The sequence below is a fragment of the Molossus molossus genome, unplaced genomic scaffold (genome assembly GCF_014108415.1).
Source record: "Molossus molossus isolate mMolMol1 unplaced genomic scaffold, mMolMol1.p scaffold_m16_p_4, whole genome shotgun sequence".
In the NCBI taxonomy this organism is placed as follows: domain Eukaryota; kingdom Metazoa; phylum Chordata; class Mammalia; order Chiroptera; family Molossidae; genus Molossus; species Molossus molossus.
Window position 1 is genome coordinate 80,173,480 of NW_023425377.1, and position 51,955 is coordinate 80,225,434.

A 51,955-nucleotide genomic window follows, 5' to 3' on the forward strand; every position below is an offset into this window, starting at 1 on the left:
AGGAGGTGCTGATCTAAAAGACATGTATTTCATTGAACCTCCTCAACAATCTTTGAATAGGTAGCATCCTTATCCCTGTTTTGCAGAGGGAAAACAGGCACAGAGAGGTTAAGGAACTGGCTGTGGGTCATCAGCTGGAGTCCACCCATGCCCTGATATCTCCTTGGGACCCAGAACCCTGTGGTCTTACCCCTACTGCACAGGGGACCTAGAGATGAGAGGGTCAGAGGTCACTTGGCCCTTGTGGATGGCCAGGGTCACAATGGGGACAGAGTGGTCCACTCCTATGGGTGGAACCTGGCAGGGATGTGCCTCCCTGGAAGGAGTTGACCTGATTCCAGAGCCTGAGCTCCAGGCCCCGGCTAAGCTGACCCTTGTCCCTGCCAGTCCTTTCCTCCTGGGCCTTCCACCTCAGGGGGAATCCCTCAAACTCTGCTCCCCCCTCCCCTGGTCCCTACCCTCTCCCAGCTCCATCTCAGGGATCTCCTCCCATCTACTACACACACCCTTGGTGTACCCCTTTCTTCCCCTGGGGGCTTCAGTCCCCCACGCCCTACAGGGATTTATTTCAGCCCCCTTTTAGCCCCTCTGGGTTCCCTCCACCTGGTCCCCATATCCCCTGTGCTCCCCACTCCACCCCTTCAGGGCTTGGGTCCCACCTCTTAGTATCTCCCCTCCCCCAACCCCTACAGGTGTTCCTCTGCCCCCCTACCCCAGGTTCCCTACTTACTCAGGGCTCCCTCCCCATTTGTGCTCTCCCCTCCCCCTCCCTTGGGATTTCCCCTTTCTTTCACTCCCTCTCATCCTCCTCTGTGGGGCTCCCCTAGTCCCATGACTCCTGGGGGGGCCACCGGGGTTTTCCTCACTCGCCCACATTGTGCTGTGATAAAGGTCAGGCCTGCTGTTGGACGGCCCCTGCTCCACACCTAGTTCCTAGGCCCGGCGGCCTGGGCGAGGGGAGGGGAGGCTGCCCAGCCTTGAGCCCACCCCTCAGACTGAGGCCACTCCCAGCTCGAAGCCCAGGGCATGGGGAGTCACCGTAGTTAACGTAGGGAGAACAAAGAGGTGGCCGCCCCTACAGTTTCGGTTTAGAAGCAAAATGCAGCAACATGCCAAGCCCAGCTGGGCCAGGAACAAGACTTCCTGGAGTATTTTTCTGCTTGTTGATTTTAGTTTGGGGGGAAAGTTTTTTTTTGTTTTCCTTTAGTGCAGTGAAAAGGCCCATCTGGGTAGAGAGAAGGCCCAGGTAGGGGGCACACCCTGGGAGATCACCAGAGGAACTCTTCCTGCAAGGCCCAAGCCCACCCATTGTCATCTCTGAGCCAGCCTTGCTGAGTGGTGCAGGTGCCCCCTTGACCTCTCTGGACCTTGGGCTTCGGTGGTGGCTGGGCAGGCGGGGGCTACAGCCCCTCCCCATTGAGCTTGAATGTGCCCAGAGCTTGGGGTTGGCTCCAGCACAGCCTGTAACAGCAGTGGCACGGCGGCCAGGTTTCGTAATAAACCGGTCTTTTAATTGCTACAGGGCAGGAGGAGGGAGAATAAAAAAAAAAAAAGAGGCAAAGATTTGTTGGACTTGGGTGGCGCCGGCTGCAGAGAGAAGAGGCACTGTTTTTGCGAAGGAGCCTGGAGCTGCTAACAGGGACTTAAGTAACATTTCCTGGTGAGCCTGCAGGAGGGGTTTGGGGGCAGGGCTGCTGCAGTGTGAGGGGGCAGGCGTCCTGGTCCCTCTTAGAGGCAGCACATACACAAGAACCCAGAAGCTTTAAAATTTTATTACAAGGCCATCATCGTAGAAGTAAAATAGATGTATGTATCTGTAAGCTTCCGGTTTCTCTCAGTGGTTCAAGTCACAGTGCAAGTAACAAAATAGATTGTCTATTTAGTTTGCAAACTGGGAGTTCATGGGTACAGAGCAACATCAGCCCCAGTTCCCAAGTCCCAAAGTTTAGTCCTGGCGAGGGTTGCAGACCCTCGTCATCCAAGGCCCATTTGCAGATGTCACCTCCAGCCTTTACAAGGGTAGGGGATGCCATCAGTGTCATCCCACCCTTCAAGTGTGGAGTCCATGCCCTCCCCCACTGCAGCTTCTGCTCTGTCAGAAGGCCTGAGCTCCAGGGTCCTCTCTTCTGCTGGCCTGAGTTCACCTCTTCTCCTCTTGCGGTGGCCGCCACTGGCGCTGTTCCAGGCTCACGGCCCTGGGGGTGGCCGAGCACTCCCCTCTCCTTGTCTCCAGTCTCCAATGATTCTGCCCCCGGTGGTCTCACAGGTTAGTTTGTTTTGGGGGGTTGTTCTGGGGGGAGGGGGGTCAAATATTTATTTTATTTTTTTTGGCAGCAACTCGACAGGTTCTGATGCTGGGAGTGGTCTCAGCGCTCCTGGAGGGAAATGTAGGGGACCCACTGGTTGTTCCCCCTGCTCTCTTCACAGTAACTGGCTACCTCCACCAGGCCGTGGCTCTTCCAGGCATCTGTATGAGGGTTCTGTGGGAGGGGAAAAAGATGGGGTTCAGTGGGAGCCCCAGGAGTATGTAGGGAGCCTCCCTCTCCCAGGGCCCCAATGGGGAAAACAGGCGGACTCAAAATAGCTTGCTGGGTGACGAGGCCCCACGGGGCTGCCCACAGGACATGCCGAGCATGGCTGAGCACTGAGCTGGTGCAAGACCATCCAACACAACTTTGTTGACAAACATGGGCCCAGGCACTGGGGTGGGGCAGACCCAGGATGCCCAGCTCACCGTGACGAGGAGGCAGTGCAGGTCTCGGGCCTCCGTGGTGCCCTGGGTCTCTGCTGGCTCTCCCAGCAGCTGTGCCAGACGTTGCATGCCAGACACTCGGACAATGTTGATGTCGTTGTCACAGCAAAAGGACTGAATGAGTGTGAAGTGGATCTGCAAGGCAATGTCATCCTCCTCCTCCTCGTCAATGGCCAACAGGCACAGGACCACGCTGTCAGGGTCCCTGAGGGGGCCAGAGGAAAAGGACGGGTCAGCTGGGGAGTGCCACCGTGCACGGGGGAGTTTGCATAAACAAAAAGAAACTGCAGGTCTGCAGGGGACAGCGTGTGCATGCAGCTGGAAGGGTTGGGGAAGAAGTACAGTTCAAAGTATTGGGAAAGGCAAGGTAGAAATATAATGGGAAATGCTTGCAAACGATGCAGTGTCAGGATACTGCAGCTACACCCCCGCCCCCGAAAAACCAGAGATTCTCCATCCACAGTGGGGACACTTGGGGAAGTCCCAACCCTGTGCAAGAGAGGTGTAGCAGAGAAAGTGCAGAGTGGAGGGGGTGCTCCCCACCCGCACCCAGCCCGGGAATGGGGTCTGACTCACACATTCATCAGCTTGGCCGACTCGTACACCCCCACGGTGAGGCGGTCCTGGCGCTGCGCGGCCACCAGCAGCTCCTCCACCGCGGCGCTCACCGTCTGCATCCTGGGGCAGAGAAGAGGAGGGTCAGTGCCCAGCTGGTCACCGAGCTCTCGGGTCCCCGCCCGGCCGGGCCAACTTCAAGCTACTTACTTCTGCGCCGCGTTGTCGCACGCCACCAGCTCTTCCAGAGTCATGTTGCAGTTATAATCCACAGTGGAAAACAGCCCACGACAGTCCCAAGGGAGAAAATGCAAACTCCGAGGCCAGATAGCCCAAAACCTTCCTAGGAGCCCGAACGTTCGGAAGGCACCGAAATCCTCCCCACAAAAGGCGAAAAAAACTGCGAAGTCCTCAGCAGGAATAATCCAGGCTTCCGCAGACGAAGTGCTCGGGTTCTCCGCGTCAGCGATCTGATCGCGCCGCTGGCTGCAGCGCCTTTTAGAGACTCGAGCAAACAGGGGCGTGGCCTCAGATGCTATCGGCCCCACCCACTGGCGATCTCACAAAGGCGATTGGTTGGCGGCTAAAAAGGGGCAGGGCGCTGCGCGGGGGCGTCCCACGTGGGGGCGAGAGCCAGAAGAAAGGCGGGGGGGCGGGGGGTGAGTGCCAGAAAAGGAAAAAAAAAAGCAGAAGTTTTTCTCCTGATTTCCCGGCAGCGGCGCCGCGTTTCGGGGCGCGCGCGGGATTTCCAGCGCGCGAGGCGGCCCGGACTTTCGGGGGGGGGGGCCTGGAATCCCCTCCCATTCCCCGGAGAGTCCCGCGCCTTTCCCAGGTTGTGCTGGGGGCTTTGAAGGGGAGGGGACCCGGCTTGCGGCCCAATCTCTCCTAGGTGGTGGTGGTGGGTTTCCGCAGTCTGTGAGACCCTTAGATACTGAATTGACTTAACCTCTGGGCCTCTGTGTCCCTTCCTGTCTAATGGGCAGGCAACGCCGGCCTTCTTGGGTTGGAAGGAACGTTAAAAAAAGAGGCAGGGTGGGGGCTACACAATAGGCGCTTAATAAACTGCGGTGGTCGCGGGAGGTCGCCTCCAAGTCCCCAATGTTGGGGGCTGCGAAGATCGGCCTGTTTCCCCACCTGTCTTATGAGAATGTACACCGGCCTCATTCGGTTGCAGGAAGCATTGCAAAAAATAAAGCGTGCACAATAAATCCTGAATAAATGTCACTTGGTGGTCGCAGGAGACCGCCTCGAGGTCCCCAGCACCAGGGCTGCAAAGTCCGAGGCACCCGAGGGACGAGCTCCGGCGCCCCCTCCCCACCCGCTGATATTTTCAGGGTGCGGCGCACGTGGGAGGTGCAGGTGGCTGGGCCTCAGTGCGCTGCGCGCCCCCTGCCGGCGTCTCGCGTTCCATCATTTGACAGCACCTGGACTCCTGGCCTGGGGAGAAATCATGGTAGGAGAGAAACTTGGGGAAAATGTTTCGGGCTTGCGCCGCACACTGTCACCGAGGGTCCCCTTGCAATGATGGTCGCCACTTTTATTTCCTCCGTCCGGGGTGGGCGTTGATATGTATTTAGCGCCTGGTGTACCAGGCTCCCTGTATCATGGTTCATTTAATTCTCAAGGACCTGGGAAGCAGGGGCCGCACTTATCTGCACAATGCAAAAGGGGAAACTGAGGCTTGGTGAGGCTGCCACTCCCTCAAGTCACCGGCTACTTGTTCTGGGATCCACACGTGTGTGCCAGGAACGGCCGCACGCAAGGGCTACCCCCAGTCTCACAGTCTCACTGTCTCACTGAGAAGGCAGTTCACGAGCCAAGCGGGCAGGTCTGCGGGGGACTGTCTCCCACGGCCGATCGGGAGCTCCCGGGTGACTCACAGCTGTGTCCCGTCCCTGCCAGCCTAGGGTCTGGCCTCGGCCCCAACGCTTGGTTCCCCAGGTTCCCCCGCCTGAAACCCGGCTGACGCATCGAGCCTCCTCCGCGCCGCCCACCTTGGAGGCGCGAAAGGTCCCGGGCGCTGAGAGGCGTGGTGGCGCCACCTGGTGGTCGACTTGTATCTCTGTACCCTCAGCAACAGAAGGGACTGACCGGCGGGAGCAAGGGCGGAGTGAAGAGGGCTGGGACTTGGGTGACAGTTGCAATCTTTTATATACACAATATTTTACATATGCAACATGTATTTAATAATTTCCTAACGGAATATACTTTAAAAATCAACATTTATGCAATAAAAACTATCCATGATGAACAAAATATCAAGATTTTTAAATGTAGACAGGACTAGGGCCAGGACTTAGGGAAGGCCAGAGAGGTGAGCTGGACCAGTGCAGGGTCAGATCCTGTTTATTTACAATTTTTATTTTTCTGTTTATCACTGATTTTTTTTGGGTTGATTTTCTTTTTCTTTTTTTTTTAACTCTTGCATGAAAATACTTACCTTGATGACTATTTGGTACCACCTTAAATTTTGCTCCTGAGGTCAGCACCTCACTCACCTTTCCCTAGGCTCAGCCTAAGAATGTCCCTGTCTGCCCCAAGGAGAGGTGACCATCTAGAGAGGGTGGAGGTGACCCGCAACCTGGAGAATGTGTGAGACAGGTATTTCCCCAGCCAGAAAAAACAGGCATATCCATACCCACCTTGCAAATGAGAATCTGTAAATGTAATTACTCTTTTTATTAATGTTACATTGTATTGACGATTCTAATGAGAACAAACATTTGAGTGCTTACTACATGTTAAGCATTTTGTAAACAGTTTCTACTTCAGTGCTCATAGTAGCACTGGTGTGATTGTTTCAGGTTTGTCAAGAAAGAAACAGAGCCCTTGGTTCAAGGGCTCAGAGCTGGAAGACATTCCCAGAAACATTCCAAGATGGGAAGGGGTTTGAAGGGGATGTTTGGAGTCTAGAGGGAGAGGGCTGGGGTTGGGGGAATGTGGGTCAGGGAGGTCAGACTCAGGGGAGATAAAGCAAAGTAAGCCCTAAAGGATGAGTATTTGTTTTCCTGGCAGAGGGCACAGCCCAGACAGGTGTAGCCTCTGGAGGAAATACTGTTATGGCTGAAGCAAAGGGTGGACCTGGACATATTCTTTGAAGCCCTGCTTTACCCTCCTTAGCTGAGGAGAGTATTCAGATTTTAGGTACAAATTTTAAGGGGGACCAAAAAAACTCAGTATCAAGATAAATAATCTTGTTTCTCTCTGTTTAAAATTAAGATTTATCCTGGCCGGTTTGACTCAGCGGTTAGAGCATCAACCTGAGAATCAAAGAGTCACGGGTTCGATTCTAGTCAAGGGCACGTACTTCGGTGGTGGTTCAGTTCCTGGCCCTAGTCAGGGTCATGCAGGAGGCAGCCAATCGATGTGTCTCTCTCACGTTGATGTTTCTCTCTCTCCCTGCCCCTTCTACTCTATCTGAAGATAAAATGAAAAAATATCCTCCGGTGAGGATTAAAAAATAGCTAAAAATAAAAATAGTCCAGCCAGTGTGGCTCAGTAGTTGAGCGTAACCGTGTCCCAAGAGGTCACCAGTTCGATGCCCGGGGCCAGTCCCCAGTGGGGGACATACAGGAGGTGGCCAGTCGATGTTTCTGTCTCTCCCTCTCCCTTCCTCTCTCTCTAATATTAACAAAGAAAATGTATTTAAATAAATAAATAAAAATAAAATAAAATTAAGATTTAATTCACATACCATAGAATTCACCCTTTTACAGCATCCAGTTCACTGGGTGTTTTTTTTTGTTTTGTTTTTTGTTTTTTATCCTCACCCGAGGACATTTTTCCATTTTTTGTTTAGGTAGAGTGGGAGGGAGAGAGAGGAACAGAGAGAGAGAGAGAAACATCGATGTGAAAGGAACACATCGAGTGGCTGCCACCCGCACAACCGACCAGGGCCGGGGACAAACTGCAACCGAGGTACGCGCCCTTAGCGGGAACCGAACCCGGGTCTCTCAGGACCGCAGGCCGACGCTCTAACCGCTGAGCCAAACCGGCCAGGGCTCACTGGGGTTTTTGTATAGTCACAGTTTATGCAACTGTCACCACTACTCCAGAATGAGATATTTTCAATGTGATAGTTTAAATCAAAATGCATGTCACAACATCCATGATGAACATAATATTAAATTTTTTTCTTTTATTGATTTGAGAGAGAGAGAAAGGAAAAGGGAGAGAGAGAGAGAGAAACATCGTTGAGAGAGAACATTGATTGGCTGCCTCCTGCACGCCTGACACTGAGGATTAGGCCCACAACCTGGTCATGTGCCCTGACCACAAATCAAACCAACGACCTCTTGGTGCATGGGTCAACACTCAACCACTGACCCACACCGGCTGGGCATAATATTAAAATTAAAAAATAGTAAGCCCTGGCCAGTGTGGCTCAAATTGGTTGAGTATCATCCCATGCATCAAGAGGTTGCTGGTTTGATCTTGGTGGAGGGCATGCAGGAAGCAGCTGACCATTGATTTTTCCCCTCCCCCTCTCGCTTCCTCTCTCTCTCAAAATCAATTAAAAATATTTTTAAAAAATTAAGCCCTGGCCAGTTTGGCTCAGCGGTTAGAGCGTCGGCCTGCGGTCCGGAGAGACCCGGGTTCGGTTCCCGCTAAGGGCACGTACTTCGGTTGCAGTTTGTCCCCGACCCGGTTGGTCGTGCGGGTGGCAGCCACTCGATGTGTCCCTTCACGTCGATGTTTCTCTCTCTCTATCCCTTCCTCTCTCTCCCTCCCACTCTATCTGTACAAAAAATGGAAAAATATCCTCGGGTGAGGATATAAAGAAAGGAAAAAAAAAAAAATTAAAATTTGCCCAGCCAGTGCGGCTCAGTGGATTGAGTGTCATCCCATGAACTGAGAGGTCCCAGTTTGATTCCAGGTCAGTTCACATGCCTAGGTTTTGGGTTTGATCCCCGGTAGGGAGCGTGCAGGAGGCAGCTGATTGATGTTTTGCTCTCACATTATTGTTTCTCTCTCTCTCTCTAAAAAATCAATTAAAGCATATTTAAAAAAATTAAAATCCACCCTGGCTGGTTTAGCTCAGCTTCGGCCCGCAGTCCAGAGAGACCCGGGTTCGGTTCCTGCTAGGGGCATGTATCTCAGTTGCAGTTTGTCCCCGACCCTGGTTGGGTCGTGTGGGTGGCAGCCACTCGGTGTACCTTTCACATCAATGTTTCTCTCTCTCTCTCTCTCCCACTCTACCTGAACAAAAAAATGGAAGAATGTCTTCGGGTGAGGATAAAAAATAAATAAATAAATATAAAAGTAAAAATTAAATAAAAAATTAAAATCCACCCTGGCCAGTTTGGCTCAGCGGTTAGATCATCAGCCCACAGACTGGAGAGACCCAGGTTTGGTTCCCGCTAAGGGCATGTACCTTGGTTGCAGTTTGTCCCCGGGCCCGGTTGGGGTCGTGTGCATGGTAACCACTCGATGTGTCTCTCTCACTTCGATGTTTCTCCCTCTCTCTTCCTCCCTCTCTCCCTCCTGCTCTATCTCAAGTTAAATGCAAAAATGTCCTTGGGTGAGGAAATAAATAAATAAATAAATAAATAAATAAATAAATAAAATCCAAGATGAATCAGTAACAGTGCCACACCAAGCCATACTGTAGCCCAGGCCAAAGGAAAAATCGGTATGATTGTTCCTGTCTCAATTAAAATTTTTGAGAATGTCTCCAGCATGAATATGTTGTTTTGCGTGTATTTTTTTTAGTTGCACTAAAATATGATTTTTAAACAATTATGACTGAGTTTTTGCCTCACATTAGTACCAGCCCTGCTTTGTGGGACCCTCTTTCTTTTTTAAAAATGTATTTATTGATTTTAGAGAGAGAGGAAGGAAGAGAGAGAAAGAAAAACAAAACTTCAGTTTGTTGTTCCACTTATTTATTAATTCATTGGTTGATTCTTGTACGTGTCCTGACTGGGGACGGAACCCACAACGTTGGCATATGGGGATGACACTCTAACCACCTGAGCTACCCAGCTAGGGCAGGACCCTGTTTTGTTTTTTTGTTTTTTTTATCCTCACCCGAGAATATTTTTCCATTTTTTGTACAGATAGAGCGGGAGGGAGAGAGAGGAAGGGAGAGAGAGAGAGAGAAACATCGACGTGAAGGGACACATCGAGTGGCTGCCACCCGCACGACCAACCGGGTCGGGGACAAACTGCAACCGAAGTACGTGCCCTTAGCGGGAACCGAACCCGGGTCTCTCCGGACCGCAGGCCGATGCTCCAACCGCTGAGCCAAACTGGCCAGGGCCAGGACCCTGTTTTTAAACCCCAGCCCCAAAAAAGCAAACTTGGGGGTATTCCCAATGGACAGAGGGGAAACCAAGTCTCCAGGAGGTTAGGGAGTTGTTCTGCTCAAGAAGGGTGGATCCTGGATTCCCTCCCAGCATGGCAGCTGGAATGTGGGAAGATTGTGGGTCAGGGCTGGGGAGGGACATTTGAAAGAGGTGAGTGCAGAGCCAAGGCCCCTTTCATGATAGGAGGCGTCATGGACCTAATGTTTGTGTCTCCTCTAAATTCATATACTGAAGCCCTAACCCTCAGTGGGATATTAGGAGGCGGGGCATCTGGGAAGTGATTAGAGTTAGATGAGGTCATGAGGGTGGGTACCTGTGATGGGATTGGTGTCCTTATAAGGAGAAGAAAAGAGATCAGAGTCTCTCTCCACCATGTAAGGACACAGTGAGAAGGTGGCCATCTACAAATCTGGAAGTAACCCTCACCAGGAGTGACCCTGCCAGCACCTTGACTGTAGACTTCCAGCCTCCAGAACTTTGAGAAATAAATCTCTATTGTTTAAGCTTCCTAATCTATGCCATTTTGTTATGGCAGCCTAGGCAGACTAAGATAGGAAGTGTATGTGGGGCTGGGGTAAGGAGAACAGAGAGCAGACAGAGCCCCCCAAACAGCACATGGGAAGGATGGGGTGACCAAAGATGTCTCGGACTGCCTTGGTTTGCATTCCAACTTCTCTCCCGACCAGAAGTGTGAGCTTGGGTATGTCATTCCCCCACCCGCACCCCCATGCCTCAGTTTCCCCCCTCTGCAAATGGAAATAGCATTATCTAGGCTTTTTCTGAGCACCAAATAAGTCCACTGAGTGACATGAAGGACAGTGCCCCAGGCACCGCACTTGCAAAGACTCTGAGATGTGACCGTACATTTGAGGAGCCCCCAGAAGGCCCAGGTGGCTGGAGCAGAGTTAGTGAGGGGACAGTGGGAACATGAGACCAGGAAGGGGGGCCTGGGCAGCTGTGAGGAGGGGTCTGGACTTCACTTTGAATGTGCCAGGAAGGCATTGGCATGTCTGAAGCAAGGACAGGACTAGCCTCTGACATCGTGGGTTGTTTTTGTTTGTGTGTGTGTTTTTTTCCCAGATGAACAAGACGTGATTCCTGTCCCCAGGGAGAGGCATCCTGATGGAGGTGAGTCATCATCTGAATTTTGAGATGTTGGTAAGACAGGGTGGGCTGGCAGGAGTTGGAGCCTCCTCGCCAGGTGTGGGAGACGGCAGGAGCACAGGTGAGGAGTCTGGAAAGCCAGGTATGCTGGGGGCAGGGGGCCTCCACTGTGAGGTCAAACTCACCTAGTTCAAATCCCACCTCCACCACTCACAAGCTATGTGTCCTTGAATTGGTTGGTGACTTAACCTCTCTCAAACTCCATTTAATGGGAAAACCACGTTTTGAAATGATAAAAAAAACAAAAAAACATGACCTGCCCCTAGCCAGTTTGGCTCAGCGGTTAGAGCATCAGCCCGATGACCAAATAGTCAAGAGTTCAATTCTGGTCAAGGCCACGTGCCTTGGTTTCAATTCGATCCCAGGCCCTGGTTGGGGTCATGAGAAAGGCAACCAATCGATGTGTCTCTCTCACATCGATGTTTTTTTTCTCTCTCTCTCTCTCCCCTTCCCTCCCACTCTATCTGAAAATCAATGGAAAAATATCCTCAGGTGAGGATTAAAAAAACAAAACAAAAAAACTCGACCTAGACTGAGCTTGGCACAGAGAAAGTGCTCTGTACACCTTCCCTATTGTGGTTACCTTGAAAGCCACTTGAAGCCACGCCCCTTCCTCCCTGGACACCTTTGTCCCCTTTGCTGGCCCTCCATGCAGCCCCAGAAGGCCCCTTCCAGAACCTGTCTCACAACGTCCTTCCTTTGCTCACCCTCCAAAGACAAACACCACCGGCAACCCTTTCCTGTTGCTCTTCGAATGTGCCAGGCACATGCTAGCTCTAGGCCTTTCCTTTGCTGGCTCTCTTCCCTCCACATCCTTCCCCAACCCAAGTCATCTGGCCTCTGTCCCCCATCTTGGTGGACGTTCCCTGGGTCACCTGCCATATATTTCCCTCACCTTGACCCGATATTTTATACTCCCTTTTTTCTTCTTAGCACTGAATATTCTTTTTTTTTTTATCCTCACCCCAGGACATTTTTCCGTTTTTGTTCAGATAGAGTGGGAGGGAGAGAGAGAAATATCGACGTGAAAGGGACACACTGAGTGGCTGCTTCCTGAACGACCCCCACCAGGGCCGGGGACGAATTGCAACCGAGGTTTGTGTCCTTGGCCGGAATCGAACCTGCGACTCATCGGTCTGCGTGCCAATGCTCTAACCGCTGAGCCAAACCAGCCAGGGCAGCACTGAATATCATTAACATACTATATATTTTACTAATTCGTCATAACTATTATCTGTGCCCTCATGGAATGTCAGCTCCACCAGAGCAAGAGTTTTGGTCTGTTTTGCTCCGCATGGTATTCCTGGTATATAGCAGGTACTCAGTAAGTGTGTGCTGGTTGAATGACTGAATGAGTTCCCAACATCACTCGGAGGGGCGTCACATTATGTTAAAAGGATACATTTTAAAGATATATAGTTTTTATAAATTTTAGAGAGAGAGGAAGAGAGGAGAGAGAAACATTGATGGGAGGGAGAAACGTCAACCCTGCACGCCCCCCACTGGGGATCAAACCCAAAATCTGGGCATGTGTCCTGACCAGGACCTCTCAGTGTATGGGACGATGCTCAACCAACTGAACCACACTGGCTAGGGCTAAAATGATACATTAAAAAAAGAAGAAGGCCTTGGCCAGTTTGGCTCAGCGGTTAGAGCGTCGGCCTGTGGTCCAGAGAGACCCGGGTTCAGTTCCTGCTAAAGGCGCGTACCTCGGTTGCGGTTTGTCCCCGGCCCTGGTTGAGTCCTGCTGGAGGCAGCCACTCGATGTGTCCCTTTCACGTCGATGTTTTTTTCTCTCTCTCTCCTCCCCACTCTATCTGAACAAAAAATGGAAAAATGTCCTTGGGTGAGGATAAAAAAGAAAAAGAAGAAGCATGATACAATGTACGTGCGCCAAAGATTGTATTTGACTAGTGAGGGAATCAGAAAGAAGTCACCACCGGTTCAAAGAACTCAAGGAACCACACATTTCTAGGCAATCAGGATATGAAAATGAATTTGCTTAGTAGGTGTAAATTGACATAGGACAGTCCTCACTTTTATTGATTGATTGATTTAAGAGAGAGAGAGAGTGCGGCTGGTATGGCTCAGTGGTTGAGCATTGACCCATGCACCAAGAGGTCACAGGTTCGATTCCCAGTCAGGGCACATGCCCAGGTTGTGGGCCTCATCCCTACTGGGGGACATGCAGGAGGCAGTCAGTCGAAGTTCTCTCTCATTGATGTTTCTATCTCTCCCTCTCTCTGAAATCAACAAAGGAAAAAAAAATTTTTTTAATAAATTAAAGAGAGAGAGAGAGAGATTTGTTGTTCCACATATTGATGCATTCATTGGTTGATTCTTGTATGTGTCCTGACTGGGGATCAAACCCGCAACCTGGGCGTATCAGGACAACCATTCTAACCAACTGAGCTACCTGGCCAGGGCCTGATCCTCAATTTTCCATCAGATAATTTCTGTGTGTTCAGAAGCACAGACTTTGGCCAATTACATGGTTTGAGGGCACAGTTCAGTAAGAGCGCCTTTGCTGCAGCCACCAGTTGCAAGCTCTGGAGTCCCCCAGGGCCACTCTCCCTTCAGACCGGCTGGCTGAAAATTCAGGGGGTCCCCAGGACCACCCTCAGGCTCAATGAGTCACTAGAACAACTCGAAACTCAGCAAAGTGCTCAGTTTATGATTATAGTGTATGATTCTCCCAGGAGGGGCAACAAAGTCCCACATGCTGTGGGGGGTGTTGCTTAAAACAACAGGAATTGACTCTCTACCTATTCTGAAAGGTGGTCTGAGATCAACATGTCAGCAAGGCTGGTTCCCTCTGGAGGCTGAGGGAGAATCTGTTCCAGGGCCCTCCGGTGGCTGCCAGCATCCTTGGTGCCCTTGGCCTGAAGACCCATGGCTACAATTTCTGCCTCTGTCTCCAGGAGCCATCTCCCTGTGTCTCTGTGTCTTCACATAATGTTCTCCCCTTGATGTCCAAATCTCCCTCTTCTAATAAGGACACTAATCACTGGGCCCACCTTAATCCAGACGACCTCATCTTTTTTTCTTTTTTTAAAAAATCCTCACCTGAGGATATTTTCTCCATTTATTTTCTTTTTTGGTACGTGTCCGGGACTCTCTGGTCCGCAGGCCAACGCTACAACCGCTGAGCCAAACCTCTCTCTGTCTGCCTGTCTCCCTCCCTCCCATTTATTTTCAAATAGAATGGGAGGGAGGGAGACAGGCAGACAGAGAGAGAAACAGCGATGTGAGAGAGACACATTGATTGGTTGTCCCCCGCACAATCGTGACCAGGGCTGGGGACCAAACTGCAACCAAAGTAAGTGCCCTTGACCAGAATTGAACCCATGACTCTGGTCCGTGGGCCAACATTCTAACTACTGAGCCAAACCAGCCAGGCCAGATGACCTCATCTTAACCAATTACATCTGCAAAGACCCTGTTTCCAAACAAGGTCCCATTCACAGGTTCCCAGGTAGATTTCCATTTGCAGGGGACACCATTCACTTCAACACAGACAGTAAAGATTTGGGGCTTCCAGGATGGAGGGAAGCCAGATATACAGGTGGGTCAGCCAGCAAGAGCCAAGGCGGGGTGGGGGTCAGGAGGGGTTGGGTGGGTCTAACATTTACACCTACCTCCTCCCCAATCTCAAATCCATTGGCTTTGACCCCCAAACAGGTCTCAAATCTATCCCTATTTCCATCCTTTGGCCAACCATGAGCAAGCCTGCCTCTAACATTTGTGGGACCCAGAGCAAGACTTCAAGAGGGCCACAAACCCATGGCTAAGTATTCAAAAAATAATATATCAAATAAACCGTTGAACAGGGACAAATGCTCCAGTAGATGAACAGTGACCACAGCAGGGCCACTAGGGCAGTTACACAGAAAGACAGATAATAATAAATGTTGGAAGGATATGGAGACACTGGACCTCTCACTGCTGGTGGGAATGTAAAATGGTTCAGCCGCTGTGGAAGAAAGTCTGACGGATCCTCCAGAGGGTGAGCATAAAATTACCATCTGACCTGGCAATTCCTCTCCTATCTACCCAAGAGAACTGCAAACCTATGTCCTTGCAAAAACTTATTTTTGAATGTTAATAGCAGCAATAGTTATAATTTCCAAAAAGTGGAGACAACCTAAATGTCCATCAGCTAGTGATGGAGTGAGGCACTGATGTTCACTGCAACATGGATGGGCCTTGAAAACATGATGCTCAGCCCTGGCTCGTGTGGCTAGAGTGTTGTCCCATGAACCGAAGGGTCACAGGTTTGATTCCGCATCCTAGCACATGCCCGGGTTTCGGGATCCATCCCCAATCTGGGTGCATGAGGGAGGCAGCCTGCTGATCGATGTTTCTCTCTCATATTGATGTTTCCCTCTCTCTTTCTCTCTCTCTCTCCCTTCTTCCCTCTCCCTTCCTCTCTCTCTAAAATCAATTAAAAACAAACAAAAACCATCCTCGGGTGAGGGTTGAGAAAAAAAAAAAGTAAACAAAACATGATGCTCAGTGAGAGAAGCCAGTGTGATTCCATTTATGTGAAATGTCCAGAACAGGCAAATCCTCAGAGACAAGAAGTGGTCTCTGGTTGCCAGGGGCTGGGGGAGGGGGGAGGGAGGGACTGCAGATGATGACAGGGTCTCCTTTAAGAGGGACGAAAATGTCCTAAAGTTTGTTGTGGTAATGATTGCACAACTTTATGAATAAGCTAGAAACCACTGAATTATACTTAAAAAAAAAGAATATGTTTTTATTGATTTTAGAGAAAGGAAAGGAGAGGGAGAGAAACACCAATTGGCTGCCTCCTGCACGCTCCCTACTGGGGATCAAGCCTGAAACTCAGGCATGTGCCCTGACCTGGAATGGAACCAGCAACCTTCTTCTGGTGTATGGGATAATGCTCAACCAACTGAGCCACATCAGCCAGGCTCCGTTTACTCTTTTTTTTTTTTAATTAAAAAATATATTTTTTTCTTTATTGATTTTTAGAGAGAGAGAAAGAAACATCTCTCAGCATGCTCAGCGGTTGGAGCATCGCCTGTGGACCAGAGAGTTTTGGGTTCGGTTCCGCTAGGGGCACATACCAAAAAAAAAAAAGAAACATCGATGAGAGAGAACATCAATTGGCCATATCCTGCATGCCCCCCACTGGGGTTTGGGCCCACAACCTGGGCATGTGCCCTGACTGGGAATCGAATCAGTGACCTCCTGGTGCCACACCGGCCGAGCCTCTTGGTGCATGTGTTGACCCTTAACTGGCCAGGTTGTTTTTAGTTTTTGTTTGCTTGTTTTTTCCTATTACAACAAACAATGAGGGTTTCAAAACCCAAGTCAGATCATCCTCTCTTACGTGATGAGACAGCCCGTGGACAGCAGCCAGCAGGGCCCTGAGACTCTTGGCCCAATGGCCTGCAAGAACCTGAACCCTTCCAATAACCGTGCCCTAGCTGATGCCTTGGTTGTAGTCTTATGAAGCCTACAGCCCAACAGCTTGGCTAAATAGCTCCCAAATTCCTGACCCACAAAAACTGAGATAAATTGCTTTAAGCCACTATATTTTGGAGCTATTTGTCACAGAGCAATAGATAACTGATGCACTAATGTTATATTACATGTTTGTTTGTTTTTTTCCCTTCTTTAATACCTGTTTCTTTAATATCACGGGAAGTTCTCATTCATTGCCATGCCCACCATGCCTAGAACCTAACTTTGCACTGGCTGGTGTCCCCTCTCCCCTGAAGGCTTTCTCCTCACATATCCATCTGGTTCTTCCCTGCCTTCTAAGTCCTTGCTCAAATGTCACCTTCTCCAAGAGGCCCACCCTATTTAAAAACACAGGCTCAATGGTTGGAGAGTCCGCCTGCAGTCCAGAAAGTCCTGGGTTCGGTTTCACTAGGGGTATGTACCAAAAATAAATAAATAAATAAAAACACAGCCCCCTACCCCACAGGCACCCAAGCCCCATTACCCTGCTTTCTTTCTCCACACGTACTGTCTTCTAACATACCATGTAATTTGCTTATTTGATACATGGACTTGTTTCCTCTCTGTCTCCCTACTCTGCCCATGTCAGCGTCCCAAGAGCAGGGTTCTTTGCTTTGGATTCTGATGCAGTCCCAGTGCCAGGATACAAGAGATGATCAATCAATATTTATTGATTTCATTATTCTGTTCACCCATTTAACAAAAAAGCTGTTCCCGTAAATTCCAGCACTACCCACCTCCAAAATTTCAGATTTGGGGATTACAAGGTTCCAGCCCCAGATTCCCAAATTCTGGTCCTGGATTTCAGGTTTAGCCTCCTGGCTCTGGAACCTGAGTTCCAGAATCCTCCTACATCAGTTTCTGGGATGGGGGAGGACCCGGATCCAGACTATAGAATCCAGGCCCCGCCCCCAGGCCCAGGGTCCCGAATTTAGGATGCCCAGACTCAGGCTTCGCAAGCAGTGCCCCCGCCGCCCTGCCCTCCAGTCTAGGCTCCGGAATCCGAGATCCCCAGATCCAGGGTCCTCTGTAATTCAGGATTTAGGCTCGAAATCCGGGCCGGGAGCCAGCGGCAGCGGTTGCACAAGATTTTTAAAATCTGGCGCCTTATTCCTGGTGGAGCGGGGTGGGGTAGGGCTGGGAAGGCTGGGAAGGAAGGGGACCGGGCTGGTGGGGCTGGATCGTCCCGGGCTCGCGGACTTCTCGCCCGCCGCCCGCACCCTACCCTACAGCAGACAGCCGTAGGCCATTAACTTTCTAGCGCCCTGGGGCCAGAGTCCCGGGTACAAATCCCGACCCTGCTACGTCCCTGCTGGGGCCCCGGGACAAGTTCCCTAAAAAAAAAAAAAAAAATCCTTGTGTGCCTCAGTTTTCCGTCCTGGAAATGGGCCGGAAGACCCCGCCGTGTGTCGTGCCTGGGGAGCCCGCGGAGTGAACGTGCCAACTAGGCCGGGGCCCCAGACCTCGGGTCTTCGGGGAAGGGGTGGGGGGTCACGGCCGCAGCTGTCGCCGCCCTGCCTGCTTAGCGCCAGAATTTGAAAATTGCCAACGCCTCCCAAACTGCGCAGGGGGAGGGGGAGTCTGGGCCCCACCCACGGGACGCGCGGGGCTTTCTGGGACTTGGAGTCCAGCTCCCGGGGGGTGGGTCTCGCGGGGTCCAGCGCTGAGAGATCAGACCCAGGAGTAGGGGGCCAGACTCTATTTAATAGAGGAGCAGACAGGCCCAGGCCTGCCCACGCAGCCAGCATGGGTACAGCAAGTGCCAAGAGGGGCCAGCGCGGTGGGTGACGGTGGGACCCTGCAGAGCCTTGAATGGCAGGCCAGTGGGCATCAGGTGGGCGTTGGTCAGCTGGAGCTTTGATGGGGAGGGGTTTGCAGCTAAGGCTGGGGGGGAGGGCCGGTGGAGGGTAGGAAAGGTGACCCCATGCCACCCCAAACCTCAGTCATATTCTCCTCTTGGCCCTGTCTCCTGTAGTATCACTTATTCATATTTTGATTTAAATCCCGTCATAAATATTTTCTATTTCTACCAGTCGAAGAAAAAACAGTGGGCCCACAGACACAAGGTAATTTTTCAGAAGACAGCATAGTCACAGTGTAGCCATGGACTCACTCGTGCCTGGCTGGGTTCTAAGGCTGGGCCCTGTGCTTCAGGTGTGCAGGACAGGTAAGGACTCTTCCCTGGTGGATTGGCTGGGGTTCCTGAGAAAGGCTGAACCAAGTGCCCAGGTGCATGTGTGGGGAGGAGGGATTCTGGCAGAAGGAACACCTGGCAGGTTCCAGAACAACATAAAGGAAGTAGTTCTCAACTGGGGGTGATTTGCCCCTCAGGTGACATGGGGCAATGTTTGGAGACACTTTTGGTTGTCCCGACTGGAGGTGGTGGTGGTACTAGTGGCATCAAGTAGTGGTGGGGGAAGAGCAGAGATGCTCCACATCCTAAAAGGAACAGGGTGGCCCTCCACCACAGCGAGGGATGAGGCCCAAATGTCTACAGTACCTAGACCCTACTTTATAAGTTTGCTTCTCTAGACATTTTATATAAATGTAATCATACAGTATGTGGCCTTTTTGTCTGGTTTCTTTCACTGAGCATGTTTTTTTCTTAATTGACTATAATAACATTATTTCAGGTGTACAACCTAATGATTCAATATATGTATATATTGGAAAATGATCACCACCATAAGTCTAGTTAACATCCATACATAATTGGAGTTTTGTTTTGTTTTTTTCTTGTGATGAGAACTTTAAAGATCTTCTCTCTTAGCAACTTTCAGATACAGAGTACTGTTAATTATAGCCCCTATGCTGCACATCACATCCCCATACTTATCTTATAACTAGAAGTTTGTACCTTTTGACCTCCTTCATCCATTTCATGCCCACCCCCATCTGTTTTCTGGATCTATGAGCTCTTTTTTTGTTTGTTTAAGATTCCAGGAATGAATGAGATCACTGACCATGTTTTTAAGGGTTCTTCACCACCTTTTTTTTTTTTCTTTATTGATTTTTAGGGAGAGGGAGAGAGAGAGAGAAACATAGATGAGAGCCCGCTGGTGTGGCTCAGTGGACTGAGCATCATACCATGGACTGAGAGGTCCTGGTTCGATTCCGGGTCAGGACACATGCCCAGGTTGCTGGCTCGATCCCCAGTGGGGGGCGTTCAGGAGACAGTCCATCGATGTTTCTCTCTGACATGGATGTTTCTCTCTCTCTCCCTTACTCCCTCTCCAAAAAAAATCAATTAAAAAAGGGGGGGGGAAACACGATGAGAGAGAACATCGATTGGCTGCCTTTTGCACGCCCCCCACAGGGGATTGGGCCCACAACCTGGGCATGTGCCCTGGTCAGGAATCCGACCCGAGACCTCCTGGTGCATGGGTCAATGCTCATCCACTGAGCCACACCGGCTGAGCGGGTTCGCCACTTTTAATAAGACTCCAAAGAGATAGGTAGGTAATACGAGTAAGGAAACTGAGGCACTGTAAAGAAATCCGGTGTCACACAGTGGGCGGAGCTGGGATTTTGAAGCCCAATAGTTTGGCTTTGGACCGGGCGCCTTCCGCTAGCTGTCTAATGAACAGCTAAACACGCAGCGGGAGGCCGAGCGGGAGCTCCTCGCCGGAACTTCAGCTCCCGGCATACCCCACACGGCGCTCAGCCGGACTACAAATTCCAGGCTGCCCGGCGCCGGCGGCCGCGGGCGGCGGGCGCCATCTTGGTCGGCGGCGCGGATTGAATGAGCCCGCCGAGCCGCCGCCGTCGGGAACCGCGCGGGCCCGGAGCCGCCGCCGCCGCCACCAGCACCATGGCCACGCCGATGTCCGGCCGCACGGGCGGGCCTGCCACGCCGCTGTCGCCCACGCGCCTGTCGAGGCTGCAGGAGAAGGAGGAGCTGCGCGAGCTCAATGACCGTCTGGCGCACTATATCGACCGAGTCCGCGCGCTGGAGCTGGAGAATGACCGGCTCCTGCTCAAGATCTCCGAACGGGAGGAGGTGACCACGCGCGAGGTGGGCAAGAGCCCGGGGCCCGGGGGGGGTCCACGGACGGGTCCCCAGGGGGGCTTGGGAGGCCCTGAGCGAGATGTGCATGCCGGGGCGGGCTCTCTGCCCTGGGGCGGGCCCCGCCCACCGAGGGGGATCCCCACGGGGTTTGGGGTATACCCTAGGGGTGCAGTCTTGGGCAGACCCACTCACTGAGGGCTCCCCAGGGAATCTGGGCCTCCCCCTTGAGCGACAGGTGGAGATGGGCAGGCCCCGCCCACCAAGGGATTCGAGGAAATCGGGGTTCCCTTGAGTGACGGGGTGTGAGCCCGGCGAGGCCCTGCACCTAAAGGTGTTACGGGGACTTTCCCTCGGTGCGTTTGGGTGTTCGGGCATGCTGGGAGAAAATTTGGGAGCTATTTTCTGGTCTCTGAAGAGACTGCGAAGCTCAGACTCATTGAGAGGCCCTGAGGAGGGGCAGAGGCTTTCAAAAGTGGGGGTCCCTGGGCCACTCATGTGGTCAGTTCTCTGTGGTAATCCTCATGGGTCCCATGATGAGTCCTGGGGAGGTTGGGGACTGGGTGGGGGTTGGGCAATAGGGGCCATCTCCTATCCGAGCCTGGGGTGGGGTCCGAAGGGGAGGGTCTGATGCCTCCAGGGGTCAGGTGGGAAATTTGGGAGACCCTCAGTTGGCCCTGATCCCTCTTGGGCAGGAACCCGGTAGGCCCGAGGGGATGGACTGTGGCTGCCTACCCAAACCCACCCCTTCTTTTCTCCCTCTCGCTGGCCCTGCCCAACCCAAGCTCGGGTCTTCTCAGTAGGGGGGAGTGCCCACCACGTGCTTTCCCTGTGGGTCTGGTGGAAGAGCCAGGTCCTCTGAGCCTCACCTTCCCATCGGGAGAATGGGCCAAAGGAGGGACTGATGGCAGGAGAACAGCTGGGGGTCATTTCTGGGAGTTGCTTGCCCTCTGTGTGACCTTGGGTCTCACTGCTTCTTCTGTAAAGTGGAAATAATAATACTCACCTTTTAGGCTTGTTTGTGGAACTATGATGAGTTAATGTTTGTTTTGTAAAGTAAAGACAATGGAATACAGGATAGCTGCCCAGTGCAAGCACTGGTTTGGGTTCTGTTGTCCCTGTTTAATAGTCACTAGTACAGAGACCTGCTCAGAAAGTGGAGCTTGGGTGTTGGGCTGGGAGAGACCATCTCATCTGGTGGTTGGTGGTGCTATTCTAAGTTGCTTGAGCTTGAATTCATTCTCCGGGTCCAAACTCTGCTTTTAACCTGTGTGACCTTGGGCAGGTCACTCAGCCTGTTGGAGCCTCAGTTTTGTTATCTGTTCAGTGGGGCTAGAATGATCCCACCTAAATAGTGACCACCTGCCTTAGCAGTGGAGGGTCCTCAGTTTGCCAGCCCAGTTTCTCCCTGCTGAGCTGGTCAGCGCCCCATGTTTGAGCTGGTTTCTTTTTTTTTTTTTTTATCCTCACCTGAGGACATTTTTCGATATTTTGTTCAGACAGAGTGGGAGGGAGAGAGAGGAAGAGAGAGAGAGAGAGAGAAACATCGACGTGAAAGGGACACATCGAGTGGCCGCCACCCGCACAACCTGACCAGGGCCGGGGACAAACTGCAGCCAAAGTACATGCCCTTAGCAGGAACCGAACCCGGGTCTCTGTAGACCGCAGGCCGACGCTCTAACCGCTGAGCCAAACCGGCCAGGGCTGAGCTGGTTTCTCGTCTTCCCTATCCCCTCCAAGTTGTCCCATCTGCAAATGGGATGAGACTGCACTGACTTTCGGGAGTGCCGAACTTAGTCGGGTCTCATGGAGGGTATGTCCCTGATCCCTGGGTATGGCTTATTTGTCAGCTGCTAGGGGTTGCTGGAATCTAAGCTAACATCTGGGAGTAAGGGATGGCTGTAGGGGCTAAACCTGCCCCATATAGGCAGGGGGACTTTAGGTGATGACAGGTGTGTTCACAGCTGGAGCTAGGGAGTTTCAACTAGTCTGTTCACTTGGAGCTCCCTGCTGCTTACGGGGTGAGGTGATAAATGCTGGTCAGTGGAGGGAGCTGATTGATAACATACTGGAGAGGGGACTTGAAGCAGTGAGTGTGGGGTGGTCAGTGGGCTGTAAGGAGGGAGTGACCTGCAAATGGCCTTGGGCTACTGTGGGGCCCAGGCTTTAGGCTCTTGAGGGGACAGAGTGAGGCCCTTGATGGTGAGCAGCTTCTGCTCAGGCTGGTGGGAAGTGGGTGGCGAGTGGGGGCTTGGAAGGTGGCTGTTCTAGAAGAGATGTGGATATGTCATGCTGAGGAGTGTGCAGGTTACCTTTACAGGGTCATCTCACTGGAGTGATCCTGCCCTCCAGGGGACACTGGGCAATATCTGGAGACTTTTTTTTTTTTTGATTCCTCACCCAAAGACTTTTTCCATTATCATCAGATAGAGTGGAAGGGAGGGAGGGAGGGAGAGAGAGACAGACAGAAACATCGATGTGATAGAGCCACATCGACAGGTTGCCTCCCGCATGACCCGACCAGGGCACTGGGGACGAACAGAAACCCAGATACATGCCCTTGACTGGGATCGAAACCACGACTCATTGGTCCGTGGGCTGATGCTCTAACTGCTGAGCCAAACCAGCCAGGGCTGGGGGACATTTTTTATTGTTATGACTGGGAGTGCTTCTGGCATTGAGTGGGTGGGGGCAGGGATGCTGCTCAGCACTCCACGGTGCCCAGGATGGCCCCAAATGCCAGTAGGGTTAGGGCTGAGAAGCCGCGTAATAAACCCTTTGAAGAAGCCATTTGAAATGTTAGGAGTGTACCACACACTTGTAATAAAACTCAAGTAATTCAGGTACCTGAGATAAAACTGTAGCTCTGCTCTCCCCCTTGGCTGGTGCCCATCTTGCCCCTTTGTCTGGTCCACATATACTCTTCTTCACACTTGCTGATACATAAACTGGCCATGTGTGCATTCCAGGCCTTTCCTATTGGACGTCAGTTGACACCTCTTGGCCCAGTGGGCAGTACTGGGTGAATAGCCACTGCAGATGTCATTGGAGGGGTTCTGGAAGGTGGGGGCTGGGGCTGGCCAGATTTCTGTTTGAAAAAGTTCATGGGTGCTTGGAGAGGGGTATTGTGGGCCAGGGAGGGGTGGTTTTTCAGGGAGTCTCCACAGTCTGGTGTTAAGTTCCTCTTGGCTTCCATTTCCTTTCCCTTACCTGCCCAGGTGTCCTGTTGCTTCAGGGTGGGGGGTGGGGCTCCCCAAGTGGTAGGAGTTGGGGTCCTGGAGCTTGTGGGGAGGAGCTACCACTTGGGGTAGGGCCTGTGTCTATCCACGAGAGCCCATGTTTGGGTTTTATCTCCAGAGCTGTGATTTTTGTCCCCCCAGGGACATAGGCAAGAGGAAAAGGCCACCTTAGGTATCTGTACACACACACACACACACGCCCGGCTAACATGTGCTCACACATTTGTTGGGATTCCTCATGTTTGGCACTTGTGCGAGCCATAAAAGAAAAAAGACCCAAGCTGTTCCTCTCCTGTTGCGGTGCCCCAGGCTTCTGCAGTGCCCACAGTGATGATCACAGGTGCAGGAAAGCAAGGGCCTGTTGGGAGAGCACCTGTTTGTGGTCTGAAAGAATCTTTGGGAAGTTGGCTGTCTGTTTGTCTTTCTCTAGACAAGAATTTTCTCATTGTTCCAGCGCCATAGATCAGGGTCAGCACATGTTTTCTGAAAAGGGCCAGAGTCGTTTTCAGCTCTGGGCCGGATGATCTCAGTCACACCATTGAACTGGGCCGTTATAGTGGGAAAGCTGCCACAGCAACACAGGCTGGGCCAGGCTGGTGCCAGTAAGCTTTATGCACACTGTAATATATTAATTGTCTGTATCACAAAGTATCTTTTTCTTTTTTTCCCTCAGCAATTTAAAAATGGGAAAACCATTCTGGACTTGCAGGCTGGACAAAAACAGGCAGTGGGCTGGAATTTTAGCCGAGGACCTGAATTTGCAGACCTGGCCAGAGATAACTGCCTTAAGGCACACACACCCTGGAAACACCAAAACAAAGTGCTTTAAACAAGACACTGGGATGGCCCAGGAGCCTGGAGCAGGGCCTGCAAGTGGGGCACTCACCTTGAACACAGAATCTAATGGTGGCCCCGATATCTCAGTCATGGAGATGAATGATATGATATATGTTTAATTACTCAACTTTATTTTTAGGTCAGTTTTAAATTTACAGAAAAATGGCAAAGGTAGTACAGAGTTCCCTTGTACCCCAACCCAGTTTCCCTGTTAACCTTTTGCATTAGGCCCTGATTGGGTAGCTCAGTTGGTTAGAGTGTCGTCCTGATACACCAAGGTTGCAGGTTAGATCCCGGGTCAGGGCACATACAAGAGTCAACCAATGAATGCACAAATAAATGAAACAACAAATCAGTCTCTCTCTCTCTCTCTCTCTCTCTCAATCTCTCTCTCTCTCCCCCCCTCCCCCTCTCTCCCTCCCTCCCTCTTCCCTCCCTCTCTCTGCCTTCCTCTAAAATGAGTAAGTTAAAATTTTTTTTAAAATCTTACATTAGTGTTTCTCAGAACCAGTTTATCAATATCAATACATCAATGTTAACTAACACTGATTTCCTTAATTTTCCCCTGAGGTCCTAGGACCCCATCAAGGATCCCACCTGACAGGTGTCACATCTCCTTAGTCCCCTTCTGGGCTGTGACATTTCTGACACATTCCTCAATGTTCATGCCCTGGGCAGTTGTGAGGTGGGGGGTCAGGAATTTGGTAGGTGGCCCTCTATTGGGGTCATCTGGTGTTTTTCCCATGGTCTGGCTGGGGCAATGGGATAACTAATATTTTAATGATTTTTTTTTTTTTTATAATCCTCACCCAAGGATGTGTTTATTGATTGGGGTAGGGGGGAATTGATTGGTTACCTCCTGTACATGCCCCAACCATGATTGAACCTGCAACCCAGGCATGTGCCCTGACCAGGAATTGAACCCACAACCTTTTTTTTTTTTAATATTTTTCTTTATTGATTTTAGAGAGAGAGGAAGGCAGAAGCAGAGAAGCATCATTGATTGGCCGCCTCCTGCATGTCCCCCGCTGAGAATTTGGCCCACAACCTGGGCATGTGCCCTGACCAAGAACTGAAACGGCAACGTCTTGGTGCATGGGTCAACGCTCAACCACTGAGCCACACCGGCCGGACTGAACCCACAACCTTTTGGTGCACGGGATGACGTTCCAAACAACTGAGCCACACCAGCCAGGGCTTCATGAAATATTTTTTTAAATTGGAATAAATGCAACAACAACAACAAAAAATCCATGGTGACCAAAATATCTAAAACTTAAATCCAGTATCAGAATTGCTGGTTTTCCCTTGTGCCTGAGCTCTAACATGGTTTCCTGTTGTGTTGCTGCAGCCTGAGACCCTCCTGTCCAAGATGGGGAGGGTGGGAGAGAAAGGACCACAGTAGGCACCCACTCTTTTTTTTTTTTTTTTTTAATCCTCACCTGAGGACATTTTTCCATTCTTTGTTCAGGTAGAGTGGGAGGGAGAGAGAGGAACAGAGAGAGAGAGAGAAACATCGATGCGAAAGGAACACATCAAGTGGCTGCCACCCGAACAACCGAGCAGGGCCGTGGACAAACTGCAACCGAGGTACGCGCCCTTAGCGGGAACCGAACCGGGTCTCTCAGGACCGCAGGCCGACGCTCTAACCGCTGAGCCAAACCGGCCAGGGCGGCACCCACTCTTTTTATTTTATTTTATTGATTTGAGAGAGAGAGAGAGAGAGAGAGAGACATTGTTGATTTTGTCATTTGACTTATTTGTGCATTCAGTGGTTGGTTCCTGTATGTGTCCTGACCGGGGATCAAACCCGCAACCTAAGCGTAGTGGGAGGACACTCTAACCAACTGAGCTACCTGTTCAGGGCTAGGCACCCAGTCTTGTGGTGGGGGGCAGGGGACCTTGTCTGTGGCTCCTCCCTCAGGGTGCCAGACCCTCCATGGGGTTCAGGAGAGTTCTGCAAGTTGAGATAGCAGAAGATGGCAAAGACAGGTATGTGAACCCAGGTGTCCAGCTATCTTTGGAGAGTGGGACAGGCAGCTTTCTGTAAATTCAGAGTTTATTCCAGAAGGCAGCTCCTAGAGGGTGGAAGTGGAGGGATGACCCAAGGAGACTGCTGCTGGTGGGAGAGAGGGCCCTTGCTGTGTGTGTGGAGGGGAGCAGGGGATCGGCCAGGGCGCAGGAGGGAGACGCTTGCTTTGTCTCTGTTCCTTCACCATGTACCATGCCCCTCCCTCGGAATTGTCCCCAGCAGACCTGCTCTGTCCTGTATTTTCACAGGTTAGGAGAGGGCGGTTTATTGTTTTGTGCTTCGGTTTTCCCCATCTGTGAAATGGGGCCAGGAGCCGGTAGCCTTTCCTCAGGGATGACAGGTCTGGGAGCTGCTGGAGTGAGGCACAGGACATTCCAGGCCCAGAAAGGTGGGAGGTAGGAGTCGCAGACTGGTGGTGAAGTCCCACCTTGTCTGGACTTGCCCAGGACATTCTAGAAAATCTCACATCAGGAAACCTCTCGGTACCACGCAAACTGGGACCATTGGTCACCCTACTGAGTGACAAGTCCTTGGCAGCTCCCCTAAACCCCTCTGCTCAGGGGCTTGTCCTGTGAAAGGGAAGGGAGTGGCCCTCGCAGGATCTAAGCTGATCCTGCACCCCAGCACAGATACTCACTGGTGTTCTGCAGCTTTGTGGCACATGGTACAGCTGTCCAAGCCAGCTGCCCGGAGAGTGGGTCTGCTGTCGCCCTGTCTGCCTTCCCTGTCAGCACCACATGGAGTCTTAAGAGCTTTATTGAGATACAACTTTTATCTGAGACAGTTCACCTAATTAAACTCTCTAGTTCGGTGGTTTTTAGTATATTTAGAATAGGCAGTCATCACCCCTGTCTAATTCCAGAACACTTTGTCTCCCCCAGAAGAAACCCTGTCCCCATCCACAGTCACTCCCCAGCCCACCCCAGCTCCTGACAACCGCTAACCCACTCTCTGTCTCTGTGGACTTGCCTGTTCTGGACATTTCACATAAATGGAATCACACACTATGGGGCCTTTTGTGTCTGGCTTCTCTCACTGAGCATCATGGTTTCAGGGTCCATCCATATTGTAGCGAGTGTCAGAGCTTCACTCCTTTTCATGGCTGAGTAAGAAATACTCCAGTGTGTGGAGGGACCACATTTGTTATCCATCATCTGTCAAAAGACATTTGTGTTGCTTTCACTTTTTAAAAAATACATTTTTATTGATTTTATAGAGAGAGGAAGAGGGGGAGAGAGAGAGAGAAACATTCATGAGAGGGAATCATCAATAGGCTGCCTCCTGCACGCCCCCTCCTGGGGATGGAGCCTGAAACCCTGGCATGTGCCCTGATGACCTCTTGGTGCCTGGGATAATGCTCAACCACTGAGCCACACTGACAGGCTGTTTTCTCTTCTGGCTGTTGTAAATCGTGCTGCCATGAACACATGTGCAGGTTTTGTGTAAATATGTTATTTCTCTTGGGTGGATATCTGATAGTGGAATGGCTGGGTTTTGTAGTTACTCTCTGTTTAACCATCTGAGCAGCTGCCAGACTGCCTTCCACAGTGGCTGCACATTTTTCATTCCCACCACCCATGACTGGAGGTTCCCACTTCTTCATGTCCTCACCAGCACTTGTTACCATCCATCTTTTTTACACTCCAGCTGTCCCAGTGGGGGTGAGGTGGTGCCTCCCTGTCCTGTTTGGTTCCAAGTATTTGTAAGCGTGTGAACCTCCACATGGGGAGGGGAGGGCAAGGAGGCTGGTGGGAAATATGAGTTGTGTGTCCAACTGCTAGGTGTGACCTGGCAGGGGACAAGTGATGGAGGCAGGTCAGGCAGCTGGGGTCTCCCAGAGTTGGTGGGCTGAGCTAGTCGGGAGGCCTCCCAGGTTAGCAGAAGCTGTGTCCCATGGAGGCCACCCTGGGACGCCTGCTGTTTTGGGGGGGCTTTTCTTAACCTGGGCCTTGCTGCCTCTCCAGGTAAGTGGCATCAAGACACTGTATGAGTCGGAGCTGGCCGACGCTCGCAGAGTGCTGGACGAGACGGCCCGAGAGCGTGCCCGGCTGCAGATCGAAATAGGGAAACTGAAGTCTGAAGTGGAAGAGGCCAACAAAAGGTAGGGGTGCAGCTGGTGTGATGTTGGCCTGATTCTAGGGCCATGGCGGGTGCTGGGGCCAGGGGCTTGTCAACACCCTGTGTGTGGGGTCACTCTGAGAAACACCCAGAGACCCGTGGGGGCTTGTGTCCAAGCTGGCGGCCCCCACTCAGGCAGACATGGGAGCTGGCCCTGTGGGTTCTTGGAGACCAGTGGTTGGGAGTGCACTGGCCGCTGGGTGGGTGGGGAGGTGGCCTCTGTGGTCTGGTCTTCTAGCTGCTCCCTGACCACCTTTATTCCCAACATCATTTGGCCCAAGGAGGGTTTTGAACCCGAGCAGCAATCCTAGGACTGAATCTAGGAGGTCTTAGTACTGGGCCCACCTCCTCCTTCAGGCCACAGAGCGCAGCTGCCCCAAGGACCCACCGCTGCCTTCCTCTGCCCTGGATTTGGGAGCCACTGGTGATGCCAACTTCCCTGTCCCTGGGGCCCCTGGATGCCCCAACCCCTGCTGTCTTACATGAGATGATGTCCTCTGTGCCTCCTCTCAGGGTCCCCACCCTGGGCAACTTCGGGGCCAGATTCCTCCTCCTTCCCCACCCTTACCCTAACTGGACCCATTGCAACTGGCCTTCAGGCTGAGCTTTTTTTGATATTCACAAAGCATGTTCTTTTGCCTGCTTATGACTAAAAAGGCTCTGAAATTTTGGAGAACAAGCTGATGCTGGTGATGCCAGTAGCAAAATTAATAAAGTAATTTTTTTTTTTTTTAAATCCTCACTCAAGGACATGTTTTCATTGATTTCTAGAGAGGGGGAGAGAGAGAGTAGCATCGATGTCGATAGAGAAACATCCATATGCGCCCTGACCAGGGATTGATCCCGAAACCTTCGGTGAATGGGACGACGCTTCAACCAACTGAGCCACTCAGGGTGTAATAAAATAATTTAAATACATCAAGTACTAAAGTAATAAAGGGGGTACCATGAGTAACACCAAGTTCAGGCATTATCCTTTCATCCTCACAGGAACCCTAGCAGGGCGGGACTATCCTCATCTCCATTTACAGAGGGGGAAACTGAGGCATGGGGTCAGGGACTTGTCCAAGTTCCCTCAGGTTGGCCTGGACCTGGTTTCCTGAGTCCCTCTTGTAGTTCCAACGGCCAACAGCCACTTTCATATCTGCAGTATCTTTTCTCTTTTAATGAATAGACTTTTTTTTTTTTTAATTAATAGAGGGGTGTTTTTTTTTAGCAGTTTTTGGTTTACAGGAAAATTCAGTTTTGAAAATCCCTTCTTGGGTCCGGCCCATGTGGTTCAATGGTTGAGCATCAAGAGGTTGCCAGTTCGATCCCCAGTCAGGGCACATGCCCAGTTTGAGGGCCCGATCCCCAATGGGGGGCATGCAGGAGGCGGCCAATCGATGTTCTCTCTCATCAATGTTTCTATCTCTCTCTCTCTCTCCCCCTTCCTCTCTATCTAAAATCAATAAAGGAAAAATAATTAAAAGAAAAGAAAAGAATATCCCCTCTTGGGTTTCCCCAGTGTCAGTATTTTAATGAGTGAGCCATGTATACAAATGATGAGTCAATGTCTGTACATTATTATCAACTAAAGTTCAGAATTGACATTCTGCCTGCCGTTCCTGGTCTGGGCTGAGACATCGTGTTTTTTCTGTTTATCAGAGTCATAGATGCTCAGTCAAGAAAGTGGAAAATGCAAGCTAGTTTAAAGATAAAAATAAAAATGTGCATGAGACTCCATTCAGATGGAATTTCTGTAGCTGATCTGATACATGTCTTTTCCACCTTTTTAATTTAAACTAAAGGTGTACACAGACAGCGATGAGGTTCTTTCAGTATAGCGAGCCTCTTCACCTTCTGAGTTATGTTTGTCCTCTGTGACGCAGTGTCCCAGCTGCTGGCATGTCCTAGCATCTGGGAGTGTGTCACTAGTGGTTGCCACGGCTCAGGTTGGTCCCATTGTTCTGTGACAGCTTCTTTGGGTGACAAATGTGCCCATTGTCAGGATAGTCATTTCCCTTGGCTTGTAAGCAAGACTTACCTGATTCTGGATGTGGTGGGTGGCTTGTTTGTTTAAGACTCCCACTTGGGAAAGACAGCTCCCTAGATTCTCTGGACCTGTTGCCTTTTCCTTGTCTGATCTCCAGCCTTTGGCGTTTAGAGATCTGCAGGCACTTCTCTTGGTTGCCTGACTTCCTGTTTCTTGTCTTCAAGTCTCCCAGGGCAGGGCAGTGGGTGGGTTGTAACCCCAAACATGTTGTGAACTTCCAGATAGGTCACATCCAGTGCTTTTCTTTTCCTAACAAATTTATCACCAAATTTCTCTGATGGTAGAATTGAGGGTAACCACATGGAAGACCCAACAAATAGGCCAGATTCCCCCACATAATTCTTCGGGAATTATGGTTACACATATGCTTTAACAAACTCTTAAGAAACAGGCGCATAAACCAGTGAGAGCCACCACTTTCCCTGCTCTCTGGACCACTCTGCGTAGTTCTGCAGAACCCGAAATTTGGATAAAGTTGTTTTGATATTTTTCACATCTCCTGATCCCTCTGCTCCCTGTCACCCTGGCTTGATGCTAAGCTTGAACTTGCTGGGCACAACTCACCCCAGGACCTTTGCACTTCTCTTTCCTGAGCCAGAACATTCTTCTGGAAATACTGGACCTGACACATTCTCAGGGTCTACTTCTACAGGGCCTGTGCCACTTAAAGGTGCAGCCCCCACTAGGCACATGCTCGGTCCCCATGTCCCTTCCCTGCTTCATCTGTCCTTAACAACAGATTCAGGTCTGACAGGCAGCATATTTTACTGTCTTCTCTGCTTCATGCAGGCAGGGCTGTTTCTAAATGTGTCTCTGGTGTGAGAACAGCATTCTCCACATTGAAGTCGCTGGTCTTCATGCCACCCCAATTCACATGAGCTTATTCAGTATCCCAGTGGTTTTCACCCAGGGAACACAGGGTGATGTCTGGAGGCATTTGTAGTCATCACAACTGAGGTGCCAGGTTGGAGGCCAGGAATGCTGTTCTACCACCCACAGGGTACAGGACAACCCCACAGAATGACCCAGCCCTAGTGACCCAGTACCGAAGGGAGACCCTAGGTGTCCCCACAATTGCTGAGATGGCCTAGTAAGTTCCTTGGGAAAAAGGTGTGTAAACTTTCAACCCCATGGAAATTTAGAATTACATTCAGAAATGAATTGGAGCCTAAAGTTAATGCTGTAAAGAGTTGTATGTTAAAGAATCCATTTGAGCCCTGGCCAATGTGTCTCAGCCCTCACACCAAAAGGGTTGCAGGTTCGATTCCCGGTCAGGGGCATATACGTGGGTTGCACATTTGATCCCTGGCCCCAGTCAGGGTTGTGCAGGAGGCAACCAGTGTATGTCTCTGTCTCTCTCTTTTTCTCTCCCTCTTCTCCTACCCACCCCTTCCCTGCCCCTTCCTTTCAGGCTCTCTGGAAATCAAATGGGAAAAAGAAATTAAGGATCCATTTGATATCTTAAATATTTGATATTGGAGATAATTGTCTATTCGAATACCAGGTGATCCTGTATGAAATAGCTGAAGTTTACCTAGGAGATCAACTTTTCAAAGGCCGGCGTTTTAATTTATAACTTGAGTAAATTATACATTAATTTTTTTTAAAAAGCAGAGTTCTCTCCTAAATGATCCTTTTCATGATCAAAAATCTCAGAAAAGGACATGAAAACCCATGCCCTGAGGGTTTCTTGAACACTCGTGTTTGTAGGTAAAAAGAGTCCTGACAGCCCTGGCCGGTTTGGCTTAGCGGTTAGAGCATCAGCCTGTGGACCAGAGAGTCCCAGGTTCGGTTCTTGCTAATGGCATGTACCTCGGTTGCAGTTTGTCCCTGGCCCCGGTTGGGGTTGTGTGGGTGGCAACCAGTCGATGTGTCTCTCTCACATCAGTGTTTCTCTCTCTCTTTCTCCCCCCCTCTCTCCTGCTCTATCTGAAGATAAAAGCAAAAATTTCCTTGGATGAGGATTAAAAAAAAATGTCAGAGTCCTGACATACCCTAGCTGGTTTGGCTCAGCGGTTAGAGCGTCGGCCCGCAGACCAGTGAGTCGCGGGTACCATTCTGCTCAAGGGCACGTACCTCAATTGCAGTTCATCCTTGGCCTTGGTCAGGATTGTGAGGGAGGCAACCAGTGTCTCTCTCACATCAGTGTTTCTCTCTCCCTTCCACTTTATTGGAACAAAAATGGAAAAATATCCTTGGGTGAGGATTTAAAAAAAAAAAGTTCTGACAGTGCAGAGCAGGTTTGAGGAAGGGTCACTTTTTGTGCAGATAAGCGAGGCTCCTTTACCAGAGAGTGGGGGATGGGTCAGGTCCCAAGAGCAAAAGGGCCCTCTGCTGAGGCAGAAGTGAATTTGTCCTTGGCCCTCCTGGGCCCCAGCCGTACAGCTGTTCAATCTTCCCAGCTAATCTCTGCTCTTGACTTTCAGCTCCAAGAAGAGGGATGGGGAGCTCACCGTGGCCCAGGGCCGTGTGAAGGACCTGGAGTCCCTATTCCACCGGAGTGAGGCGGAGCTGGCTGCTGCCCTGAGTGATAAGCGCAGCCTCGAGAGCGATGTGGCTGAGCTTCGGGCCCAGCTGGCCAAGGTAGGCCCCGGCAGGCCCCAGTCTGGAGACAAGATGCCCCAAGCTGCTGGGCCTGTGAGAGTCCTGGGGTGGCCGAGGGACATCCCACAGGTGTGAGTTTGTGTATTAAAGGAGATCCCTGGGCACGAGGAGCCAGATGAGTGCAGCAGACAGACTCTCACCTCTGCTTGTCCTGTGTCTCCCAGGCAGAGGATGGTCATGCAGTGGCCAAGAAACAGCTGGAAAAGGAGACGCTGATGCGTGTGGACTTGGAGAACCGCTGTCAGAGCCTGCAGGAGGAGCTGGACTTCCGCAAGAGTGTCTTCGAGGAGGTGAGCTTTGTATGTGGTGTTAGAATGTGGTCGACCTCATTTTTTTTTTTTTTGCATGTGTCTCTCCAGTTTCCTCAATAGCACTGTTGAAGAGCCGGTCTGTATCCCATTGTATATCCTTGCCTCCTTTGTTGTAGAGTAATTTAACATATTAGTGAGGATTTGATTCTGGGCTTTCTGTTCTGTTTCCTTGGTCTATGTGTCTGTTTTTATGCCTGTACCATGCTGTTTTGATTATTATAGCTTTATAGCATGATTTGTTATCAGGGCACATGATACCGCCCACTTTGTTCTTTCTAAAAATTTCTTTGGCTCTTTAGCGTCTCTTTTTTTAAAATATGTTTTTATTGATTTGAGAGAGAGAGAGAAAGGAAGGGGAAGGGAGAGAGAGAGAGAAGAAACATCGATGTGAGAAACATCAACCAATTGCCTCCCACACACATACCAATGGGGCATAGAACCCACAACCTGGGTATGTGCCCTAACTGGGAATTGAATTGACAACCTCTCGGTGTATGGGACAGTGCTCAACCAACTGAGCCACACCAGCCAGGGCTACTTAGTGTTTCTTGTGGTTCCATATAAATTTTAGTATTAATTGTTCTAATTCGGTGTGTGTGTGTGTGCGCGCGCGCGCATGTCTGTGCATGCCAAGATGATTTCTTTTTTTTTTTAATCTTCACCTGGAGATATTTTTCCATTTTCAGACAGAGAGGAAAAGAGAGAAACATTGATGTGAGAGAGACACTCAACTAGTTGCCTCCTACCTGACCCCAGCCAGCCCCAGGGACCGAATTGAAACCTAAGTACGTGCCCTTGACTAGAATCAAACCCAAGCTTTGGTCTGTGGGCTGACGCTCTAACTGCTGAGCCAAACCGGCCAGAGTGGTGATTCTTTTTTTTTGGAGAGAGAGGAAGGGAGAGGGAGAGAGAGAGAGAAACATTGATGAGAGAAAACATTGATTGGCTACCTCCTGCATGCCCCTCACTGGGGATCAGGCTCACAACCTGGGCATGTGCCCTGACTGGGAATCGAACCGGCGACCTCTTGGTGCATGGGCTGATGCTCAACTACTGAGCCACACTGGCCGGGCCAGGGTGGTGATTCTTATCAGAAAAGTTTAGGAAACCAAAACTTGCACTAGCCTTCTCTCTAGCCAGTATTATAAAAAGTCTTACAAGTGACTTGTGGGTGTCCCGCCCACTTCGATGTCACAGATGGACTCCCTTCTGGATGAACCAATTGGGTGTATAGAAAGTAGTTGTTAAAAAGACCTCAATGTTCAAACCAACCAGGAAATGAATAGCAGTGTTTTTTGTTTTTCTTTATCCAGGTGATAAAGCCAGGTGGACAGACTAAAAGCAAGTATGCTGAAATATGACAACATTATGACCAGTTTATGAATAATATATTGAGCAGTGCTGATCCTGCTGCTTTTATATTAGCCCTTACCAGATATATGATTTTTCAATTCCCATCACCCTCTCCCCTTTAGTAGCCATCAGCTTGTTCTTTGCATCTATGGATCTGTTTCTATTTTATTTTGTTTGTTCGTTTGTTTTGTTCTTTAGATTCCACATATAAGTGAAATCATATGGTATTTGTCTTTCTCTTATTTCACTTAGCATGATACCTTGTAGGGCCATCCATGTTGTGGCAAATGCAAGATTTCACTCTTTTTTATGGCTAATACTCTATTGTGTATGTGTGTGTGTGTGTGTGTGTGTATACACCTCATCTTTATCCAGTCGTCTATCAGTGGACACTTAGGTTGCTTCCATATCTTGACTATTGTAAATAATATAGCAATGAAATAAGGGTGCATATATCTTTTCAAACTAGTGGTTTGGATTTCTTTGGATACCCAGAAGAGGATTTGCTGGGTCATAAGGTAGTTTTTAATTTTTAGGAACCTCCATACTGTTTTCTATAGCCGCTATGCCAATTATACCACCACCAACAATGCAACAGAACAAATGAGTTCCCTTTTGTCAACACGTTTATCGATTCATTGATGATAGCCATTCTGACAAGTGTGAGATCTCATTGTGATTGTGATTTTAATTTGCATTTCTCTGATGACTAGTGACACTGAACATCTTTTCATGTGTCTTGGCCATCTGTATATTTTCTTAGGAAAAGTGTCTATTCAGGTCTTCTGCTCATTGTTTAATAGGATTGTGGCGGGGGGGGGTTTGTTTTCTGTGTTTTTTTAATTGTTGAACTGTATAAGTTTTTTATATATTTTGGATATTAGTCCCTTATCTGCGATATCATTTGCCAGTATTTTCTCCCATTTGGTTGGTTGCCTTTTTGTCTTTCTTTCTTTCTTTCTTTTTTATTGTTGAAAGTGTTACAGATGTTCCCCTTTTTTCCCATTGACCCCCTCCTTCCTGCTCCCTGCCCTGTTTTGTAGCTTTCTTTTGCTATGCAGAAACTTCGTAGTTTGATGTAGTTCCATTCATTTATTTTTTCTTTTACTTCTCTTGCTTTTAGGGTCAAGTTCACAAAATCTTGGTGACACCAAGGTTTATAACTTTAGTGTCTATATTCTCTTCTATGTATTTATTTTTTCAGGTCTTACATGTAAGACTTTAATCCAGTTTGAGTTCATTGCTGTATGTGGTGTCAGCAGTGGTTTCACTCTTACACGTGGCTGTCCTGTTTTCCCAACACCATTTATTGAAGAGACTTCTTTCTCAGAAAGCATTGTATGTTTTTGGCTCCTTTGTTGAAAATTAGTTGTACATATGAATGGTTTATTTCTGGACTCTCAGCTCTGTCCCATTGGTCTGTATCTTTTCCTGCCGGCACTGTACTATGACTGTTGTGGCTTGTCAATGTAGTTTGAAATTGGGGAGTGTGATACCCTTGGTTATTCTTGCTGCCTGATGGACTGTTTCCCCACATTTGAGGCAGTGAACACTTTCTTACATACTGTTAACAGTTCAGCAGGTTCATAAGTAGAAGTGTTCTGTTGTTCTCTAGTAGGAGGTGCAATAGTGCAAGTTTGTTTTCCTCACACCTGCACGAGGTCCCTCCGGGATCTGGGTGGGGCAGTGTCACCTGGGTCATGGAAAACGCCCCATGTATCCTAAAGTGGTGGCATCCCCTCTGTCCAGGGTCAGGTGGGGCTCTGGGCCTGCAGGTTTCCAGTGCTGCCTCCTTGTAACCAGAGGCGTCTCTTAACATGGATACTTGTCATTCTGTTTAGGGCCCACCTGGATAATCCCGGGCAATCTTACCTTAGACCCATAATTTAACTATATCTGTAGAGTTGGTTTTTTTTCCTTGTAAAGTAAGGTCATACTCAGGTTCTGGGGATTAGGACATGGGTATACTTTTTTTTGTATTAATTGATTTTTTTTTCAGAGAGGGAGGTAGGGGGGATAGAGAGAGAGAAGGAAGGAAAGAAACAAAGAAACATCAAATGATTGCTTGCCTCCCATATGCACCCCCACCAGGGATCGAACCTGCAACCAGGGTATGTGCCCTGACCTGGAATCAAACCCACTGCCCTTTGGTGTACTCAGGATGATGCTCCAACCAACTGAGCCACACCTGCCGGGGTGCAGGTGTACCTTTATGGGACCACCATTTGGCCCACTCCACTCCCTCCCTATCAGAGGGTAGGGTAGGGTGGCGGCCATGTGCTCCCCTCTGTTCCTGGGTCTGGTCACCCCTCCCCCGCAACCTCTTAATCCCTGCCTCTGATCCCTGGCATGGCCAGACCAGGCCTGGCTGGGAGGGACTGAGGTCACCACACGTAGAACTAGGGTCCTGTGCCCTCTGGGAGGGGACCAGTGTGGGGGCCCTCCTACCTCATCATCACAGGACAAGGCCCATTGTGCTGTCAGGGCCCAGAATAGAATCCTGTGGCCGGGTGGTTCACGGGCCGGGAAGGGCTGCTGGTAGGAGGGTACACATGCAGCTGAGGAGTGGCCTGTGGTTCCAGCCAGGCCCTATGACAGCCAAGGCCACCAGGGGAGTCGGGGAGGAGTCTAGGAGGGGAGCTGAGGAAGGACCTATGAAGGTACCCAGATCTATCAGGGGGCCTATGAAAGGGCCCGTTTCGGGTGACGGGAGGGCACCATGGAAGGCGTCGCCAAGGTGGGCTATGACGAGCTCCTGGGGGGGTTACCACAAAGAGGACTGTGAAGAAAGCCCCTCGGGGTGTGGTGAGGGGTTGTTTACAGGGCACTGTGAGGGGGATCCTGGCGAGCAGCTGTGGGGTGTGTGGTGAAGGTGGGTGTGCTGTCCTGGGTTCCACAGGGGTCATTAGTTCTCTGTGAACGTGATTGGCTTCCTGAGGCAACATTTCTGTTGTACACAAACTGAGGACATGGTAACTGACTGATTTCTGAGGTGACATGAGTAGGAGCGGATCCTGTTCCTCTGGAGCCCACTCTCTGGCCTGATCACCTGCACTTGGCCCCACCATGAGCCTGGGGCCGCTGCACCGGTGCCACTCGAGGTTTGGACCCCCACCGGCTGGTTTATTCAGCTGTTAGTCACGTCTCATAGGGGTCCTGACGGCCAGATGACTTGGACCCTGGGCACCTGGGATGGACTTGTCAGGAATTTATATTTTATTATTTATTTATTTTAAATAGACAATTTTATTATATATTTATTCATTTATTTTCATAATCCTCACTCGAGGATATTTTTCCTTTTTTTTTTGATGGATTAGGAGGAAGGGAGGGAGAGAGAGAGAGAGAGAGAGAGAAACATTGATGTGAGAGAGACACATTGAACGGCTGCCTCCCACAGGACCCCGACCAGGGCTGGGAACTGAACTGCAACGAGGTACATGTCCTTGACCGGAATCAAACCTGAGACTTTTCGGTCCGCAGGCCAATGCTCTGACTGTTGAGCCAAACCAGCCAGGGCAGGAATTCATTTTTTAACAACTTTATTGAAATATTCTCATGTCATAAAGCTTTTAAAGTGTACAATTTAGAGTGGCTTTTGGTATATTTGCAAGGTTGAGCAACCATCACCTCTAATTCTAGATCGTTTTATCACCCCAAAAAGAACCCTGTACCCATTAGCTATCACCCCAATCCCCTGCTTCCTGTCTCTGTGGATTTGCCTGTTCTGGACATTTTACTTAAATGGAATCAGACACTGTGTGGTCTTTAGTGTCTGGCTTTTCTCACTTGAGTGTCTGGCGTGTGTTCAAGGTCCATGCATGTGGTAGCCGGTGTCAGTGCCTCACTCCTTTCATGGCTGAATGATATTTCAGTGTGTGGATGGACCACATTCTGTTTGTCCATTCATCATCTGAGGGACATTTGGGCTGTGTCCTCTCTGGTAACTGTGAAATGTGTTATTTGTCAGTAATTTATGAAACCAGGCGACTCCTCAGAGTTTCCCTGTTTGCACAGTTTTGAGCCCTCGCTTGCACCTGATACTTGGGTTGAGGACACTGATGAGCAGGATGGGTTGGTGGCAGAGCTGGGGGTGGTAACCCCTGGCCCACCAGCCCTGCTGCCTGCCTCAGTGGGTCAGCATGCTCTGTCCCCAGGAGGTGCGGGAGACGCGCCGGCGACATGAGCGGCACCTAGTGGAGGTGGACAGCAGCCGGCAGCAGGAGTATGACTTCCGGATGGCACAGGCACTGGAGGAGCTGCGAAGCCAGCATGATGAGCAAGTGCGGCTCTACAAGCTGGAGCTGGAGCAGTCCTACCAGGCCAAGGTACGGGGGGAGGGGAGCAGGAGACAGCAGGCGGGGCGATGGGATGGGACAGGATCAGGGGACAGAACAGGCGGGAAAGTACAGATGGCCCCTCTTGCCCCACACCCGGCCATCTGCCTGCTCTTGTCTCCCCAGCTGGACAATGCCAAGCTGATCTCCGACCAGAATGACAAGGCCGCCAGTGCTGCCCGTGAGGAGCTGAAGGAGGCACGCATGCGGGTTGAGTCCCTCAGCTACCAGCTCTCTGGCCTTCAGAAGCAGGTGACTCATGGGAGTCCCCGCCTGCCCCTGCCCCACAACCCCAGCAGTGTCCTTCCTTCTGCCTCTGGGCAGTAGATGCAACCTTGAAGGTGTCAGGCACCAGGTCATCCCCGTCCCATCCCTATTGTGCCCTGAGTGAGGCTGCCCAGCTGCCGGCCCCCTGGAGCCAAGTGAGCTTCTCCTCACGAAACACACAGGCTGCCCTGACCTGGCCCTTGGACTCCTCCCCAGGCTAGTGCAGCTGAAGACCGGATCCGGGAGCTGGAGGAGGCCCTGGCCGGGGAGCGTGACAGGTTCCGGAAGATGCTGGACGCTAAGGACTTGGAGATGACAGAAATGCGGGATGTGATGCAGCAGCAGCTGGCAGAGTACCAGGAGCTGCTGGACGTCAAGCTGGCTCTGGACATGGAAATCAGCGCCTACCGCAAGCTGCTGGAGGGCGAGGAGGAGAGGTGGGGGGCAAGAGGTAGTGGGGTGAGGAGTGGGGATTCTGGGCCTGGAGGAGAGGTCAGGTGGCCTGAGGGTGGGTCCAGGAAGTGGAGGGGAGTGGTGGTGTGGGATGGGGCAGAAGGTTGGCATTTTAAGGGAGATGTAAAGAGGAGCGGCCAGCCTGGGGCAGGTCAGGATGGGCTGGTGAGTGAATCTGCCTGCCTTGCACTATCCAGGCTATTCTGGTCTGACCTTAGGCCAACAGACTTCCGCTGCCACCGAGTCACCCTGTGCCCCTATCCCCCAGGCTGAAGCTGTCCCCCAGCCCATCGTCAAGAGTCACCATCTCCAGGGCCACCTCGAGCAGTGGCAGCAGTGTGTCCATGACAGGGCGCTCAGGCCGCAGCAAGCGGAGGCGGCTGGAGGCGGAGCCGCCGGGCACAGGCTCCAGTGGCATCAGCTTAGGCAGCAGCAGCAGCAGCAGCAGCAGCTTCCAGCTGGCCCAGCAGGCCTCAGCTTCGGGCAGCGTCAACATTGAGGAAATCGACCTGGAGGGCAAGTTTGTGCAGCTGAAGAACACCTCGGACAAGGTACGGGCTCTTGACCCCAGGAGGAACCCCCAGTTGGGTCTCCTGGAGCTGTGTGTCAGGCAGTGTCCCTTTACAGGACCAGTCTCTGGGGAACTGGAGGATCAAGAGGCAGGTCCTCGAAGGGGAGGAGATTGCCTACAAGTTCACACCCAAGTATGTGCTGCGGGCTGGCCAGACCGTCACGGTAGGTGGCTGCAGAAGGGCAGGTGGGCTGGGGAGGGGGTGGGAGGGAGAATGGCCACCAGTGGGAGGGAGGTGGCAGCAGCAACCACATAGGTGACAAGGTGTGAGATAGGGGCTGGAGAAGTAGGACCTGGCTTGGGGGGGGGGGTGTAGTGGTTGAGTGCCCAGTTCTGAGAAAAGCTGTCTGCTGTCACAAGTCACCTGGATGCTGGCATCATTCCATTGGGCCCTCCCTGGAGCCCTTTGCAGTGCCTAAGTGACATGCCAGGATCCCATGGTGGAGGTGGATCTGAGTCCAGACTCCGGGCCAGAGGGCGTTGGCAAAAGATGTAATGGGCATGGGCCCTGGAGCTGACGGGCTTCAGATCCCAGCTCATCCTGTTTGCCAAGATGAGTGTCCTTGGCCACTGTGAACTTCGGTCTCTTCTTCCGTACCCTGGTGATCATCATTTCGGGGTAGGACCCAGTAAGGCTAGAAGGATTAAATTCCTGATTCATCAAAGGAGAGCTCTGATAAGGGACCAGATAGTGGCACATGCACCAGGACCAGAGCCATCGTTGATGGAGAGGCCCTCCTGTGTGTCCCTAGGTGTGGGCAGCTGGTGCGGGGGTGGCCCATAGTCCCCCCTCAACACTTGTGTGGAAGAGTCAGAACAGCTGGGGCACAGGCGAGAGCTTCCGGACTACCCTGGTCAACGCTGATGGGGAGGTGGGTACCTGGGGCTTGGGATGTGGGGGTTCCTCTGCCTCAGTCCTGGGGTCTCCCTTGTCCACTCTACACACCACCAGCTGGTGCAGGAGCCCTGGGGTGGAACCTAGGCCAGCAGAATCAGGGAAGGAAGCCCTGGGCCTGGTCCCCGGCTGGCACTCTGCAATGTGGTGACACCCTGAACAAGCATGTTGACTGCCATCACTGTGGGCTGGGCCCTGCACCTGAGGGGCTGAGTGGCCGTGGCCCTTGTCTTACACAGGAAGTGGCCATCAGAACCGTGAAGCAGTCCTCGGTGGTGCGGGAGACTGAGAACGGGGAGGAGGGAGAAGAGGAGGGAGCTGAGTTTGGCGAGGAGGATCTTTTTCATCAGCAGGTAGGGGCCCCAGGGGCCACACTCGTACACACATACACACATGCACACGCACCCATGGACCCTGCTAGCTGGACCCCACAGCACTGTGCTCACCTGGGCTGCTGCACCTTTGGACACAACTGGCCTTGGCTGGTCCTTGGCACTACCCAGGCTCCCACAGCTCCTGGCTGTTAGGTCCCCTGGTTTGTAGCTGGAGACCATGGGGGCGGCATTCCTTGCATCCAGGTCTTGTCTGTTGTGTGGACCTTGGGGTACTAGCCCAGGGACCCCTGGGAGTGGGGTGTTGAAAGATGATTGCCCCTCTGTGGCATTCACTGGTACTGCCCTTGTGTTCTCAGAGAATGCTCCCTGGCACCAGATTTCATGTTGGAGAATGGTGACTTAAATAATGGCCTTTGGGGAGAAGATGGAGACCTGGGACCACAGTGTATTAGATAAGAGTTGTGAAACTTCTGGTGTTTGAGACAAAATTGTGATGTGTTATGTAGCTTAGAACAGAAGTAAGGAGTCATGGAAGGTTCTGGAACAGAGACAGTTGAGGCTGATGCCGCTGGCACTGTCATCTTGTTGGGGGCTGATTTTCCTGCCGTGGCTCAGGCCCTGGGTCTGGTCCAGCCCCTCCCTGGTGGGGGGTGGCTGCCAACTACCTTCCTAGCCTCCCAGTCCCACCTAATTGCTGCTGTCCTTTCTTCCTCCCAGGGGGACCCAAGGACCACCTCAAGAGGCTGCTGCGTGATGTGAATGGAACACCCCTCATCATACATCTTTCTGTACCCAGAGCCACTGAAAACTATTTTTCTATCATTGGCTTTCTTTAGTCCTTCATAACATTTCTAGAGAATTTTTAAGCAAACTGCCAGAATGTGGGGTGGGTCTCTGTTCTGTCCTATCGGTGGGTTTCTATGGACCCTCCCTTCAACCACTGTCCAGACATCTTTCGGTGCCCATTTCCCTGTGGGTTGAATTCCAGGCTCAGAAACCAAACGGCTGACAGGTTTGGGCTTGGAGGCTGGAGGGACCCATGCATTGTCCCTGCCTCCCTTACAGACTGGGGCTGGGACGGGAGGGCAGAGAAGCTGTAGGGATTCAGTAGTTGTCCTTTGTGTTATTAAGCTTTTGAAACCAAAATCAGAATCCAGGTTCCTGCCTGGTAGGGGTAGGGGTGTCCCCTGTGGGGTTTGGTGGTATGGGAGCACTGGGGAGTCGCAGGTTTTACTGTCCTCCTGGCTGCCAGGGTTGTTGCAACTCCTGCTCCGAAGGTGTTGGTGGCAGGTGGGGTTTTCTGCCTGCGCGAATCAGCACAATGGTGGGGGGGCTCCTTGTTCCCACTCTGGCTGCCTAACCCATGCATTTCTGGAACAAGACCAGTAGGACAGGAGAGAAGGAAACCAGAGGACAGGGACACTTCCGATCAAAGACTAGTAGCCAGGTAAACAGTGAGGGAACACGTGTGAACCTCAGCAGCAAATGCCTCAGGTTTTAGAACCATGTTCACGTGTAGTAACCACTTTGTGCCCTCCTGTCACGAAGACACTGACTTTAGGGTGAGCCATTGGGTGCCCCCACACACACACTTCGTGCTTGGGGCTGAGTGCCAGCCCCCCGCCACCTCGTATATATTCTGCATATATATCGCTCTTCTTGCTTCTATCTGGAACTCTTGTGGAAATTATGTTACTCAGGCCACTGCCAGCTGACCCCTTAGGGTGGCTCCATGTCACAGGCCAGCCTCTGCCACCCAGCAGCCGCCTCTGCATTACCTACCGTTTACAGCCCCCACCGAGATACACAGAAGTTATTTTTTTAATGGATATTTATTTTTTTACATTGGTCAGGACTCAGATTGCCGACCCTGCTTCGTCGGCTCCGGCCAGGGTCACAGGGACAGCCCCCACAGGGCCTGTTTCAGTTAGCTCGGAGCTGCCAGTTGGCAAACTGCTTCAGAAAGGGCAGCTCAAGTCTTAAAGACTCGATACTGAGCCAGGGCAGCTGCCTGGGTGGGCAGTTTCCGAGCACCGTGCCGGCTGGCCCTTCGGTTCCCCTGGCGGGGGGAGAGGCACACCTTCCCGTTCGCCCTGTGCACCCCCAGGCCTGGCTTTCCTCGGGAATTGTTTATGGTGAGGGCTGGAAGCCAGAGCCCCAGTGGCTGACGACCTAAATGTGCTGTTTCATTTAGAGCTTACCCGCAACGCTCACTTAACATCCAGGTTCTTCCCATGGCCACCCTGTTCCCAGGCCAAGGAGGGAAGGAAGTGTGTCACCAGAGCAACTCGCGGAAGGTTCTGGTGGGCCCCGGAGAGCTTGCCCCCTCACGTGATGCAGCACCCGTACCCCACCTGAACCTCTCCTGGGAAAACTTGCAGGGTCCTGAGGCTGAAGGTTGTCGTCCCCCATGGCCCATAGGAGCTGTGTGGACAGAGAGTCTAGAACTCTCAGTGATGTCCCAGGAGAATAGGTCTGGTGGCCCCAGACAAAAGGGGCACTGACCTCCAGTGACATTTTGGGGGTATCGGGGGGGATCACAGCTGTCCTGGAATTTTGGTCTGTGGTTTGCTAACAGTCTTTCCCAGCTGTGAGCTCACGGACAGGAAGGGAGAAGGACCCTCCCTAGTTCCTGGCAGAGGCTTTGGGTGGAGCTGGGAAGTGGCCCAGCCTCCACTCAGCGGGGAGGGTCATCTGGACCAGGTGGAGACACTCATGAGTAATCAAGTATTTGGAAAACAGCAGAAATCAATGTGAAATTGCTTGCTATGGCCTGGGAAATTGCACGTGTCTTTAAACAAGCTTAGCTTTAAGCCACTTAGAAGAATGCAGAGTGATGCCTCTGTCTGAGCTCCTGCCGTGTGACTGAGCCCAGCACCCCTGAGAAAAACCAGACTGGCGCCCAGCAGTGGTGAGGGGGCAGCTTGCGGGGAGACAGCTGGGCAAGTACACAGCCCAGGCCTGGGTGCCCACCCTAGGACATGATCACTCAACCAGTTTCCTAACAGGCTCTAACACGGAGACCCTGCAGTTCTGTTCGTGTTGGCATATCCAAGTGGGACTGACATCCAGCCGGCAGAACTACTTGGAAGGTGTTACGTCTGCTCAGCGCATCAGCGCCGTGCGCAGGGAGTCAGCTTCCAGGACTGCGGCGGGTCTGCACTTTCATTTCAGACGTGGTGGTGGTTTTTAAGGTGCATGCCAAATGTGTGGTCTTTTTTTTTCTCCAATGCTTTGTAATATACATTTTCTGACTGGAAACTTTTTTGTACAACACTTCAATAAACATTTTGCTTTTAAGTTATGCCTCTGAGTTTTCTTTTGAGACCAGGCTACTGAAGCCCAACTGCTAAAATGCCCGTGGCTTTCTTCCCAGAATGGGAGCCACCAGAGGGGGTCTGGGAGTCGGGCAGTGCAGGGGCCCACCGACCTCACCCTTCCCAGGAGTGGACTCAGAAATACGCAAACGCAACAGTTACTTCTGTGAGACAACCGAGGGCTGAGCGAGCAGTTTCTGACAACAAGGCAGAGATGAACAGGAGGCTGGGAGCCCTTGGCCCATGGGCACCATCGTTCATGTCTCTTCCACCTGCACAGGGCAGCGGGGTTGCTGCAGTGGTTCCCGCCCACAGTGCCAGATCCTTCTGCCTCTGAACAAAGGGCTGATGCTCATTAGGTACCTGCTAGGCTCCTACCACTTGCCAGAACTACCTGATATATACCTACACAGAGGCCACTCAGTTACAACGAGAAAGATGTAGAGAAGGCCAGAGAGCCATGGGGACTCAGTCCAGGGCTTTGCTCCAGTCATATATTTCCTGAGCCTATTTTGGCCCGAACAAGGAGCAAACCAGATCACAGTATTACTCCACACGCCCAGCCTCAGCCCTGGGCCAATCCTTTGGCACCAGCGTACCTCCTCCTGACTTGCCAAAACTCCCACCAGGCACACACAGCCTACACAGTCTACTACACTAGGCCAGTTTTTCATGACTGGGGGAGAGGACTATTTTGTCTAATTCTTTTCTTTTCTTTCAATCCTCACCCAAGGATATTTTTCTATTTCAGATAGAATGGGAGGGACAGAGAGAGCGAAATACTGATGAGAGAGACACATCAACCGACTGCCTCCCCTACGACCCTGACTAGGGCTAGGAACCGAACTGCGACTGCAGTACGTGCCCTTGACCGGAATTAAACCCGCAACCTACTGGTCCATGGGCTGATACTCTAACTGCTGAGGAAAACAGCCAGGGCTATTTTGTCAAATTCTTAAAAACCCACATATAAAGTGAAAAGATATCTTTCAAATAAAGGAACAAAAAAATGCCCATAAAAACATCGTAAGGAAATGGAAATGAGTAATTTGCCTGATATAGAATTCAGAGAAACCGTTATCAGGGTGCTCACGAACTTGAGAGGTACTTAGGGAGAACTTCATTAAAGAGAAAGTATACGAAAGAACCAAGCCTGAAGAGTACAATACATGAAATGAAAAATACAGTAAAAAGGCAAACCTTTATGCACATTCAATTACAGTGATACCTCGGTTCTCGAACATAATTCGTTCCAGGAGGACGGTCGAGAACCAAATTGTTCGAGAACCGAAGCAATGAACCCAATAGGAAATCATGGAAACTGGATTAATTCGTTCCAAGCCCCAGAAAATGCCTATTTACTGGCCTAATTTGTATATAATATGTAGAAAAACATAAGTCTCAACAAGAAATAAAAGTGTACAGTATGTCTAAGGGTTAAATTCAGTGTAAAGCGTGACTCTCTCCACAAAGCGTGACTCTCTCTCTGCACTCACACCGATGACGCAACCAAGGCGCGCTGGGCCGAATGAACGCCATTCGGCTCAACTCGGTTCATCTCGGAAGTTCGAGTTCCAAATATTTGTTCGGATTCCAAGACAAAAGTTTCTCGAATCTCCTGGTCGAATACCGATTTGGTCGAAATTCGAGGCGTTCGAGAACCGAGGTATCACTGTAGTTCAACACTGCGGGGTCCTTCTGTGAAGTTGAAGTGGGTAGAGAAACCTGCAGGCCACTTACAAGACTTGTGAGCTTATGATACTGGCCAGAAAGGGCTATTGCAAAGGGTTTGGTTTCTTAAATAGCTAATGAGATTCACTTGGGGCACACACTTGCACGTGTGCGCGCACACACATACATACAAATTAGAATAATCCTAAAATTCATATGGAATCACAAAAGACCCTGAACATCCAAAGAACAAAGTGGGAGATATCATGCTCTCTGATATCAAACAATAAAGTGTTCAATAATCACCCTGGCCGGTTTTGCTCAGCGGTTAGAGCGTCGGCCTGTGGTCCGGAGAGACCCTGGTTCGGTTCCCGCTAAGGGCACGTACTTCGGTTGCAGTTTGTCCCCGGCCCTGGTTGGTCGTGTGGGTGGCAGCCACTCGATGTCTCCCTTCACGTCGATGTTTCTCTCTCTCTCCCTTCCACTCTATCTGTACAAAAAATGGAAAAATATCCTCGGGTGAGGATTAAAAAAAAAAAAGTTTTCAATAATCAAAACAATATAGTATTGGCATAAAAACAGGTATGCAGATCAATAGAATAGAATAGAGAGCCCAGAAATAAATGATCCTTAATACAGTCAATTTATCTATGACAAAGAAGGCAAGGATATACAATGGGGTAAGGACAATCTCTTCAATTAGTGGCATTGAGAAAATTTGACAGAAACATGCAAAAGAATGAAATTGGACAACTTTCTTAAACCAGATACAAAAATAAACTCAAAATGTATTCAAGACTTTAATGTAAAACCATAAAACTCCTAAAAGAAAATAAAGGCACGCCCAGCCGGTATGGCTCAGTGGTTGAACATCGACTCATGCACCAAGAGGTCGCTGATTCGATTCCGGGTCAGGGCACATGCCCAGGTTGTGGGCCCGATCCTCAGTGGGGGGCATGCAGGAGGCGGCCAATCGATATTCTCTCTTCATCTATGTTTCTATCTCTCTCTCCCTCTCTCTCTCTCTCAAAAAAAAATAAAGAAAAAAAATTTTTTTAGATAATGACGGAAATCTTACCTTAAAAAATAAAATAAAATAAAGGCAGTAAATTGATATCACTCCTAGCAATATCTTTTTAAAAATATTTTTGTTGTTAATCTTTATCTGAGGATATTTTTTCCATTACATTTTTTTTTTTCCAGATAGAGTGGGAGGGAGAGAGGGAGGAAAAGAGAGAGAGAAACATCAACGTATGGGAGACACATCGAGTGGTTGCCACCCACATGACCCCAACCAGGGCCAGGGACAAACTGCAACCGAGGTATGTGCCCTAAGCGGGAACCAAACTCAGGACTCTCCGGCCGACTCTCTAAACGCTGAGCCAAACTGTCAGGGCTTTTCCATTACTTTTTTAAGAGAGTGGAAGGGAGGGAGGGAGAGAAAAACATCAATGTGAGGGAGACACATCAATTGGTTGCCTACAGCACACACCCCAATCAGGGCCGGGAATGGAACCTGCAATCCAGGTACATGCCCTTGACTGGGAATCAAACCCATGATCCTTCAGTGAACAGGATGGCTCTCTAACCACTGAACTACACTGGCCAGGGCAGCAATATCTTTTTTAATATGTCTCAGGCCAGAGCAATAAAAGAAAAATAAATGGTACTACATCAAAGTTCTTACACAGCAAACAAAATGATCCACAAAACAAAAAGACAACCTACTGATTGGGAGAAGATATTTGCCAATGATACATCTAATAAGGGGTTAATATCCAAATATATAAGGAACTCATACAACTTAACACCAAAAAATACATTCTAATTAAAAACTGGCTAATTAAAAAATGACCAGAATAGCCCTGGCCAATTTGGCTCAGAGGTTAGAGCGTCGGCCTGCGAACCAGAGAGACCTGGGTTCGGTTCCCGCTAAGGGCACGTACCTCGGTTGCAGTTTTTCCTCGGCCAGGTTGGGGTCATGTGGGTGGCAACCAGTCGATGCGTCTCTCTCACATCGATGTTTCTCTCCCCTCCCCCCACTCTATCTGAAGATAAATGTAAAAAATGTCCTCGGGTGAGGATTAAAAAAAAAAAAAAGACCAGAATAGACATTTCTCTGAAGAGGACATACAGATGGCCGATAGGCATATGAAAACATGCTCACCATCACTAATCATCAGGGAAATGCAAATCAAAACCACAATGAGCTATCACCTCACATTTGTCACAGTGACTGTCATCCATAAATCAACAAATAACAAGTGTTGGCGAGGATGCGGAGAAAAGGGAACCCTCATGCACTGTTGGCAGGATTGTACACTTGTGTAGCCACTGCAAAAATACAGTATGGAGGTACCTCAAAAAATAAAATACAAATAGAGCTGCTTACGATCAAGATAACAGGGCAGGTAAATGCTGTGCTCGCCACCATCCACTACCACATCAAAATGACAACAATCACCCTGGAGAAGCATTTGAAGATTAGCTGAACGGAGCTTCTATGTCTACGGATATAAAGAAGACATGTGGAGACTGGTAGGAGGGGTGAAGAGGCGAAATGGTTTGGTCCCACACCCATGTATGGTGTTTGAAAATCTGGACGGTTACCTCAGTTGCGGGGCCCCACCTCCACCCTTGCCCACGAGAGTCAGAGGACCCAGTGCTGGGAAGAGGAGTCCCCACAACACCTGGCTGTGAAAATCAGCAGATTCCATCTGTCTGGGTGAGATGGAGAGCTTCTGGAAACTCGGGTGTCCTCTTAAAGGGCCTGCGCGCAGACTCGCTCACGTCTAGGCACTCACCCTGGGCTCTAGAAGAGGGACAGTGGCTGGTGGGTGGGGGGCACCTGAGACATAAAGGGAGAAACTGGGTTGTGTGGCTTCAGGGCAAGGGCTGGAGGGGCAGCCAACACTGTTCCTGTGTTGAGCCCTCCTACACAGCCAGCAGGCACAGGTGGGCGTCAAATCTGAATCTGCATTAGTCTGGTGAACTCTGCTCGCCCCACCCTGGTGACTCCCTGAGACCCCTACATACAACTCAAGCACTGCTCAAGCCTCTTTCAATGGCCGTTCTCATAAGTAGCCAGCCTTGACCCACACTGCAGGCTTTCCGAAAAACTCGCAGAGGTTTGCAGGTCCCGCGCAGGTGGTGTCTGGCCTTGGCATGACCTGTGTCTCTTGCTGAGTGGCACCAGGCCTGCCACTGGTGGCAGCCAGCCTCAGTTTGCAGCGTGGCCTCTCCCGTGCACCTCCAGGCCCAGCACAGGCAGCTGCGGATTGCTTTGTAGTTCCTACCAGGTGGCCTCGAGCTGGGCACAGGCAGCGTCTGACCTGATCTGCACCAGAACCCCTCCCAAGAGGCCCCAGAACCCACACACCTGGTGGCTGGCTTCAGACCACAACAGAGCACCACTCAATTAGCTCCACAAACAATGCTCCCAAAGGGTGGTCTCAGCAGGCTCCAGAGCCTTGCTGGGGCAAATACCAATCTGTGGGGTTAGCCCCCACACAGGAGCTCATCCACTGTGCTCTTCACCAGTCTCGAAGGTAAAAGGCCTGCATTCAGAAAATTATAAGTCACTGAAGAAAGAAATTGCTTGAAGAAGGTACAAATAAATGGAAGCATATACTGTCCTCATGGATAGGAAGACTTTAGATTCTTAAAATGTCCATACCACCCAAAGCGATCTGTAGATTCAATGTAATCCTTATCAAAATGTCAATGGTGTTTTTTACAGAACTAGAAAGAATAATCCTAAAATTTTTATTGATTTTAGAGAGAGAGGAAGGAAGAGGGAGAAGAGAGATAGAAACATCAATGAGAGAGAACATCAGTTGGCCACCTCCTGCATGCCCCCCACTGGGAATTGAGCCCACAACCTGGACATGTGCCCTGACCAGAAATTGAACCGGCGACCTCTTGGTGCAAGGGTTGACGTTCAACCACTGAGCCACCCCGGCCGGGCAATCCTGAAATTTATATGGAACCACAAAAGCCCCTAAATAGCCACAATAATTTTGAGAAAGAACAAAGTTGGAGGTATCATGCTACCTGATTTCAAACTGTACTACAAGGCTGGAGTAATCAAAACAATATGATAGTAAGAGAGAGACACATTGACTGATTGCCTCCCACAAAACAAAACAAACAAACAAACAAAAGTAAATAATATGATACTGGCATAGAAACAGACACATAGATAAGTGGAACAGAATAGAGAGCCCAGAATTAAACCCACGCCTATATGGTCAATTAGTCTATGACAAAGGAGACAATAATATACAATGGGGTAAAGACAGTCTCGTCAATAAATGATGGGTGTTGGGAAAACTGAACAGATACATGCAAATAAAGAAAGAAAGAAAGAAAAGAAAAGAAACTAGACCACTTTCTTACACCATATACAAGAACACACTCTAAATGGATTAAAGATTTAAATGTAAATCCCTAAACTGTAAAACTCCTAGGAGAAAGCATAGGCAGTAAACTCTTTGACACCGCTTAGTTATATTTTTGGGGGTCTCCTCAGGCAAGGGAAACAAAAGAAAAAAGCAAACAAATGGAACTACATCAAACTAAAGCTTTTGCACAGCAAAGGAAACCATCTATTGAATGAAAAGAGAACCTACCTAATGGGAGACAATATCACCAATGATACATCTAATAAGGGGTTAATATCTAAAATATATAAGGAACTTAATACCAAAAAAACCCAAAAAATTTCAATTAAGAGCCCTGGCCGGTTTGGCTCAGCAGTTAGAGCATGGGCCCGCGGACCGGAGAGTCCCGGGTTCGGTTCCCGCTAAGGGCACGTACCTCGGTTGCAGTTAGTCCCCGGCCCCGGTTGGGGTCGCGTGGGTGGCAACACCCGATGTGTCTCTTTCACATTGATGTTTCTTTCTCTCCTTCCCGCTCTATCTGAAGATAAAGCAAAAATGTCCTCGCCCTGGCTGGTTTGGCTTAGCCGTTAGAGAGTTGGCCTGCGGTCCAGAAAGACCCGGGTTTGGTTCCCGCTAAGGGCACGTACCTCGGTTGCAGTTTGTCCCCGGCCCTGGTTGGTCGTGCAGGTGGCAGCCACTCGATGTGTCCCTTTCACGTCGATGTTTCTCTCTCTCTCTCTCTCTCTCTCTCTCCCCCTCCCACTCTATCTGAACAAAATATCAAAAAATGTCCTCGGGTGAGGATAAAAAAAATGTCCTCGAGAAAGGATTAAAAAAAAAAAGAAGTGGTACTGCCCTGGCCTGGCCAATTTTGGCTCAGCGATTACAGTGTCAGCCTGCGGACCAGGGAGTCCCGGGTTCGA

At 50.5% G+C, this 51,955-nt stretch overlaps 2 protein-coding genes across 2 annotated transcripts; one reads left to right on the forward strand and one right to left on the reverse strand.

The window, feature by feature from the left end:
• Positions 1-1,756: 1,756 nt before the first annotated feature.
• On the reverse strand, positions 1,757-3,763 carry GADD45B (growth arrest and DNA damage inducible beta). Its single transcript, XM_036240473.1, has 4 exons — positions 3,518-3,763; positions 3,329-3,430; positions 2,735-2,957; positions 1,757-2,480 (listed from the first exon to the last, which is right to left on the reverse strand). Exons 1-4 carry the CDS (start codon positions 3,559-3,561, stop codon positions 2,367-2,369), a joined length of 483 nt encoding a protein of 160 aa, XP_036096366.1. The 5' UTR covers positions 3,562-3,763; the 3' UTR covers positions 1,757-2,366.
• A 16,224-nt stretch (positions 3,764-19,987) lies between these two features.
• LMNB2 (lamin B2) lies at positions 19,988-42,484 on the forward strand. Its single transcript, XM_036241339.1, has 12 exons — positions 19,988-20,284; positions 28,348-28,484; positions 32,963-33,119; positions 33,305-33,430; positions 38,962-39,132; positions 39,268-39,393; positions 39,625-39,845; positions 40,130-40,412; positions 40,489-40,596; positions 41,185-41,304; positions 41,567-41,680; positions 42,380-42,484. Exons 1-12 carry the CDS (start codon positions 20,012-20,014, stop codon positions 42,419-42,421), a joined length of 1,878 nt encoding a protein of 625 aa, XP_036097232.1. The 5' UTR covers positions 19,988-20,011; the 3' UTR covers positions 42,422-42,484.
• The last annotated feature ends 9,471 nt before the right edge of the window (positions 42,485-51,955 follow it).

Bases quoted from the DNA above. Each gene is read 5' to 3' on its own strand.
- GADD45B (XM_036240473.1), bottom strand. From the start codon at position 3,561: ATGACTCTGGAAGAGCTGGTGGCGTGCGACAACGCGGCGCAGAA. The intron at 3,431-3,517 runs GTAAGTAGCTTG...TCTCTGCCCCAG, and splicing joins TGCGACAACGCGGCGCAGAA to GATGCAGACGGTGAGCGCCG. The intron at 2,481-2,734 runs GTGAGCTGGGCA...CCCCTCCCACAG, and splicing joins TGCACTGCCTCCTCGTCACG to AACCCTCATACAGATGCCTG.
- LMNB2 (XM_036241339.1), top strand. From the start codon at position 20,012: ATGAGCCCGCCGAGCCGCCGCCGTCGGGAACCGCGCGGGCCCGGAGCC. The intron at 33,120-33,304 runs GTAGGCCCCGGC...TGTGTCTCCCAG, and splicing joins TTCGGGCCCAGCTGGCCAAG to GCAGAGGATGGTCATGCAGT. The intron at 39,846-40,129 runs GTGGGGGGCAAG...CCTATCCCCCAG, and splicing joins CTGGAGGGCGAGGAGGAGAG to GCTGAAGCTGTCCCCCAGCC.